The following is a 72,089-nucleotide window of genomic DNA, read 5'->3' as shown; positions in this document are numbered from 1 at the left end:
GAGCGGCACGTAACGACCGTTGCAAAGCCAAAAACCAGTTTGGCCGATAGCCCACCAGCGCCACCACCGGCCAACGAGGCAAAGATAAGCAACGCCAGAGGGAAACAATCGCTCCGGGTGAATCGAACGGAGAAAGCACTGCCGTCGGCGCCTCCCCACGTATGAACCTTAACTGTAACACTTTCTATAAACCCCATTTGCTTTTTACGTGATCGAACAATACCACATTTGCGAGCTGCGCGGTGTAGCCGCGCGTCTCAGGCGCCTTGTCACGGCCCCCCCGTCGGAGGTTCGAGTTCTCCCTCGGGCATGGTTGTGTGTTTTGTCCATATTGTAAGTTAGTATAAGTTAGATTAAGTAGTGCGTAAGCTTAGGGAGCGATGATCTCAGCAGTTTGGTCCCACAAGACCTTACCACAAATTTCCAATTTCACGTATGCGTCACATCTAAAAATATACATTGCTTGCCACTAAAAGTGCAATATCAGGGCGAAATTTTGCTTACTGTTTATGTACAGTACGGTAGGAAGATTAAGCTGGTATGTGATTTGGAGTATACAGGGAAAGAAACACAGTGTAATCTCTGGCAGCAACAACGAATCTAACTAATTAGTCTCTGAGGTGATCTGAGTTCTGATGACAGATTTGAGTACATAGATATGTGGTGTCTGTTTTGTACCACCGGTGGTACAGCGGCCATAAAGAAACCATATTGCGAGTAATCAGGACTTCAGCCGCCTACAGGCAAGGATATAAATCAGTGGTGACGGTTGAAAATATGTGCCGGATCAGTAACCGAACATGGATGCTCCGCTTCTCTAGAGAGGTTGTGTTAACTTCTATTTTATCTAATGTTGTAAATTACAGTTGTTTAGGGCGGACGTCCCATGACACCCGTTCAGGTTCATCGTTAATCCACTCACTAAGATCTTTTTTTAATTACAAAGGGCAGCTACTCTTCTGACCGACCACGGTGAGCTAACGTGGTGGCTATCTCATTTTGTTCGTTATTGCTCGTTGAATTTGTCCAGGCGTACGTCCCAGGAGCCCCGTTGAATTTCATCGTTGATCCATTCCATTCATTCAGTTTTTGTTACTACAGAGGGTAGCTACCCCCGACCGAACACGCTGAGCTACGGTACCGGCGTTCCTCGGCCATCTGGAAACCCCCTTCAAACCATTTTCTCAATCTGCCATATTCCCCCATCCATTAACCACTCTCGTAGCATTCGCTAAGATTCGCATGGGCTCGGAAAACATGCTGCATCCACAATGAAAGTACCAAGAGCGTCTTCTCTCTCTCTCTCTCTCTCTCTCTCTCTCACACACACACACAATATATACTGAAGCGCCAAAGAAACTGCTATAGGCATATGTACACAGGAAGAATACGGCACTGCGTTCGGCAACGCCTATATAAGACAACAGGTGTCTGGCACAGTAGTTAGATCGGTTACTGCTGCGAAAATGGCAGGTTATCAAGATTTAGGTAAATTTGAACGTGGTTCAAAAATGGCTCTGAGCACTATGGGACTTAACAAAATGGTTCAAATGGCTCTGAGCACTATGGGACTTAACTGCTGTGGTCATCAGTCCCCTAGAACTTAGAATTACTTAAACCTAAGGACATCACACGCATCCATGCCCGAGACAGGATTCGAATCTTCGACCGTAGCGGCAGCGCGGTTCCAGACTGAAGCGTCTAGAACCGCTCGCCCACACCGGCAGGCTTTGAACGTGGTGATAGATAGTTGGCGCGCGAGCGATGGGACTCACTATCTCCGAGGTAGTGATGAAGGGGGGATTTTCCCGTTAGACTATTTCACGGGTGGGCCGTGAATATCAGGAATCCGGTAAAATATCAAATCCCCGACATCGCTGCGGCGGGAAACAGATCCTGCAAGAACGGAATCAACGACGAGTGAAGAGAATTGTTCTACACCTACATATATGTACTCCGCTAGCCACCAAGCGGTGTATGGCGGAGGATACAGTTCACGCCAGTCATTTTTCCCTCCCTCTGTTCTACTCGCGGATCACGCGTGGGGAAAACGACTGTCTCAACGCCTCAGTATGAGCTCTAATTTCCCTTATCTTTGAATGGTGATCATTGCGTGATTTGAAAGTTGGTGGTAATAATATACGCTCTCCATCCTCGGCGAAAATCGGATTTTGGAATTTAGTGAGCAGCCCTTTCCGTTTAGAGCGTCGTCTATCTGCAAGTGTGTCCCACTTCAAACTTTGTATGACATTTGTAACGCTCTCGCGATGGCTGAATCTACCAGTTACGAGTCTTGCCGCTCTTCTTGGATCATCTACATCTCTTGAATCAGACCCAACTGGTAAGGGTCAGATACAGACGAACAATACTCTAATACTGAACGAACTAAAGTATTCTAAGCAATTTCCTTTGTTGAAGGACTGCATCGCTTCAGGATTCTACCAATAAACTTCAATCTAGAGTTCGCCTTGCCCACGCATTTGTTTTCTGCAAATCCTCATTGATTTGTTCACATCTTTCGTGTGATACCACTTTCCAGCATCATCGGAAAAACAGTCTTATGCTGCTGTCAATACCATCAAACAGATCGTTTATGTAAATCGAAAAAGCAGCGGACCTATTACACTGTCCCGTGGCACACCTGATGTTACGCTTGTTTCGTTGAAGTCTCCCCATTCAGGACGACATACTGCTCTCTGTCTGTTAGAAAACTTACAGTCCAATCGCAAACGTCATCGGAAAGACCGTAAGCGCGCACTTTTTGGAGCAAGCTACAGCGCGGAACTGAGTGGAAGGCCTTTCGAAAGTCGAAGCATCAACCTGGGAGCCGGTTTGTAGGGCCCGTTGTGTATCATGCACAAAGAGGACCAGCTGTGTCTCGCATTACCGCTGTTTCCCAAAACCGTGCTGGTTTCAGGAGAAAAGCTTCTCAGAGTCTAGAAAGGTCATTATGTCTGAACATAAAATGTTTTCCATGATTCTACAACAAATCGATGTCAGTGAAATTGGCCGATAATTATGTGCATCCGATTTTCTACCCTTTTTATAGATTGCTACGACCTGGGTCTTCTTCCACTCCCATGAAACTTTCCGCTGTTCCAATAATCAACGATAGTTGATGGATTTGAATGGTGTTATGCTTGTAGCATAGTCAACATAAAATTTTGCGGGCACACCGTCTGGGCCAGATGCCTTCTTGGCGTCTAAGGATCTTAAATGTTTTACAATCGCGGGTAGACTAAACACTATGTCAGCCATCCTTGGGTTTGTTCGATAACTAAAAGGGGGATGGTGCTGCAGTCTTCTTCCGTAAACGAATTTTTGAAAGCTAGGTTTAGAATTTCGGCCTTGTTTATCATTATCCGTTACATTACCCGTACTGTCAGCAAGAGAAGGTATTGAATTATTTTTAGAAGCTGCAGATAAAATATTGCTTTCAAATTCGTTAAAAGAATCTCTCATTGACCTTTTGACAGCTGCTTTTATTTCGCATAATTTATGTTTGTCAGTGGGGCAGTGACTACGTTTAAAACGAGTGTGCAAAATTGTCTGCTTTCTCAGCAACTTCCTAACATGTTTGTTGAAACAAGGCGGATCGTTTCCCTCCACTATATTTTTGCTAGGCACATGTTTCTCTAGCACGTGGTGGAAAATACCTTTAAGTTCCGACCAAAGATGCTCAATATCTTTGTGTCCTGCGATGAAAGCTGGGAGCTGGCTATGAAGATATTCATTAATGACATTTTTATTTGCTTTCCCAAACAAGAAAACTCTAATCTGTTTCTTTGGTTTTCTTTGCAACTTCCACTGACATAGATGCCACAACGACATTATGGTCGATAATAGCTTCTTCTACATTATCTTCCTCAAAAAGATCAGGTCTGTTTGTCGCCAAGATATCTAATGTGGTCCCATCTCGAGTTGATTTTCTAACCAATTTCTCAAGGTTTATGTTGAGAGCGCCCCTATAATAACTTCACACGAGTCTTTGCTTCTGCCCCCTGTGATAAACGTGTAATTTTCCCATTCAATGGAGGCGAGATTAAAGTTTCCACCTATAACTAATGGATAATCTGGATATTTATTTCCTATGTACTCAAGACTTTCCCTAAAACGCTCTGCTACGTTTGTTGCGGATACTGGTGGTCTATAAAAACATCCTAATACAATGGTCACTCCTTGTCTGATGAGAGCTTTATCCAGACTATTTCACAGTCCGACCCAGTATCGATCTCAACTTCCTTCCTAAACACTGTCCAATCGCAGTTAAAAATTTCACTGCTATTTATGTCTATTTGCAACCAGCTTTCGGTACCTTATACCATATAGGCATTACTACTGTTTATTTCGGAGAGTAATTCGGTGATTTTGCCACAGACTCTTCGACAATTTACTAACATGAGATTTAGCATGTTTAAATCCTTTGGAATGACCTGTTTAGGCGAACTAACAATTTTTACAGTTGGCACATCCGCATCAGTGTCATGAACTGGTAATTTTTCAGGCTAACGGTTTGTTTCCCGTGAGGCGTCGAGAGGCGTCCTACAACCTTCCACCGCATCGTGTAGGTCGAGGAATCTACAACCATTTTCGTCGCAGAGTTGACGTAGCCTCTGGTATAGATTCCCCACTTGACTCCAAACCAGAGGACACTGGATACGCTGCTGCAAATCGTCTGCTTGGCTTCCACTCCTCAAGAGATGAAGGAGCCGTCGAAAGGACCAAGGATTTCCTCGGAACCCCGACGACTGGCATCAACGTGACAGAAGTGCAACCCTTCCGCAAATTGCTGCACATTTCAACGCTGGGCCATCAACAAGTGTCAGCGTGCGAACCTTTCAACGAAACATCATCGATATGGGCACTCGGAGCTGAGGGTCCACTCGTGTGCCCTTGATGACTGCACGACGCAAAGCTTTACGCTTCAGCTGGGCCCGTCAGCGGCGACTTCGGACTGTTGATGACTGGAAACATGTTGCCTGGTCGGATGAGTCCCGTATGAAATTGTATCTGGCGGATAGGGGTGTACGGGTATGGAGACAACTTCATGAATCCATTGATCCTGCATGTCAGCAAGGGACTGTTCAAGCTGGTGGAGGCTCTGTGATGGTGCGGGCCTTTGCAGCTGGAGTGATATGGGACCCCTGAAACATCTAGACACAAATCTGACAGGTGACAAGTACTTAAGCATCCTGTCTGATCATCTGCATCCATTCATGTAGATTGTGCATTCCGAAGGGCTTGGGCCATTCCAGCAGGACACTGCGACACCCTATACCTGAAGAATTGCTACAGAGTGGCTCCAGGAACACTCTTCTGAGTTTAAGCGCTTCCGCTAGCCACCAAACTCCCGAGACAAGAACTTTATTGAGCATATCTGGAATGCTTTGCAACGTGCTGTTTAGAAGAAATCTCCACCCCGTTGTACCACTAAGGATTTATGGACATCCCTGCACGATTCATGGTGTCAGTTCCCTCCAGCACTGCTTCAGACATTAGTCGACTCTGTGCCATGTCGTGTTGCGGCAGGTATATCAGTTTCTTTGGCTTTTCAGTATATACTGAGTGATCAAAAAGTCAGTATAAATTAGAAAACTGAATAAATTACGGAATAATGTAGATAGAGATGTACAAATTGAAAGACATGCTTGGAATGAGATGGGGTTTTATTAGAACCAAAAAAATACAAAAGTTCAAAAAATGTGTCCGACAGATGCCGCTTCATCTGATCAGAATAGCAATAATTAGCATAACAAAGTAAGACAAAGCAAAGATGATGTTCTTTACAGGAAATGCTCAATATGTCCACCATCATTCCTCAACAATAGCTGTAGTCGAGGAATAATGTTGTTAACAGCACTGTAAAGCATGTCCAGAGTTATGGTTGTTGGGTTGTTTGGAGGAAGAGACCAAACATCGAGTTCATCGGTCTCATCGGATTGGGGAAGGAGGGGGAAGGAAGTCAGCCGTGCCCTTTAAGAGGAACCATCCCGGCATTTGCCTGGAGCGATTTAGGGAAATCATGGAAAACCTAAATCAGGATGGCCGGACGCGGGATTGAACCGTCGTCCTTCCGAATGCGAGTCCAGAGTTATGGTGAGGCATTGGCGTCGGATGTTGTCTTTCAGCAACCCTACAGATGTTGGTCGATCACGATACACTTGCGACTTCAGGTAACCCCAAAGCCAATAATCGCACATACTGAGGTCTGGGGACCTGGAAGGCTAAACATGATGAAAGTGGCGGCTGAGCATATAATCATCACCAAACGACGCGAACAAGAGATCTGTCGGACATTTTGTGAACATTGTTATTTTTGTGCTAATAAAAGCCCATGTTATTCCAAGCATGTGTGTTAATTTTTACCTTTCTATCTACATTATTCCGTGGTTAATTAAGTTTTGAAATTTATACTGACTTTTTGATCACCCGGTATGTTCTATTGGAAATGTCCTTCGTTTGGTTAGTTATCATTACTATTCCACTTAACGAGTCAGATATGACAGCGGCACTGTCGGTGATACGATATGAGGGTGCTGTCCATGAGCTATGAAGGGCTTTTTTGAAGAGCTCGTCGCCTGCTTCAAAAATGGTTCAAATGGCTCTGAGCACTATGGGACGTAACTTCTGAGGTCATCAGTTCCCTAGAACTTAGAAGTACTTAAACCTATCCATGCCCGAGGCAGGATTCGAACCTGCGACCGTAGCGGTCGCGCAGTTCCAGACTGTAGCGCCTAGAACCGCTCGGCCACCTCGGCCGGCTCGTCGCCTGTGATCTGTAGGTTGTTGTGGTAGGGTTTAATGTCTTACGTGTAACTTTGTTCAGTCGTCGCTGCAGCGACCAGAATCTGTCGTCAAAGTCCTCGCAAGTGTTCGAGTTACTAGAAGTGAGATGTTTGACGTTTTGCCCCGTGAGCTGATTTTTGAGCGCTCGTGCCCGGCTGCTGCCTCCGGCCGTCCATTGACTCGCGGCTGGGCGGTGACCCCCGAGCGGCGCGCAGCGTGCGCTACCGGCTGCGGCAGGTGGAGCCACGCCGCTCTACTGTGCGCTGCGCTGCGCTGTTTTGCAGGTCCGCAGTCCGCACGCTCCGCTGCTCGCTGCCCGCTCTCGGAGCGCAGCCCGTATAAATCAGCTGCCTCGCCGCTGCCGCCGCGCCAAGCGATGCGTTCAAAATTTATTCCCGCGCCGGAGGACGCTGACGCGGATGCGGGCTCGGAGCAGGCTTGGCCCGTGCTGAGGGCAGGTTTCAGGTTGTCTGCAGGAAAAAGGGGGGATTCCTGCGCCAGCAGCGATAGACGGCGGCATAACTCCTCCCCCCCCCCCCCTCACCACCAGACCGTCTGTCACAGCTGCGGCATGTTATCGTTTACTGTACACTACCCACCGCGACCCAAGTCGCCAAAGTCGTAGCGGTTAGCCAGACAGTACGCACTCCAATTGCTGCAGATGAAATAATTTTTCAGGGAAAGCGGGGGCTGAAAAGCAGGCGTCTAAGAGTTAACACTAAAATTTAAAATCCTTACGCAGTATCGTCCACAGATGCTGACAGTAATTGAATAGCTGAGTCTTCGATCGTAGACTTGAGAGCGCCACATTAAAGTTTAAATAAGTTTCACATCTGAGGTATGTACTAATGGCACTAGACATTATAGCATTGTTTACACATTAAACACAACTCCAATGCTGCCCGTCCTATTTTGCGATGTACATTCTCACAGGAATTAAAAGTTTTGTTCCTTCCTACTAACATATGATTCAGTCAGTCTACTGTGCCTAGTACCATGTGTTTTACTACCGTTAATACGGCCGTCGGGGGTGACCGAGAGGTTCTAGGCGCTACAGTCTGGAATCACGCGACCGCTACGGTCGCATGTTCGAATCCTGCCTCGGGCATGAATGTGTGTGATGTCCTTAGGTTAGTTAGGTTTAAGTAGTTCTAAGTTCGGGGGACTGACGACCTCAGAAGTTAAGTCCCATAGTGCTCCGAGCCATTTGAACCATTTGAACTACCGTTAATACGCTCGGCTGTTTCGGGGAGCTTCCCGCTGAACACCCACACGATTTCATTCAAAACTGAACAGACAGTAGGTCAGACATTTCTCCCACTGGAAGACGAAGTATTCAATTCCCGTTTCGTAGAACGCGGTCGACCTCTGGCGGATCCACAGCCGCACCCAGTCTCGCAGTTACTTTTCCGACTGAAACCGACATCCACTAATATTTTTCTTCAGGTTGCCAGAGGTGTGAACATCATACATGGTGAAACATCCGAACATACAGAGGATGTTACAATGTTTCCCAACTAAATCCTTGATGCGTAGCCTTCGTTCTACATCTTCCCCGCCAAAGGAATCAAAAGCTGTTCACACACGATCTGGTACGGGCACGGTGACCTCCTTCTTCGACTGCAGGGGCCCAGTCCTCGTTGAGTTCCTCGAGCGTGGAACCAAAATTAGTGCGCAGGTCTATTTGAAGACACTCTGTATTAATTGCGATGCACCGTGAAGTCACATAAGAACGAAGTCTTTCGTGACGCCACTGTTGTACCAAACATTCACAAATAACTTTCCGCGTCAATTCAGGGTAAAACCCCAAGCTTTTGAGAGTTACCACCGTTATCTTTGTCAGCCGCAAGAATACAAAATCTTCTTTCCCGACATGCCTAAAGGGCTCCATCACTGGCGTATCGTTGGAGCTCCAAATAACTAGCAAATCCCTCTTCGCGACGTTTCAGGAAAATCTGCTCAACAGACGAGGCACCCCTAGCAGAATCAGCTGTATTTTCAGCAGTGAGAAATACTTCAAATCTTAAGGCATAAATAGACAGTAGTTAGGAAAGGTGCACGCCTTCCCCATTCCGCCCATCGATTCCAGACCCCACATAGTCCGCCATTCACACTCAGGACCCATCAGATGGAGCATATCGGAAACTGGAATTTGCTGCAGTAAGGATGCCAAGCGATGCATTAGGCACCTGAGATGCCACAGCTTTCGATGTAGGAGCTTGAACACCACCATACCTAAAGTCAGCTGTCTTAAGCCTTTCGGCCTTGGACACCGCAGTTTCCGTTTGACGGTGCCCAACTCCTCCACAAGCTCAACCGTTAAAATATTTGTTATTTGTCAACAATACAAAGAATATAACATTAAGCCAAGCGTTTGCTACATGGAATCTAACTATTGCCGATGTACTCCTTCTACCCATCATTACATTCTTCAGTCAACTAGAGAGAAACTGATGAAAAATACGCAACCACTTAGAAAAAGATAATAAACAGTATTTAGTACCGATGAACTCATGGACGGAATCAATTTCTTCACAAAAGTACTTAAGAGAAATGTGTGCGAACAGGAGCAGCTGCCGTTGTTGGAGTTTGCTTTCATCTCGGATGTTGTAGCTGTACTGTTGACAGCCTGCAGTTCATGCGACTATCGTCAGTAAGTTTACTAGTCAAATAGCAAAACTCATCTAATAAATTTAGCGCCTGATTTCCTAATCTAATTCCCTCCATATCATATTGTTTAATTCCAAATCTTGAAGTTTATTTTCCTTTAACTTTAATTACACTTCACTAATGCGGAAATATACTACACGATCACGTGCGTTCGTCGGTAGCCTGAAGTACCCAGGCAGGAGAAGAATGCGTTGTGATCTGGGGAATGTTTTCATAGCATTTTCTGGGTAATATCGTCGTTGTGGAAGGCACAATGGATCAACACAAGAAATCCTTATGGACCATGTCTGCCCCTAAATGCGGTTTGTATTGCTTCGGTACGAAGGCTCTTTCTGTAATACACACCAGAGGCACACCAGGGCCGTAATGGAAAATTCGGCACTTCAGACTAGTATGAAGGACGAAGTTTGATTCTTCAGTTGGCTCTAATTTGTTGCCAGACATATTGGAGAATGTGTACTTCGTAACATTTAGTCTCAATGCGCTGTTCCTCTTTCGCAAGTTTGTCGGCAACCGTTGGGGAGCCCTTTGTGAAGTCGTTCCGGCCACTTTGAAATCTCCTTATGAGGCATTCACGAATAATGTGGTATAGAATTTGCTCCACTGAACCATAATGACTTTAGGCGTGTCTACTGTCCCCAAATTTGTAAAGACATGCTTTCTAGTTTTCATGTCTGAATCCGCGTTACAGACAGTTGCATGCCTGTTGGAAGTGCTGTTATTTTCGATATGACTCGTGAGACATCGTCCATAAATTAGCAATGAGTTAGATATGTAAAACGATTTTCTAAATGTCAAGGAGCAGACTGGTAAAATTGTTGGGATCTCGCAGACGCTTTGTAGATCTATGCCTGGAGTATGAAATGTGGGAAACAACTCTGTTCATTGAAGTGTTTGTAGAAACTAGTATATTACATTGCATTACTCCATTCTCGATTCACTGCCAATGGTCATTTGGGATATGGCTGAGTTATATTTCACATCACATGCCGAATAGAATCAATAGTCTAATGAGTAGCGAACACGCACTGAGAGTTCACCCAAGAACGACAAAAGTAATGAGGAGTCGCGGAAATGGTTTTCACGATAAATTTAATATCAAAACTGGTGACCACCAAGTAGACGAAGGGAAGAGAGTCTCATCCCTTGGAAGCAAAATAACTACCACAGACGAACCATATAGGATATACACAGCAAGTAAAAAGAGAATTCCTGGACAAGTGAAGTCGACTAGTATCAATAATAGGCTTTAATTTAAGGAAGACATTTCTGAGAATGTACCTTTGCAGCACAGCCTATTATGGTAGTAAGAAAACCACAGAAGAAGAGATCATTAGTAGTTAGTAACTAGGTGCGAAAAAATAAAAGAATATGGAGAGCCTCCTCAGAAACGCCGAAGAAGGGAATATAAGGGGAACGTTGACAGGAAGAAGGGACAGAATATTACATATGTTACGACATCTGAGAATAGCTTCCATGGTACTAGAAGAAGATATCAAGGATAAAAACCAGCACAGGAATTAAAATACAGTCAACAAATAATGGTGGACGTGGGTTGCAAGTGCTGCTCTGAGACCAAAAAGTAGGCGCAAGAGAGGGATTCGTGGCGGAATGCATCGAAACAATCAAAGACTGATGACTATAAGAAAAAAAAGAGTGAGAGAGAGAGATTAGTATACATAAAGCCAGGGAACTGGCCTTGACTTTACAGTGCCAGTGACCATTAGAATTCACATCTCCCCCGACCATAGGAAACTGCAGAAACTGAAGAACAATACAGGTTCTTCTCAGGACTCAGGTAGAAAATAGATGAGCATCATGATCCACAGGTAAAATACGAATTATTTTGTATCTTCCACGGCCAGTAGCGAATCAATTAGAGCGAACAGCAGCCTATCCAATGTACGTCGAGATTGTTGTATGCCGAAGTAACGTGGTGTGAGACTGGAGTTGGCTCTCGAAAGCATGGTGCTGCTCACGACCAAGCCATTTCGTTGAAATCTACTGATGTTTCCTACTTGTTTTCGAATGCCTTGGCTATTCTCACACTTCTTTGAACGCGAAGTCACACATTGGTTTTTTCTCACACTTCCTGCTAAATTGTAAGATTGTGAAAAGAGGTGACTTCTGTGCGTATCTGTAGCGAAACCAAACACTGGGAGCCCGTCAGATGTCATGGTCATCACAGAAACGTTTCTTGATTGCCTTGAGCGTAGTTTACAGTAAATGGCTTGCTGTTACTGTGTATCCCGTTCAAGCTTTGTATTCTTCCCTCGAACAGGAGTGCTAAAACGGTTGAACCGAAACGGAAGCGAAGACGCACTAAAATTAAGCTCGCCTATCTTCCCTGCCAGTGTTGGAGGTCAAGCTAGGGACTCAAGTCTAGCCTACTGCGAAACTGCCTACATACTCTCCCGATAGTCCGCGCTCTCCTTGAAACAGTGGTACGTCGGAGAATATATTGAGAAAGAAAAAGAGGGGATTAGTTTAGCCTGCAGGTATATGCAGAATCAAATATGGCATGACAGTTCGACTGAAGGTATGGTGGCGTCAGCTACTTTTACTCAACATAGAGAGAATTTAAAGTCAGAAATGGCGATTGTCATGACGAGATGAATGACAAAATTGGAAAAGCCTGCGTTGTAGGCCTGTCCTTAACAGGATGATGCGTGGCTGTGGGAAGATGAGTAATCAGTGCTATGCATAAGAATTAACTATGCAAAGTATGCTTATAAACCGGCATCGGACTTCGTTATCATGTAAAAGAATGCAGATAGGTTCGTTTTCTGAGACGTGCTGTGAGCACTTAAGGATGTGACAATTGCAGCCAATCCATTGCATCATCGTATTAAGACGACTGAATATTTGCTGAAAAACATAAGTATTAGATGAATACAAGGGGTAAATCAAATAAGACAAATGAATAAATTAAATCATCAGTCATTATAAGATACCACCTTTTATTTCTTCTGTTCACTCAGACGCCTACGGCGGGAGAGAATACAAAACACTAAAGAAGGACACTAGCATTTGTCTTGAAAACAAATTCGGGTCAAAAATTATTCATAGAACATGTCTGTGAGATCGAGAAGCTGTGATAACGAAAAATGACTGGCAATGGCAAAGACGTTCATGGTCCTCTTCCTGTGCGACGAATTAAGAAAGACCACCAAAATACGACTTCATAAGAGGATGATGTTATCAAAAATTCCATACGGCACTTAAAGATAAAATTAGAGTCCAGTAAATGCAAATACTCGATAACAAATGCTTACGACGAAGAAAAGGAAATCAATAATTCGAGAATGTCTTCACGACTCTCGCAGGGATATGTTGGACATAGTATTATAGTAAAGTACAAAAATTCTACACAAGAAGTTCGACCAGATCAGTGAGACTGTCAGACAATTGGAATTGCAGAAACAACAAATTCACGTCAGGAGTATATATGTGATGCCTTTGTCACACAACTCAAGCGTTCACCACCAGTCAACATTCTGTTCGCCAAAATATCCATACAGTACTGGCAGGAAATTCAAAAATGGAAGATGGTGATGGTGGAAAATTTAGTTTATGCAATATTTAAAAAATGCAAGCTGGCAGAACTAGCCCTGACGTGCTTTTTACATCCTCCGTCCCCTCCTCATACCCTCCATTCCCCACACGTCGCTGCCCCTCTCCAGCCAACCACGTTATATTATTTTAGTGAGCATTAAACTGAAACAGCCAATACGAGATTAGTATTTTAGCCCTATTGCAATGAGAGAGCCAACCACAATGTGGCTTTCAAATTACGTAAATTTCACCTGAATCGTGTACAAAAGCACCAAGTTCTAAGATATTTGCGAGCACTACATTATTTCCAAAAATATATGTAAACTTTACATGAACTGCGTAAAAATGACGTGACGTTCATAGCTATTTGTCAGAGCTACAACATTTCCATGTCAAAAAAATACGTAAGCTTCACTTGAACTGCCACCATGTTCAAAGATATTTCCTTCTGTACTGTTTAAATTGGTGCCACCACACACACACACACACACACACACACACACACACACACACACACGAACACACACATACCACATAACGGTCCACTTCTGTATTTCACCCCTCTGTCTGCTTATGTCAAACACTGTCCTGCCTCATCATTAAATTTCATCTGACTGAAGTGCATGCAATTTCAGAAATTATGTACAGTATTTCCACATCTGCCTCATCATCATCATAATCAGTAAATTTTATACACTACAGAAGAAGTTTGTGTCAAATACTGTACTGCCTCAATAAATTTCTTCTCTGTCCCTCTCTCTCTTGACACACACACACACACACACACACACACACACACACACACACACTAACTGCTTCAATAAATTTCTTCTCCGTCCCTCTCTCCCTCTCTCTCTCTCTCTCACTCTCTCTCTCTCTCTCTCTCTCTCTCTCTTCTCTACATACAATACACACAGACAGATAGACAGACACACACACACACACACACACACACACACACACACACACACACAAACACGCGCACGCGCGCGTGCACACACACGTACAGGGAGAGAGTACTCGTGCATATAAAGATTACGCGTACTTTAATGAGGCAACAACAGTATCACATATTACAATGCGAATGGGATGAGTAAACCCCCAAAACAAAAATTGATATAAATCTTATAATATTTATTTTCATTTCCATACAATAATACATCACAATTTCACACTAAAGTCAGAGTTTACTTTGATTTACAGCATAAATTGTTTGCCTTTTCGTGATGTCATACAGTGGAAACATACAAATTGAATCACAATCTTCAATGCTTTATCATCTTAATGCAAACGGTAGATTGTTGCAGTTCGATTAAATATCTGAAACCTCTCCATCAGATTACCAGTTTTGACAGCTCTGTCTTGCAACCATGGTCTATGTTCAATCTGTTCAAATGTGTGTGAAATCTTATGGGACTTAACTGCTAAGGTCATCAGTCCCTAAGCTTACACACTACTTAACCTAAATTATCCTAACGACAAACACAAACACCCAAGCCCGAGGGAGGACTCGGACCTCCGCCGGAACCATGGTCTAGGGGATCAGGAAAGTGATGGAGAAAAAAGGGAGTAGCGTCTCTGATTACTCATCAAAACGTCCTCAGACCCGGATTCGAACCCCGTCACTGCTTAATTGTGAATAAAGATCACCAGCAATGGCGGCCGAAGACTTTCAGCGTAAGAAGTCACTCTCGTTCTGCCAACGGCCTTGTAAAAGAGGGCAGAGGAGTGGACAGAGGTACAGGGCACCCTCTTGCTCTTGGAGTGGGAAACTGCCCCTAGAGCCGGAAGAATCAGCAATGATCAACGGCGGCATGATGATGCTGTACGCAATGGATATCACTGCATTAAAGATACACAAGGTAAATGAAAAGGCGTCGTGATGATCTCTCCATTGGCAAAGGATTCCGGGACAGTCCCCCATTCGGATCTCCAGGAGGGGACTGAAAAGGGGGAGGTGACCATGAGAAAAAGATCGAACAACCAACGAAAGGATAACGTTCTACGAGTCGGTGCGTCGAATGTCAGAGGCTTGAACGTGGTAGAGAAGCTGGAAAATCAGAAAAGGGAAACGCAAAGGCTGAATCTAGATATAGTATGGGTCAGTAAAGCGAAAAGGAAAGAAGGCAAGGATTTCTGGTCAGATGAAAGTAGGGTAATATCAAGAGCAGCAAAAAATGGTGTAACGGGAGTAGAATCCGTTATGAAAAAGAAGGTAGGGCAGAGAGTGTGTTACTGAGAACAGTTCAGTGATAGGGTTGTGCTCATCAGAATCAGCAGCAGACCAACACCGACAACGATAGTTGTCACGACGAAGTCGCAAGCCGAAAATATAAATTATTTATTTATTTATTCCATTAACAATACAGAGTTACCAACCTGAAATGTAAGGTGTGTCGTATGTTACTAAATCTAATAAAAGATACATTTAATTGTTATAGCTTTATTGGTATGGAGTAAAAAATGTCTCTAAGGTTACGGAGGATTTAATGCTTTGCAATTGTCAGAGTGGTTCTGTATAATTTGTTCTGCCTAGCTGAGTAAAACATAATTTATATAATGCAAACATTAAAATGAAAAATGTATAATAAAGAAGTGCGACAGAAATAAGTTTCAGTATGTACAGGAAGTGATAAGCTACTTTTAGATGTGTAATGTAGTCTAACTAGCTTGTTGGTTAATAATAGCCGAGAAGATCTCAGCAGAACCTCGAGCTATTCTCAACTGAAGTAGTGCGTGTTCATGTTGGTCAGTTGTGTTATTTGAAAATCTCCATTTATTGCAGCTGGTTGGCTGTCTATAACCGTTGCTGTAGTGCAGCCATGTTTAAAATAACTGTTGTGTTTGCGTGAATTGATATATTACTTCAAGAGTTGCGTGTAAAAACAGGGCATTATATTCAGTGGGTATTCGCTTGTCTAGTTGTTGGTAGTTTCGCATATTCTATGTGATACCTTAGATACACACACATCTAGTGTTATACAGATTATATACTGTTTGGGCATTTGGTGCAATATATGAAAAAAATAGAAATGAGCATATGGCAACGTTGGCTGGAAGGCCCCATCTAGGGAAGTTCGGCAGCCGAGCGCAAGTCTTATTTTAGTCGATGCCACCTTGGGCGACTTGCGCGCCAGTGATGAAGATGAAATTATGATCAGGACAACACAACACCCAGTCCCCGAGCGGAGAAAATCTCTAACCCGGCCGGGAACCGAGCCCGGTCCCGCCTGCATGGGACACCAGCACGCTTCCACCCAGCTAAAGAGGCGGATGTAAGACATGAATCTTAGCTTTACGTGACGCATGAACTGATGGTTGTAAATCCATTAGAGGAAACAAATGAAGCGATAGAGAAAGTATGAACGGCTACTGAACGGGTAATTCAATGTGTAAAGGGAGATGAAAATCTAACACCCATGGGGGTTTGGACTGCTGTTATAGAGGAAAAAATTTCCTCTAGTAAGAGTGAATGTTCCGAGTATCACAAAAGGAGGGGTTATACTTGGGAAAGGCCGGGATATACGGGATGATTTCATTTAGATTACGTCACGGCCAGGCAGAGACTCCATATCAGATACTGGATTGTAAGGCGTACCCAGGAGCAGACATAGACTCAGATCACAATTTTGTAGTGATGAAAAGCATGCTGAAGCTTAAGAAACTAGTTACGACGAATCAATGGGCAGAGAGTGGGATACTGAAGTACTGAGAAATGAATAGATACGCTGGAAGTTCTCTGCAACTATAGGTTCTGTGATAAGGACTACCTCAGTAGTCAGTTCAGTCGATGAGGAATGGATATCTCTACAAAGGGCAATCACAGATGTTGGAAAGAAAAACATAAGTAGAAAAAACTAACTGCGAATAAATCGTGCGTATCAGAAGAAATACTTCAACTGATCGACGAATGAAGGGAGAAAAAAGGATTCAGGGAAATTCAAGTAACTTAAGATTGAAATAAAAAATAAAAAGCAAGTGCTGTGAGGCTAATGCGAAATGGCTGCATGAAAGATGTGAAGAAATAGAAAAAGAATTGTTTGTCGGAAGGACTGATTCAGCATAAAGAAAAGTCAAAATAACCTTCGGTGAAATTATAAGAAAGGGTGGAAACATAAATAGTGAAACAGGAAGTCCACTGTTAAATGCAGTTGCGTGGAAAGACTACACTGAAGGACTCTATGAGGTAGAAGCCTCGTGTGACGACGTGATAAAAGAAAGAAACAGGAGTCGATTTAGAAGAGATAGACGCCTAATAAGCCAAATGCAATGGCGTAAAAATACGCCAAAGCCGGAACCGGCGGTCTGGACTCTGTCTACAGAATACTGTGCCTAGAGCGTCTGGAACGAGAAAGGAATCACTATCACCAGAGTAGAAGAATCGCCAAACAACCTACAATCAAGAAAGCTGTCAAAACTACACGCCTCATCGGACAGCAGCGACAAGGCGATGAAACATACACTGCCGTTACATACACTGTCCGCCAGCTCAGGTACCTGGGGCGTTAGAGGTCATGAGACAGGAAAAATACAGCTGGTTGAACTTAACAAATAGTAACAAACTGAACGCAATAAAGAGGAATTAGAAGCCAGGAAAGCTAATCACATCCGCCTTCCCCAAGCACTCCATGCGCTGCTCTTCGCCTCGGCAACAATACAAGCAGCAACACGAACCCAAGTCACTGGAGAATCGCAAGATCTCCCAGTGGTGTAGGTTTCTCTACCTGAATCCAAATGCACTCAAAGCTTGCAGGATGCGGTTTACGAAGAGGTCGTGCACCCTCGTGACCACAGGCCTTCGATCTGGCAGTCCATGTGCGCCGCCAGCGGTCCCGGCGTGTTCTTGCACTGCGTGGACCTGGCTTCTCCTGAGTCCCAAACCGAACTGCACACTGACACGACCCGGAAGAGCCACGACGTCCCCCAAAGACCCCAAAGACAGGGCCACAGTTACTACATATCGATAACCGCCACTGCTGCCATTAGCGGACAGGCAACGCTATCGAAATAGAAGTGGCGCCAGTCAACACGGGAAGAAGACAAACAGCCGCAACCATGTCAACTAAACTACATGTTCTGGCCTTCAACAGAGGGTAGAAACCTACAAACAGCACCAACGCCAGCCGCAGCACGGCTCACAAGTTACCTACGGATTCCAGATACATCAGCATTCGAGAAGAGGGTTGACACTCTACATCTACATGGCCACTCTGCAAATCACACTTAGGTACTTGGCAAAGTGTTCATAGAACCATATTCACAATAGTTCTCCATTACTCTACTCTGTAACAGCTCGCGGAAAAAGCGAACACCTGTATCTTTCCATCCGACCCTGATTTCCGTTATTTTATTATGGTCATTCCACCCTACGTAGGTCGGCGTCAACAAAATATTTTCCCACTCGGAGGAGAAACTTGTTGATTGAAATTTCATGAGAAGATCCCGCCACAGCGAGAAATACCTTTGTTTTAATGATGACCTCAAATCCTGTATCATGTCCGTGAGACTCTCTCCCATATTTCTCAATAATACAAAACGTGCTGCCCTTTTCTGAACTTTCTCGATAAAGTCTATTAACCCTATCTGGTAAGGATTCTACACCGCGCAGCAGTACTCCGAAAGCCGAAGGGCAAAAGTAGTGTAGGCAGTCTCCTTAGCATATGTGTTGCATCTTCTAATTGTTCTGCCAATAAAACGCAGTCCTTGGTTCGCCTTTCGCAGAACATTTTCTATGTGTTTTTTCAAATTTAAATTGTCCGTAATTGTAATTCCTAGGCATTTAGCTGAATTAACGGTCTATGAATTCGACTAATTTACCGTGTAACCGAGGTTTAACGGATTCCATTTAGCACTCAAGTATGATCACACACTTTTCATTCTTAGGGTCAAATGCCAACTTTCGCACCATACAGATATCTTTTCTGAATCGTTTTGCAAATTGGTTTTGATCTTCTGCCGACTTTACTAGACGGTAAACGAAAGCATCAACTGCAAACAACCCAAGACGGCTGCTGAGATTGCCTCCTAATTCATTTATACAGATAGGGAACAGAAAAGGGCGTATAACACTACTTTGGGGAACGGCAGGCGTCAGATGCTTAGATTCTCTCCTGCTGTTACGTGTCTCGCTATTCTCTTTTCTGCAATTCCGCTTTCGTCTTTCTTCGATTTACTTTCAATCTATGTTGTGTACTCATTTCATTGTTCATTGCATTCAACGAGTTCTGTAACTCTTCTTCACTTTCAGTGAGGATAGCAATATCATCAGTCAATCCTATCACTGACATCCTTTTGCTCTGAATTTAAATCTCATTATTGAACCTTTCATTCATTTTCGTCATTGCTTCTTCGACGTACAGATTGGACAATGGGGCGAAAGATTACATCCCTGCCGTAGCTCCTTTTTAATCCGAGCATTTCGTTCTCGTATCCAGAAGCATAGTTTCTTGTACGTGTTGTATATCATCCGTCTCTTTCTGTGGCTTACCGTTATTTTACTCGGAATTTCGAACATCTTGCACCACTTTACACTGTCGAACCCTTTTTACAGGTTGACAAATCCTATGAAAAGTTTCTTGGTTTTTCTTCAGTCTTGCTTCCATTATTAACCACAACGTCACAACTGCCTCTCTGGTGCCTTTGCCTTTCCTAAGGCCTAGCTGATTGTCATCTAACAGTGCCTCAGTTTCCTTTCCCATTCTTCGCTATATTATTTTTGTCAGCAATTTGTGTGCGTGAGCTGTTATGCTGTCTGTGAGATAGTTCTTGCTCTTGTCAGCTCTTGCTGTTTCCGGAATCGTGTGTATGACATTTTTCTGAAAGTCTGATGGTATATCGCCAGTCTCATAGATTGTTCACAGAAAGTTGAATAGTCATTTGGTTGTCTCTTCTCTAAATGATTTTAGAAATTCTGATTGAATGTTTTCTATCCCATGTGCATTATTTGATTTTAATTCTTCCAAAGTTCTTTTAAATCGTGTCACTAATGCTGCATATCATATGTCTTTCGCATCAACTCCTATTCCTTCTTCTATTGCATCAACAGACATTTCCTTCCCATCATAGAATACTTTCCCCTATTCGCTTTCTGCTCTATGTTTTGAAAAAAAACGGTGATTCACTCATTATATTTTTTCTCTTGTTTTTGACACAGTATCTTTTTTATGGCATAATCATAGCCTGTTTCTGCCTACAATGGCCATGTGGATCATGTGTATGGCCGGCACCTGGTGAATCAGCGCTGCCCATAGTAATGAACCACATCGTCTGCATTGGTACTCCCATTGCATTCCTTGTAGTGTCTCACTTGCCTTTAATTTCAGCGAAAATGGCTTTGATTTTTTTATATGCTGAGTCAGTTCTTCCGAAGATAATTTGTTTTTCTGTTCCCTCAAATTTTTCTTGCAGCCATTTCGAGTTGGTTTCCATGCAGTTCCTATTTATTTATTTCGTCCTACGTAATTTATATTGCTATATTCCTGGCTTCCCGTGAACATTTTTGTACTTCCTCTTTTGGTCAATCAATTTCAGTATTTTTTTCTGTTACCCAAGGTGCCTTTGCAGTTAGCTTCCTATCACCTACGTTTGTATTTCCAACATCTGTGGTTGCTCTTTTTCGAGATGTCCACAAATTTTCAAATGGTCCACCTACTGCGTTATTTATTATAGCAGTATTTTAAGTGAACTTCTGGAATCCACTTTCTTTCACACTGATTCTTTCGTAGGATTTTTTTTAACTTAGTCTTCTCTTCATTGTTACTAAATTGCGATCTGAAGCTATATCTGCTCCTAGGTAGGCCTTACAATCTGGTATCAAATTCCGCATCTCTCTCCGACCATGATGTAATCTAGCTGGAATCTTCCCTTGTCTCAGGGCGTTTCACACGCTAAGCTCCTCCTCCTGGGATTCTTCAACACAGTATACTCTATTACCCAGCAGAAGTTTAAGAATATGTGACATTCACAAGACTGCATACTGTCTGTATAAAGTTCTTCTACCTACACTGATTTTCTGATAATGATTGTAATCGAAACGCGTTAATAAACCAATCGCTTCACATCCACTGACTTAGAAATAAGAAAAAAAATTATTCGAAGTCCATACCAGCACTTTTTATCCGTTTTAATTGAGGAATTTGGTGCTTATTTCTTGCATTACTATTTGTCACATCTTGTATTAGATACAGTGATTTACATGCCTTCTACGTCCTCATGGCGACGATTATTGATGATTCTTCCGCTTTTTTCCCACCCCAAGGGCATCAGAGTGCCCTGAACCTCCGCCCGGTCCTCAGCCCTCTTTGACAATACTGTTGGAAGAACGAGAGTACCTTCTTATGCCGGTCATTTTCGGCTCCCATTGTTAAAGATTTGGCATGCTTTTTCGTTGCTTCTGTACCAATGTTCTGCACGGTTTCAGTAGCTTGGAAGTTCATCTCCAAAAATGTTCAAATGTGTGTGAAATCTTATAGGACTTAACTGCTAAGGTCATCAGTCCGTAAGCTTATCCTAAGGACAAACACACACACCAATGCCCGAGGGAGGACTCGGACCTCCACCGGGACCAGTCGCACAGTCCATGACTGCAGCGCCCTAGACCGCTAGGCTAATCCCGCGCGGCGGTTCATCTCCATCTCTTATTAATTTGTTTGGTATAAATCTCTGAAATGCCGTCGATGTTGTTCTTTTGAATTAAAAACGCATTTCTGCTGGAGCCGCAGACGCACTAAATTCCATTTTATCTGTAGGCTGTGCTATTCTGTTGTGGCTCATGCGGCGGGGATTTGAGTGTGTACCTGGACTGCAGACACGGACTTGCAAACAAACAGAAAATTTCTAGAATGAAATTTTCACTCTACAGCGGGCCGGACCGAGACTCGAACTCGGGACCTTTGCCTTTCGCGGGCAAGTGCTCTACTGGCGGAATTAAAGCTGTGGGGACGGGGCGTGAGTCGTGCTTGGGTAGCTCAGTCGGTAGAGCACTTGCCCGCGAAAGGCAAAGGTCCCGAGTTCGAGTCTCGGTCCGGCCCACAGTTTTAATCTGCCAGAAAGTTTCAAACAGAAAATTAATTATGTAACTTTATTTATTTAAGGCTGTAATTGAAACGTTATCACCACCCCTCAAGTGTACGTCTTCTATTAATACACCCTGCAGAAGGATGTCAAGTGTGCTTTGTGGAAGCCTTTGTCCAAACTGACTTGCAACATAAGTCAGTGCTCGCTCCGAGAAACACCTGGAGCTGCTCGCTTGGCAGTACCAATCGCAATCGGCGCACCACCGGATCATTAATCTCTCATTTAGGCCAACCCGCGCTCCCTGACCTTTTTTGCCGCTGCCTCGCGCCGGGAACCCGTCAGTCGCTGTACAATGCACGGACCCCGTTCTCAGGCCCGGCGCAGACCTCTCGTCATAAAAATCGTAATTGATTGTCCGTGCAAAGTGAGTAAATAGTGAGGCGGTAGTGCGTTCTGGCCCGGCGCGGCGCTGCAGTCGCCGGTAACGAGGCTGTCGGCCGGAGCAACAGGTGAAAACCTGCCGACTTCCTGGCCTCTTAAAATAAATGAGCCGAGGAACGAATAAAAGATGTGAGGAACCAGACGCAGCTCTCAAGTGAAGACCAGCACTTTATTTTTATGCCTTCAGACCACCCGTGTGCAAATCACAGAAACCTGTTGCCGTCTAGCTCCCACTTTCGGGAGAAGGAAAGCTACTTGGGTGGAAGATGAGCTTCAGAATTTACTAAGTGTTTTAGCTCTACTGACTAGTTAGGGCCCGTTTCAGCGCTACTTATAAATAATACTGCAACCGTAAAAATGTTACAAACAAGATAAAGGAAACGTCTGGCTTGTTTACTATACAATGTTTACAATAATGTATGGCTGAACTTCCGCTATTCCACTGACAATAATTCTTGTAACGTGGGAGAGCTACCATGAGGCGCGACGAAGGAGTAAAAACAGATTATTTATGAAAGATAACGAAATACTTGGATAAAAAATTTATTATGTCATTCGTCATCTATTTCTTTATCTGTGAAGCTGCATTTCTCTCCAAGGCGATTTTCTGTCTCTTAACTGCTGATAACAACCTTCTGATAAGAATAATGCAACAAAGAGTTTGGTTTTCAGTACCTGAAAAAATGGTTCAAATGGCTCTGAGCACAATGGGACTTAACATCTGAGGTCATCAGTCCCCTAGAACTTAGAACTACTTAAACCTACCTAACATAAGGGCATCACACACATCCATGCCCGAGGCAGGATTCGATCCTGTGACCGTAGCGGTCGCGCGGTTCCAGACTGAAGCGCCTAGAACCGCTCGGCCACACCGGCCGGCTTGAGCATTTGACTGTCTTAAAAATGTCGGGGAACTGGTTATTTAATGAGCTGTTGAAAGGGATAGGGTACGGGAGACATTCTAAAAATTACCAGCCTGTGTTCGGAATATTCCGGACAGAATAAGACCATAAATCTCATGCCAGATACGATCTGCGTAAATGCACTTTTTGGTGGGAACCATCGCCCATATATTTTTCTGTAAGTAGATCATTACAATTTTGGGTAATTTCCAAGAACGCTTGCTGGCACAAATCGATTTTGTTTCCAGCGATATGTATGGCTCTACATAAAATGCTACGGCAGGTGCACCAACAAATAACTAAATATCACTTATTATGTATATACAGTATAGTAGCAAGAACGCGTGATTACATTTGTACGACATGTTGGTGCATACAGGTGTGAAACTTAGTGCACAGATTTTCCTGCCCTAGTGGCAACCTGGCTGAGCGTAACTTCATACTCAGCTTGGTCCGTCATTTCATGCTGCTTCAAATTCTATGTCAGAGTTCACCAGTCGGGTGTGAGATCTTGAGAACGTGTGTGTAGGGAAACAGTCAAACGTGCTCTTTCGAGGTAGGTCAGTGCAGGAGTGGCTCGCTTGTTAAAATATAGCATCATGAGCACTTCGAAGATAGGGGACAGCCAATGGTTTTGGCATGCCAGATATGTAACTTTTCATGTCCAAATTACCAGTTAGTACCTAACAAAACTGATCGCTTTCAGTACTCCGTGACACCGCATATCATCACGCCCAGTTTCGGACCCGTATGAAGATGATGAATCCAGTCTGGCAACGTTCGTTTTCCTCAGAACCTCCACCCGAGAATCATCCAACAAGATGCTGTACGCAGAACAGCGACTCGTCCGAACATTACCACGTCCAGTGCTGTCACGGGATGCATCACCGTCGTCACGCTCCCCTCTTCTGTCACTTTATGGGAATCCACAACTGATCACAACGCTGATAGTCCGTGGTTCTCATGACTGGCGCACAACACTTCTTCTGTGGATACATGTGGTACTGAAAAAAAAAAAAAAAAAACCGTTTCCGAATTCAAGGCACGTGACGAAACTAAACAATCCTTCACATCTGCGCAAACCGTTTGTATGTCTACCCTTCGCAGTGTCTGTGTTTTACTGTGTTCTAACAGATGTTCTTCAGACAAGCATGCATGTCTCGAGGAATAGACATTACTGCGATCTACGGCTGTGTGAAATAGATGAAATGTATTCGCAATTGCAGATGTGATTATACTTCAGCTGCAGAATTTATTGGTGACATACGTAAATTTGTTCGAGACCGGGACTCGAACCGACATTCCCGCTTATCACGAGCCGTCACCTTAACTATTTCTGCTATATGAGCACGGTTCTCTGTATGTCACCGTGTGTCCACGTATATGTGTCCGTGCGTGCAATAGATTTCTTCTAGTTCATACAGCTGTATCTCAGTAGTCTCAGTAGTCTCATTGCACAGTATGCCGTACCATAGAGACACTGCAAACAGTATTACATTCACAGACAAGGCCGTGACAGTAGTTAACAATTATCTCGCTGTGCAATTATCATACTGTGCATGCGCGTCTGAATGACATTCCACAGTATGCAGTAAAGTATGGACACTGCAAACAGTATTACAGGCATAAACACGGTCGTGACTGTAGTAAATAAGTAACTCGCTGTGAGGGTATCACAGCTGTTGTGAGAGTGCAGGACGTAGACATACTCGTATAGAGGTTTCGGTCAATCATGGAAGCGTGCTGATGTAGCAGAAGTGGTTAAGATGACCGTTCGCAGTAAGCAGGAAATCCTTGATTGAGTCCAGGTCGAGGAACAATTTTCGTATGTCGCCAATAAATTGTGCAACTGGAGTCCAATGGTATTGAAACTGGATATGTGCATGTTCCCTCGGACGATAGACACGCGGGGCCGTTCGGATCCTCAATAGCCTTCCTGAAACCATTGATTTCATATTCGCATTAAAGTTGTAGCTTATTGACGAACATGAGCAGCAACATCACGGGAAGATAAACCTCAGCCCCAACAGTCCAAACTACTGCTTCTGCTGTCCATAAACTTTTTCTGGGTTTGAGGCCGGATTGTCAACTATAAAATCCCGACCATTCGGCGACTATGGCAAGACGCCTTCCTCAGGGTGTATTGCTAACTGTGATGCGGCAACGGCCGCGGAATCTTACGTTTACATACTGCTACTACTGTCGAATTCTCCTTCTTACATGAGACGTAGCACGATGTTCTATCAAATCACTGACAAATGAGATGTCTGTATATGTGGTGCCCGTTCTTTCGCATTGAAAAACCTGCTCCGTAATCTTTCCATGTATAGGAATGTAGACGGCATTCCTCTTATCTGTTTTACGCGGATATACTGAAATGCTAATCGCTTGTATATCCAAGCTTAATGTCATTTTGGAGTTTGTCGCGTGGCTTCTTCATAGTGCTGCAATTTTAATCGCGAGCGCTTGAACACCTCGCACGTTCAAGTTTATGTTCTCACGGTCTTTACTTCAAAAATTTTACCATGACTTCAGTTACTCCGCATGCAATAACGACGCACATGATGGAAAAACAAATCTTCTTTCGTTACATAGTCTACAGACAATATCTCTAGTCAATGTATAGACAGATATGTCAGAAGCATTCCTTGAGTGGAGGTTCAACAAAATTTATTATGTAGTGTATCAACTTTCGCCTGCATGCATAAACTGAGGCAATATTTACTTTCCATTTATTACACTCTTCCCCTAAAGAACCACTTAGTCCATCGTGGCCGAACACTTAAGACACAACACAAAATGGGAAGCACTGAGAACTACATAACACACAACAGTGTTGCCACTGTTATTTCAGTGAAAACAATCTTTGAACTGAATACTTTAACTGTCCATTCATGAAAACTACGTGGAGTATTTTAAAAGTTATGCTCACTAAACAACTATGTACTTTACAACTCCACAAAGTTTGTTATCTTTTGTTAAGGAAAATAATTGCTTTTCAGATCAGCGGGATTCAACGTAGCATTTGGGACAGGACTCTGTCTAGGTAAATGACTAAGGATAAAATACGGTGGATCAGCACAAAGTTCGTTATTGAAAAAGAAACCAGATAAGTGGCCCATGCAGTGACACAGAACACAACTAATAATTTGAGCTAAAGGTCGTGGCATCGTCGATTTCCAGCGCTATTCAAAAAAGGCGGCAAAAGTATCCATGGATCTTCCTGTCCAACAAACTCTGGAAACTTTGTTATTAGCGTCTGATTTTTGTAGTAGAGAGCTAACCAAAGTATGTCATGAACAATGATACACCAAAGAGCATTGTTATACAGAAATCACATTAAAGGGGAGGGGTTGGGGGGGGGGCGGTCGTAAGACGTCAAATGGGCCGACTTGGAGCAGGAGAGGCACCAGCGGACATTTTAATTTCCACTGCCTATACTTTCAAAAATAAATTTATAGAACTTTTTCAGCATGAACAGGAAGGGTTCAGAATTCACAGTCATGGCAGTGGAAGTTCAAAAACGTAACAGAATAACTTTCTTACGTGTGAAATTTTTTCGCTTACTATTAGTTTCATTTGTTGCTATGGGTACACTTTTGCTCATAAGTGAGAGAGATTTTTCGATGAATTTTTCACAGTGTACAAACCATGAAACTCTACAATTTATTTAATTTATGAAAAAATGAATGAGCTGTTACATTTTAAACTTCATGTTAAGAAAATACTCAAATTTTACAGTTAATTATCTCAATTTCTACCAAAAGTTTTTAATATACTCGGAAAATTGAGTTTCATACACCTGTAACAATGGTTTGTATGCTGTGCAAAATTCATTGAAGAATCTCTCATACTTATGAAGGAAAGTGTATATATAGCAAGAAACGCAGCCACTAGCAAGTGAAAAAAAAAATGATGAAATTTCACAAGTAAAGAAATGTGTTTTGTTACGTTTTTGAATTTCCACTGCTATGAGTATGACTCTTGAATCCTTTCTCTCTATATAAAAGACAATGGCCTGATCGATTGATTGACTCATCATCGTCTGGCCCACACCGCTAAGGACAGAAACTTGAAATTTGGAGAAGTTTCGGTTCTTATTCTGTAGACGTCGTTTAAGAAGATATTTTTTCGAAATTCTATCCCTAAGGGGATGAAGTAGAGGATGGAGAGTTTTTTTTTTTAATGAGGCTATTAATGCAATTTTGAAGCGCTGATATGGGAAAATTGGTATTTGGTTTCTTGGTCAGCATGTTTCAGTATTTTTGGGAATTTAACGCTATGGGGGCGAAATAGTGGATGGAAGCTCGTTTTTAAAAATATGTCATTATTAAAGCTACATCTATGAACACTGGTGTTTTCTCCAATACAAAAAAGGAGGGGGGACGTGTTTCAGAGTATTTTGAAATTGAATCTCTAGGGGGGGGGGGGGGACGTGTTTCAGAGTATTTTGAAATTGAATCACTAGGGGGGGTTAAATAGAAGAGATATTTTATGAAAATATTTTATTATGGAAGCATTTTTAAAGTTAAATCTATGAAAATTTTTATTTGGATTCTCTGTTAGAAATAAAACATACAGTGTCACTGTCTGCCCCAAGGGGTAAAACAGAGGGAGCCTCTTTCACTGACCACCATCGCCCAGACCAAACTTGAAGAAGGGATACAAACTTGAAGTTTGGTGACAGTGTGGATCTTATTCTGCAGGCATGGGAGATCAAAGAATTTTTTAAAGTATGTCGCTATTAAGGAAATTTTGAAACTAGAGCTGCGAAAACTGGTATTTGGTTTCTCAGAAAATAAAAACAATGTGTTTCAGCATTTTTGGAAATCCAACCACTAATGGCATGCAATAGTGGATGAAAATTTCTAAGAAAATATTTCGTTACATTAAAAAAGTTCAAAGCTAAATTTATGAAATTCGGTATTTCACTTCTCATTTAGATATTAAGAACCCAAAAGGCTTTATTAACAAAAACTTTGGACTGCAGATACCAGAATGGCATTTTGGTCAGAAGCACATTCGTAAAATATCAAGCTTATATGGACATAATTAGCGTGAAAAACTTGGAAGGTATTGAGGTTTGTGAAGAACAAAAAAATTAGATTAAATAAGAAAAAAAAATCTCTGTAGGCCATAAGAGTCTACGCGAGCGAAGCAGCGGGCGTTTATCTAAAAAGCTGCTCTTTGCTGTTGATAAATGTAGTACAATCAAACCTGAAGGTGAACATCAGACCTTGAAAATACAAATAAAATTTTCTTGAAAATTAATTACTGGTTCGCTACATATGGGCTGAAGCTAAATTTATGTGAAACAAGACACATGTAATTTTCTGCTGCAGAAGGCCCTACTGCTCCATTGGAAATAATACACTGTCGACATATCAGTAGTTGAGAAACAGTATTTTAAGTTATTGGGTGTTTACGAGTATGTTAAGTAATAAAAACATGAACAGGAATTCACTTGCTACATAGCCTCTTAAACCGAGCTCTGCAACATGTCGTTACAGCTAATATCAGACTTATGAAATGGAAAGTTTACTTACGTTTCCTATTTTAATTCACTAATTGCTTATGTCATCATACTATGGCGAAACTCATAATTGAAGACGGAAGTGTTTGTTGCACAGAGACATACTGTAACACCAGTCTCGATTAGAAACAGATTTATTCTACGTATCTGTGATTATGAAGTCTTTGTTCTTTTAAGTTAAGGTCATTGATTTGTGACAGGAAAGTTAAAGTTTGTAATATATATATATTGTAAAAGCTAAATGACGTTTAAAAATAATGAACTTTCATAATATATGTATGTTCATAAAGAAAAATTTGTATATTGGAAGCTGGTTTATGCTTAGGGAACTTGTATTGTGAAAAGTAAAAGCTATAGGGAAGTCCCTCCTCAACGGAAGTTGGCGCGATGCAAAAGATGGTTTTGTGGTTTTGACGGATCTGGGCGGTTCCTTGGTGGGAACGGTACGCAGTCAGTGGCTAGCTGTTGCACGGTAAACATCGAGGGTGCCAAAGGAGGCATTTGGAAGCCGTTTAGCACGAAAATTTGCCTCGCATGTGGATTTGGCTGTTGCTTGGTGCTCCTGGCAATAAGGAATGGCTCTAATACGATGCAAATCGTCGCCAAGAAGAAATTATAAAGAGCATTCAACATCAAGGGCCGTGAGTACAGTTAGCCGCCACGTCGCTTGCCACCACTATTTCGCCACTGCTCCATCAACTTCAGGCACACAGATATGTATTATAGCATGGACAAATAATTTGAGGGACTGTTTCCAATAATAATCCAAGTGCTATAAACCTGTGTTTTGAACCCTAACATTATCCCAATCATGAACCGATGCAGGTTCCCCTCCTACGTGTGCAGAAAACCGAGTGTTCTGTTTCTAGCAAAATAGTCAATCGTTTCTGTGTGTTAAATGAACAAAAACTCTGTTCCAGAGTGTGTATATTTTACTGTCTAAAATACCTGCTTCTCAGGGGATGCAAAAGGCAAGCAATGTTGTGCTAAATAGTACGGATGTGCTTGTTAGTTTTGACGTGGTATCTTTATACACCAAGGTACCTTTAATGGACTCTATATCTCCTATCGGCCAACATTTTGACAAGAAAATTACGGTCTTATTTGAACATGTGCTTTCATCATTTTATTTTCAGTTTAATGGTGAATTTTATGAGCAGATCGATGGCGTTGCTATGGGAACCCCCCTCCCCTCCCCTCGGGTAGCTAATTTATTCATGGAAGACTTCGAGGACAAGGCACTGGACTCAGCAAGTTTTAAGCCAACGGTCTCCTAGAGGTACGTGGACGACGCATTTGTGGAATGGCCGCACGGGATGAGTGAATTACATAGATTTCTAGAGCATTTGAATTCTAGCAATGCTAGTATCAAATTTAATACGGAAAAATAAAAAAACTGCTGCCTCCCATTTTCGGATATTGTCGCTCGCCTTAAAGTTGACGGCACGTTAGGACATGCCGTGTATCGGAAACCAACACACACAAATCTATGTCTACATGACAGTAGCTGCCATCACCCTTCACAGACCATGGGCGTCCTTAAAACAGTGCATAGGGCGCACTGTTTATCCGATGAAATTTGCTAGAAGAGCTCACATACCTGAAGAGCATTTTTAAATCAAATGGGTTTTCTCCGCAACAAATTCGTAGAGCATTCAATCTAAAACCTAGAATTCAGGTACGTGATAGTGAAGAAGATAGTAATTCCTTCAGATCTAGTGCGTTTTTGAACTATGTGGGTGCTCTTTCCGTGAAGATAGGCCGTATTCTTGAGAAACACTGTGTTAACCTGCTCTTCCGGCCAGGCACGAAGATTGGAGCTTTACTCGGCTCTGTGAAGAACGATTTACAGCTTCGTGAAGCGGTTGTGTACCAGATTCCTTGCGGAAATTGTGTAGAAGTCGTACATGGGTCAAACAACACGCACCGCTCATGAGAGATGTGTGGAGCATCGAAGATACACACGCTTATTACAGCCAGACAAGTCAGCTATGGCCGAACATTGTATTGCTACAAGGTATTCCATGAATTACAGTGATGTGAAGATTTTAATATCCACCTCTTCCTTTTGGGACTTTGTCTTCAAGGAAGCTATAGAGACTAGATTAGCTAATAATTTAATAAACAGAGTTACTGGTTTTAATTTGAACAAAGCATGGAATCAGGCTCTTGGGGTAATTAAACTGCAGAGAAGTCGTCATGGTTTCATCGCCGCCGATCATACATCGATAAGCGAATCGAATCTCTGTACGCCTTCGCCACAGGCGGCGCAAGTGTAAGCGTATTCTTTGCCGCCGATCAGCATCTGTGACCCGCATGCGCAGTACCGCCGCGGTGGAGCGTATAAGGCCGCGCTTGGCATCTTGTCGTCTCTGTAGGCTGAAGAGCGGGATACTAAGCTGCTGCCAGCCTCCCCCTTCGGGGGAAATCGAAATTCATTAAAGAAGAAAAAAATCTTGTCGTCAGTCTTGTGACTCACTGAGGATGGTCGGACGATACGTGGCCGAAATATCAGTGGAGGAAATTTTACTTGAGTGGCTGCATACCCGAAATTTAATGGACAATGGATTAAGTACAAATGCATGCTTTCGTGGCGATATCCGTTAGTAAAATATTCTCGGGTTTCAAGCCATGTCAAGTGGTTTACTGCCCACGAGCTTTCGGCCAGATCTCCTCTGCCATTGTCAAGCGGATGACTGCCCTGTGTGTTTTTTTTCTCTTTATTGTTATTTTAAAACCTGTACAACAGGCAGGCTGTCAGCAGCATTCTACGCTACTCTTCAGCCATAGAATAGACAATGAGAAAACAACAGAAAGAATACACATAAGTTACATAACGGTGGGTAATAATACAGTAGACACATAAATACAAACACGGAGCCGTTCACACTCGACGATAATCCACGCTACAAACTGTTGACACGACGCACAGACACTGAAGATGTCGATGGCACAGGTGAACGATGGAGTGTGACGGTGAACACTGAACACTAAACACGACGCCACACACGAGACACTAATGGCGATGATCTCCAGCGCGCGAATGTCCATGTAGCGTGTGCGAGTCCAGGGACCTGCCAAGAGGGGACAAGGGTGAGGGGAGAGGGAGAGGGGAGAACAAAGATGCCAATGGCTGAGGAGATGGGAGGAGGAGTAGAGGGACAGGGGAGGGGAAGCCTGGGGGAGGAGGGAGGGAAGGGGGAGAGAAGGGAGGGAGGGTGCCCAAAGGAACAAATACAGGAAGAGGGAGGGAGGATCAAAGTTGGTAGGAGGGGTAGATGGAGGGGAGGAGGGCATCATCAGGGAGGGGGAGCCGGTGGAAGCCACCTTTGGAGAGGGTAAGGAGGGTGGAGAGATGGAGAGCAGGTGGGACATGGGAATACAGGTGTGGCAGCGGGCGGGGGTGGGAGAGGATGGGGGAGACAAGTGGGTGAGGAGGATCGAGTTTATGGGAGGTGTAGAGGATCCGTATCCTTTCAAGGAAAAGGAGGAAGTCGGGGAACGGAATGAGGTCGTACAGGATCCGTGTGGGGGAGGGGAGACGGATGCGATAGGCGAGGCGGAGAGCATGGCGTTCAAGGATCTGAAGGGGTTCCGTGTGGTTGTCATTGCCGTGCTTATATAGCCGCGCCGTCACTCACGAGGTCGCTCGTGACGTCACTGGTGCTCGGTCCGGCACCATATATGGTAATGTATTTTGGCCGCTCGACTGTCGGGCCCGCTTCAACTCCCTCAACACCGGATCCCACGTTGTACTCAGCCGCAATCCACCGTCTCTATTGAAGGTGTGTTGTCAGAATTTCTAATCTCTATGGCCTCGTTTATCACGCTATAGTCCTTTTAATAATAGATGTCATCGAATGCAATTTTGTGTCCGTTTTCCAGAGCATGTTCCACTACAGCTGACTTTTCGGGATAGCGCAGACGGTAACACCTTTCATGTTCTATGCGGCGCTGTTCAGATCTCACAAGTGACCTTCAGGCCTCCGGCAAAGATCCAGCAACTAATGAAACCTGTGAAAGACGATTTAAGCCTAAGAACGCCAGGAATTTACAAGACACCGTGTGGATGTGGGCAGTTTTATGTCGGCTAGACGGTTCGCACTATTGAACAGCGCCGCATAGAACATGAAAGGTGTTACCGTCTGCGCTATCCCGAAGAGTCAGCTGTAGCAGAACATGCTCTGGAAAAAGGACACCGAATTGCATTCGATGATACATCTATTATTGAACGGACTAATGGCTTCTGGGATAGCGTGATAAACGAGGCCATAGAGATTAGAATTTCTGACAACACCTTCAATAGAGACGGTGGCTTGCAGCTGAGTGCAACATGGGATCTGGTGTTGAGGGAGTTTAAGCAAGCCAGGCAGTCGAGCGGCCAAAACATATCCATATATGGTGCGGGACCGAGCACCAGTGACGTCACGAGCGACGGCGTGGCTATATAAGCACGGCAATGACAACCACACGGCAGTCATCCACTTGACAATGGCAGAGGAGATCTCTGCCGAAAGCTCGTTGGCAGTAAACCACTTGCCGCGGTTTGAAACCCGAGAATGTTTTATTAATGTAAGATTACATTGTGTCCCAGGAAACGTATTGCTCTGACGTGGGACAAATCACAAAGGCAGCAACGGGAATGAAATGACCATGTTTAGTCTGTAGCTGACATTGGTTTTAAACAAAATTCCGTGCTGAAGCTGATTGTGCGCGTTGTTGTGATGAAACCAAGCGCAGAGATCGCTGTAGGCGAATGATAAGCTGGATAATGGTTGACCGTGTTAAAATGCAGCCCAGTGGGATGAAATACACTGCAGTGACAAAAATCTTGGGATACTTCCTAATATCGTGTGGGGTCTCCTTTTGCCAGGAAGGTGGCAGCAACTCTACATGCCATGGACTAAAAGAGTCGTTGAAAGACCACTGCAGAAATACTGAGCCATCTGCCTCTACAGCCATTCATAATTTTGAAATTGTTGCCGGTCCAGGACTTTGCGCACGAATTGACCTTTCGAATACATCTCTTAAATGTTCGTTGGGATTCATGTCCGGCGATCTGGGTGGCGAAATGATTAGCTCGAACTATCCGGAATGTCCTTAAACTAACTGCGAGCAATTGTGCCCCGGTGACATTCCGCGTTGTCCTTCACAAACGTTCTATCGTCGTCTGAGAACATGAAGTCCACAAAGGACTGCAAATGGTCCCCAAGTAACCGAACATCCAGAAGGTCCAGTACATTACGTATAAACACAGCCCGCACTATTACCACCAGCTTACACAGTGCGTTATTGACAACTTGGGTCCATGACTTCGGGGGGTCTGCGCCACACCCAAACACTACCAGCGGCTCCTACCATCTGAAATCGGGGCTCACCTGACCAAGCCACTGTTTTCCAATCGTCTTGTGTCCAACCGATATGGTCACGAGCCCGCGAGAGGCGTTGAAGGCGTTGTCGTTAGTATAGGCACTTGCGTTGATCGTCTGCTGCCACAGCTCATTAACGCAAGATCTCACCAGACTGTCGTAACTGATACGTTCGTCGCACTCCGATATCAGCGGTTAATTCGCACAGTGTCGCTTGCCTGTTAGCTTTACAGCTCTACGCAAATGCCACCGCTCTCGGTCGTTAAGTGAAGGTCGTCGACCACTGCACAGTCTGTAGTGAGAGATAATGCCTGAATTTTGGTATTCTCGACACACTCTTGACACTGTGGATCCGTAATACTGAATTCCGTAACGATATCTGAATGGGATGTCTCAGAAGCCTACCTCCAACTGCCATTTCGCGTTTAAAGGCGGCCATAATCACGTCGGAAACATTTTTACATAAGCCATCTGTGTGCAAATGATACCTCCGCCCATGCACTGCCCTTTTATACCTTGTGTATGCGATACTACCACCATCTATATATGTGCATATCTCTGTCCCATGACTTCGTCACCCGAATTATGCAATACTACACAATAAGAATAATAGGACTGGATATAAGAAATGCTTTCTACATCTACATCCATACTCCGCAAGCCACCTGACGGTGTGTGGCGGAGGGTACCTTGAGTACCTCTATCGGTACTCTCTTCTATTCCAGTCTCGTATTGTTCGTGGAAAGAAGGATTCTCGGTATGCCTCTGTGTGGGCTCTAATCTCTCTGATTTTATCCTCATGGTCTCTTCGCGAGATATACGTGAAGGTATTCTCGAAACTTCAATAGAAGCCCGTACCGAGCTACTGAGCGTCTCTATTGCAGAGTCTTCCACTGGAGTTTATCTGTCATCTCCGTAACGCTTTGGTGGTTACTAAATGATCCTGTAACGAAGCGCGCTGCTCTCCGTTGGATCTTCTCTATCTCTTCTGTCAACCCTATCTGGTACGGATCCCACACCGGTGAGCAGTATTCAAGCAGTGGACGAACAAGTGTACTGTAACCTACTTCCTTTGTTTTCGGACAACATTTGCTTAAGATTCTTCCAATGAATCTCAGTCTGGCATCTGCTTTACCGACGATTAATTTTATATGATCATTCCATTTTAAATCACTCCTAATGCCTACTCCCAGATAATTTATGGAATTAACTACTTCCAGTTGCTGACTTGCTATATTGTAACTAAATGATAAGGGATCTTTCTTTCTATGTATTCGCAGCACATTACACTTGTCTACATTGAGATTCAATTGCCATTCCCTGCACCATGCGTCAATTCGTTGCAGATCCTCTTACATTTTAGTACAATTTTCCATTGTTACAACCTCTCAGTATACTACAGCATCATCCGCAAAAAGTCTCAGTGAACTTCCGATGTTACCCACAAGGTCATTTATATATATTGTGAATAGTAACGGTCCTACGACATTCCCCTGCGGGTTCTAAGAGAAAGGAAAGTATATATGGTAGCAAGCTGATGGCGGATAATCGTCAACCTTTCGCTTCCCCGACGAATTACACTGCTGAAACGTGCAATACACTTGTACAGACCATTAGTGATGTTCAAGGTACATATTCAATAAAGACAAATTCGTGTTAAGTCAATAGCTACATTATTATTCATAATTAACTTAAAGCTACAAACATGGCGATCTTACACGAAGTAAAGGGTACTGTAAGGAGCTTCCATTGTTTCATATGAAACAATAACGAAATTATTTCGTCAACCTTAGCACATCGAGTTCAAGTATATAAATAACTTTCAGCATGCTGCTTAGTCAAAAGACAAAATTTAATTTGCTTATACGCTCTCCACTGAGTCCATGCCGTAAGTCCCTCGCACCTAATTGCGTTCCCGCCTGGAGCTGGTAAAACATTCTGCGCAGCTCCCCGCAGTGCCTCGGCGGGTGTCCTGACAAGCGAGTTACCGCTCAAAGTTGGAGGAATGCTGCCGAGAAACCTCCCAGACCAGTTGGCCAAACAGTAGTTACGCTCATTAGAACCAGCGTTAAGTCACGCGTGACGCTATTTCTGAGAAAGACGTCACTAACCTTCCGAAGACGACGGTGCTGAAGGTTCATTTGTGCCTATTAGACGCGGAAGAACGGTTGTCTTCCATGCCGTCACTTGATATCATAGTTCTATCCTCGATACTGTCGTCATATGCGCTTAGTCGGAATCAGCATGCGCCCTGTCTATCAAATTGGTTGCATAACTTGACTAGCATTTAATTTTACCGCGTCGTTTCTTTCTAGATTCCTCTGATATCAGTTTCGATCTTTTATTCATTTTTTTCTGTTTTATTGCTTAGCCTCCCGTCGACGACGAAGGCCAATGAGAGAGTGCATGAGTTACAAAGTGAAAAGAGAATAAGCAGCAACCGATGTCCCGCAGGAAGGTTTAATGGCTTGGACATAGAGTGATCATTAATGAATAAACGATGCCGTCGGACTGTAGTACGAAATCGTCAGAAGTGCTGCCTGAAATCAGCGCACACGATATGAATTCAAAAGATGCTAATAATAACAACAAAGAAGTCGGTGAAAAATACTTGCCATGAAAGGTAAGCGTGTTTGTCTCGGTCAGGCTACCAAACCAGACTATCAGCTATATTCGGTGCACTAGGTAAGCAGAATGAAAATATTGCCTGGTAAGAAATTGAGGAATGCATCGAAATAGGAGCAAGGTAGATGGCAAAAACAAACATTTCGGTTATTCAAATCGGACGTTAGACGGTAATTTGCATTTATCGTTCGTTCAGTGAAAACAATTTACGCTATTCTTGCGATCCCAATTTGCTGCAAATGCCACTGTAGTCAGAGAATACTCCATCTGCCTTGTGTTGTTTGAAAGGAAATGGTGTACTAAAGTTTTAGGTTGATAAGGATTCGTCATATTCACAAAAATCACTCCGTTAGGTAGCTTAGACATAAAAAGAAGTGTAGCTCTATTTCGGCACATGTTTACAATGTGTAAAATCGTATTCATTGGCACCAATGTTAGCGGGTTCAGTCAAGAATGAACTGTGTCTTGTTCACGCAGATCTGGATGGCGCACAGAAAGGATGGGGTGCTTAATATCATTTTCATTTTGCATCAGATATATTAGGATTTGAGAAGTGATCGAGAGAGTGCAATAGATAAGACCCCCAACTTGTGTTCGGTGAAGAAATTTCATTTGCCCATCGTGATTTAAGTTTTTAGCTTTTTCCTCAAATAAATTTAAGTGTATGTAGGAGTGGTTTCCTGAAAATCTTTTATCACTTCCTTTCTTATCAAATTCAATTGGTGCTTCGCCTCTAATAGTCTCCAAGCTGATGAGATTTTCATATTCTTCCCAGGTACCGTAGAAGCAAATTACACATATATATTTGTGTTCGTTAACGGAGTTACTTAGTATCGCTTTCACCTACAATGAATTTTCGCCCTGCAGTGACGAGCTCGCTGATTAGAAACAACCTGGCAGATTAAATCCGTTCGCCGCACAAGGATTCGTACGCCGAGAGTTTGACAGTTACTGGGACATATAAAATTATCAGGGTGTTTCGTCAATCTAGCATAGATAGCTCAGTCAGTAGAGAATTTTGTCGAGAAATTTGAAAGTTTCTTGATCTTATACCTATTTGGCACACAATTTTAATGTGCCAGGAAGCTTCTTCTTACGTTGATATTCACATCATAAAAAAATTGTGTAAGTGCGTGTACGACTTGCACAACTAGGGTTCCGTCCAAACTTAATTATGTATATAGATAGTTCATCCATCCCCGCAATCAAAAATCTTGACGATTTTTGAATTTTACAAATATAGATGCAAGCAGGATAAAATACGTCACTCACTCCTGAGAGAAAGGGGGCTTAACAAAAAGACAAACAAACAGTCTGGTAACAAAAAGTTCTTTTTCCTATGATATTATTTCAAATTACAAGTTCTCAAATTTCTCCTTTGATTGTACTGTGAAACCTTGCTTCTTGGGAAATATTATGAATCTAGGCCAAATGGATGTACCACATAGGTATTGATGAGTAAGTTTGCGAGTAAAAAAAAAATCTGAATATCTTCAGATTACGTTGACTTAGAACCTCTCAGATTTTACAGCGCAAAGGGGCTATGGACCTTAGTACACACATCACAAAAACTTTTGCATCACTCCGGTTTCCAGAACTCCTGAAGATACACGTTGACTGTGGATATTGTATCACAAACACAGTCCCTTTGGCTGTTCAGAGATGTCACTAAACCCGCACAGAGATGTAAACAGCCATGCATAAGCAGAGCCTATGAGACTGAGGGGGTCTGAAAGCCGATCAATTCGTTATTCCACCAGGAAGGAGGTACACGCCTCGTGCTGTCTGTAGTTCAACCAAGCCTAGACGGTCAAACCGCGATTCGATCGCGTCCGCACTGTTAATTTGTGCTAGGAAGGGGTCTCAACAAGGGAAGAGACCTGCGTCTCAGACTGAACCAAAGTGATGTTGTTCGGACGAGATACAGACAGACAGGATCTGTCGGTGAGATGCCTCGCTCAGGCCGTCCAAGGGCAGCTACTGCAGTGGATGACTGCTACCTACGGATTATGGATCGCAGGAACCCTGACAGCAACGCCACCATGTTGAATAACGCTTTTCCTGTAGCCTCAGGACGTCGTGTTACGACACACACTGTGCGCAATGGGCTGCATGATGCGCCATTCAATCCCGACGTCCACGGCTAGGTCCATCGTTGCTACCACGATACTATGCAGCGCGTTCTCTTCACCCATGAGTGTCGCATATGCCTTCAACTAGGCAATCATCGGAGACGTGTTTGGAGGCAAGCCGGTCAGGCTGAACGCCTTAGACACGCTGTACAGCGATTGCAGCAAGATGGATGTTCCTGCAGTTTTGGGGTGGCATTATGTGGGACCGACGTACGCTTCCCTCCGACCGATAGTGCAACCATATCGACAGCATACTGGTGAGGTATTCGTCTTCATGGACGTTAATTCGCACCCCTGTCGTGCACATCTTGTGAATGACTTCCCTCAGGATAACGACATCGCTCGTCTAGAGTGGCCAGTATGTTCTCCAGACATGAACCCTATCGAACATACTTGGGATAGATTGAAAAGGGCTGTTTATGGACACTGTCCCACTAACCACCCGGAGAGATATAAGCGGAATAGCCGTTTAGAAGTGGTACAATCTGGACCCACAGTGCCTCGACGAACTTGAGGATAGTATGCCACGACGAATACAGGCATGCATCAGTTAAAGTGGATGTGCTACTGGGTATTAGAAGTGTCGGTGTGTACAGCAATGTGGACCACTACCTCTGAGGCTCTCGCTGTATGGTGGTACAACATGCAATGTCTGGTTTTCATGAGTAATAAAAAGGGCGGAAATGATGTTTATGTTATCTCTATTTCAATTTTCTGTACAGGATCCGGAACTCTTGGAACAGAGGTGATGCAAAACTTTTCTTGATGTGTATATGTGATACAAATTACAAATTTATACGCCTACACGTTCCTGAGGAAAAGGCGTATCAAACGGACAAACACATGGTTCAAATGGCTCTGAGCACTATGCGACTTCACTTCTGAGGTCATCAGTCGCCTCGAACTTACAACTAATTAATCCTAACTAACCTAAGGACATCACACACACCCATGCCCGAGGCAGGATTCGAACCTCCGACCGTAGCGGTCGCTCGGCTCCAGACTGTAGCGCCTAGAACCGCACGGCCACTCCGGCCGGCATAAACACGTGGTCGGATAACAAATACCAAAAATTCGTTTCGTGCAACATAAATACAAATTAACAATTTTCGGAGTTTTTTTTTAGTTTTTGTTGAGTAAGTTCGTGAGTATTGAAATGTGTGGGACATACAGCCGTCACTTTTGACTGAATTTCCTACACTGCTAAGAAACGGTGTCTCTTAGTTTCTGATAAATTTCAACTAGATACGTTTATTCGATCCTGAGAAAGAAGGTGTAACCTCCGCGTGACACAATACTCGTTAAAGCCTGTATTATGGTAAGTGAGCGGGGTTCACCTTATGAGAAAGGATTTTTGTATAGATATCGACCGCGTGTACCTGAATGGTGGAAAATCAGACTTACATCCACTCTGTAATAACAGTGATCCGTCAAGCAAGCTCGAAATGCAACTACTCGTCAGGATGGACCAAAAGCAACCCTGAAAATGCTACCAATTTGATAATAATACGGTTGCCAAACTAATTCGCAATTAACTGAGTTTCATCCCTGGGCAAGTTGGTATATATTCATGCAAAACAACAAGTAGTAACACTGTATAATATAGTAGAATTTTAGAACCGGAAAATCTATTGAACTGATTGTTTTACGTTCTGTACTGATATGGAAAACCATGAATACATAACACTACACTATAATGTTTACTACAACACTTTATGCTGCCTATTAATCTGATTAAAATCGCGCATAGGTTACCCTAGAAATAGCACTTTCGTACCACACACAAAATGTCAATTTTGATAAAGATAAAACACGGATAAATTTTGACTTTTATTTTGACTTTAACTTTTTCTGGTCAAACCAATTTAGAACACTTCAGAATTCAAATGAATAAAAATGGGGGGGGGGGACCCTGAAACTGTTATGATCACTGTATTAAGAAAATGATTACTGAATCTACTATGCGTTCAAGATTTCCAGTATATAAGTTACTACTCTTTTCATCTTATTTACTGCTCATTTAAATACCTTTATATCTGTCTCGGAATAATTAAACTTCTTTACTATATCAATATTAAAGTTATCTTTCAACTTCGTTAGACTTTCGTTATTCATTTGCTGGTTCATTAGCGAAACATTTCTTTAAACACCATTCTAACATAGCTAGGTCTGCTAATAATTATTATTAACACAAATTTTAAATTTTCATTTCGGGACACTCGGATTGCACAATATTTGGAAAGGACCCTGTCTAGGTTAGTTGTGAGGATAATTAAATGATGGGAAAGATCTGGTAAAATTTAGGTTATTATTGCACAGTTCACTCTCTGATCCATACGAATACAGTACTAAAAGTTTCAACCTGCTAGTATCGATGCGGCGGTTGGCGGGCGGCGAGATGGCGAGGCACAGAGCACGCATACAACGACAGCTATGGCTCTTGACGTATCGGCACTTTAATTCTTCTTAGCGTCGCAATACTTTTCCATTTAGTGCCTATGGAATTTTGCCATGCTGTGTGGGCGTTGGAACGGCATACCCGAGGCTCAATGAAGCTATGTCTTCCAGGAGAGCCTCCTCGCTCCAGAAGATGTTGCTCAAACCAGTGCCAAACTCCAACTACTACTGCTGCTGAGCCCGTTGTGCCGTGCAGTGCCCGTGCGCATTTTCTCGCGCTCGCCTGCCATCCACCTTTTACCGCTCCCTTACAGGCAGGGTATTCACCCGAGGTTTTGCATTCTACATATCCTAACACATTGCCTACGTATGGACCAGACGCACAGTTATAATTTTAAACATCTTACAACAGTTTCAACATTTGTTACATTTCAATTCTATTACAATATTGCTTGACGTTTAAAATAAACATTAATATTCACACTGAAACTTATTTACAGTTTTCTTAACATAATGACATGAAACAAAAAAGGAATGAAATCAGAACCTCAATTACACAAGTTTATCGAAAAATCAGAAGGAAAAAAAACTTATATGTACAATAGTACAGCGTCGTTGTTGTTACAAAGGATTCTTAAGAGTCGGACAGACAGTCGGATAACAAATCAACGATAAAAAATTTCGTATTTTGTAATACAAATTAACAATTTTATGATTTTTTTCCTTTAGTTGTACTGTGGAACCTGGTTTCTTGCCAAATTTCGTGATTCTAGGTCAAAGGGAAGTACCCGACAGGTTTTGATGAGTGAGTTTGTTGGTATCAAAATATGTAACATAGATGGCCACTTCTTTTGATTATATTGATTTAGAAGCTTCAGTTTTTCATTGCCATGAGACCGTAGGCCTTAATATATCACATAAATTTCAACCTCATACCTCTACACTTTCCTGAAACGTGGGTTTTAAACAGTCGGAAAGACACACAGGTCGACAAGGTGACCGTGTTAAGGTTCCCCTTTTTTTACGGACTGAAGTCTGAAACCATGGAAACATCTGCATAAGAATGTGAATGAAAACTTCCCAGAACTGCCTTAGATAATTTTAAGTCAGATACATTAATAAACGAACGAATTACATGATATATTTGCTAATATTTTACAGGTACTCACGGCGTACTATGACCAAATTTCGATTTTAAAACTTTACGAGGGATCAAACGAACACAACTTACGCTGCTTTCCGTCGTGAATAGTCACGATGTTAGCTAACCAGCATGGCTTTCCTGTCTATCGGGATGCATATACAGAAGGCGCCCTGTCTTTCTGTTATTTGTCTGCACTTGGTACTGGGTATATCGAACGTCTTTCACATCCGATTCCTTCTGTTGAGGTAATGAAAAGAAACACATCACGAACATGCAGGTGAAACATGTAGGGTAGTAAACACAAAACGTTTCATGGTGAGAGAGTAGGACTCACAACTGCGCCAACTCGCTCGGTGTTGGGAAAGCTGAATGAAATTAGCTTTTTTTGCATAGTGCTTTCAATTAACTATATTCTTCTTCAAGAAAGTGAAAGGGCAGGTATGTTGTCACGTTAACGAGTGCGCACTTTGCAGTGCTAATTTATCTCTCAGTGAAGCAGACGAATCCAGAGTAGCTACATTGCAAAGATAATTTAGCACTCCTTTCCGCTATCAACACTATTCGCTGGTTACAGCAAAGTAATAAAATACATTATAACTCCTGTCTAAGACCTGCCCTTTCGTTGGTCTTGGGCGTGTGCTGATGTGATTGAGGGAAAGGTACTCCTGTGTATCTATCTTGTGTAATAATGTGTTTGTAAAGATTATTCATGTAGTTATATTGCTTATTTCCTTAATGCTGACCAATGAAACAGTTAAGTGACTTACAGAAAGATGATATGCCTAACATTGACTTGAAAAGAAACGTTTAAATTATAGTGCGCCGTGTATTAGTGTCCTACACGATGTTAGCTCTTACTTAGCAACAACTGAACGTGCACTTCCGATGCGAGTCTGGTTCAACGATTAACCTCATTTGCACTAAAACTGAGATTTATTAGCATTTCGTTACAACACATCGGAGGAACGTCCTACACCACTCCCTACAGACTGAGGTGACAGGAGTCAGGGGGTTCCTCCTAATATTGTCGGAGCTCCTTTTGCCTGGCGGCCTGGGGTAATGCAGCAACTCGACGCGGCATAGATTCAACAAGTCACTGGAAGTCATATGCAGAAATATTGTGCCGTGTTGCCTCTGTAGTCGTCCACAACTGCGAAGGTGTTGCCGGTGCCGAATATTTTGTCACCCATAAATATTCCTTCGTTGTTTAGGGAGATGCAGTCTATGAATATACATATGGTCTCCAAGTATCCGAACATAGCCATTTACAGTCAATGATCGGTTCAGTAGGGCCACAAGACCCAGTCCATTCTCGGTAAGCCAGCCCGCACCATTATGGAGCTACCACCAGTTCGCACAGTGTCTTATTGACAACTTCGTGGGGTCTGCGCCACACTTGAACCTTACCATCAGCTCTTACCAATTGAAATAGGTACTCATATGGCCAGGCCAGGGTTTTCTAGTCGTCACAGAGTCCAACCAATATGGTCACGATTCCAGGAGAGGCGGTTCAGGCGATGTCAGGCTGTTAACAAAGACACTGCTCGGGTCAGTCGTCTGCTGCCCATTAACTTCAAATTTCGCCGCACTAACTGATAGCCAACGGCCTTGCCGCGGAGGTAACAGCGGTTCCCGTCAGATCACAGAAGTTAGGCGCTGTCGGGCTGGGCTAGCACTTGGATGGGTGACCATCCGGTCTGCCGAGCGCTGTTGGCAAGCGGTGTGCACTCAGACCTTGTGAGGCAAACTGAGGAGCTACTTGACTGAGAAGTAGCGGCTCCGGTCTCGGACACTGACATACGGCCGGGAGAGCGGTGTGCTGACCACATGCCTCTCCAAATCCGCATCCAGTTCCGCCTATGAGCCGAGGATGACACGGTGGCAGGTCGGTACCATTGGACCTTCATGGCCTGTTCGGGAGGAGTTTAGTTTGGTTTTAGTTTTAATTTATATGTTCGTCGTGCGTCAGACATTGATTTCTGATGTTGTTTTACGCAGTGTTGCTTGTCTGTAAGCAATGAAAACTCTACGCAAACACCGCTGCTCTCGTTATTAAGTGAACACCGTCGGCCACTGAGTTGTACATGCAGAGAGGTAGTGCCTGAAATTTGCAATCTCAATGCAATCTTGACTTCGTGAATCTCGGAATACGAAATTCCCTAACAATTTCCGAAACTAAGTGACCCATGAGTCTAGCTCTCCGCGTTCAAAGCCTGTTAATTCCCTACTTGCTGCCATAATCAATTCGGACACCTTTTCACAAGAATCACCTGAGTACCAAAAACGACAGCTCCGTCAATGTCTTGCCCTTTTTAGCCTTGTGTACGCGACACAGCCGCCATCTATGTAATTACTGTGACCGTTGTCACTTGAGTGTATTATGTTCGAATAACACATGGTACGCTGTAAGCGGACCGTTTAATCTTACTCCAAAATGTGCAAAAAGAAAATTTAGCTGCTTAGTGGCAACTTAGGGTACTGCAGAAAAAAACAAGTAGGACGGCTCCAGTCACAGGAAGGTGAAAATGTAATTCATGTAATTTCCCAGTGGCAAAACATTTCATTATTTTTTGATCTCTTTCAAGATAAAAATCTGGTAATCTAAATAAGATTTCTGTTGAGACAATAGCAGCGCTGTGGTAGGGATGCCGCCAGTAATTGCATTCCTGGACATTATATCCTCAGAAGTTTCTGGTTCATCGGAACTGAGAAATTGAAGACATTTTGTTTGCTGTATTTACCTAACGTATATTGAGAGCTTTTCTCGGTAGTGACTTCCACTATGTACTAACCTTTTATCTTTTGACATAATCCCTAAATATCCAAGAACGAGTCAATACGAACCTCACAGTTCTCTTTCACTTCTCTCTTTCTCTATACTTCCTGCCTGAGCCATTATGCGTCAAGAAACACCGTAGAGTTGGGAACACTAGGCTGCGCTCTAGTGGAGCACTCTCCGTAATGGCGCAGCTGCGGCTCAGCTGTCTGCCCTCACGGCTCGTGTTTAATTACCACACAGGAGTCGCGCTAGTGGAACTCCACCTTGACGCACTCAGAGAGGAACGTTTCGCAACGCACTGCAGAGTCAATCAGCTTCTAGATACGCAAATAGGCCCTAATCTCCACTCGCCTCGCAGGTGTCTTAAGTGGACTTGAGGCAACGATTTTTTCTGTGTAACGAGCTGGTGCTGTTATTGAGACATTGGATTTGCATTAGAGAGGACGGACGTTGGAAAGTCACTCGTCTCATCAACATCTAGGTATCCTGTATTTCCCCAGATTGCAAATGTTGTTTCCTTGTCCTTTGCTATTGACAACGAGAACTGACTTTCTAGGGCGCTTCGCAAATCCGTAAGCAAGAAGCTAGAGGGGACAAAGATACACAGTGGCAATTAACGATCATTAGTCTAGAGTAACAAAACACGAATACTGCTTTCACAATATCATGGCCATGTTATACCGCATATCAAAGCCCTAGTTTTCTCCCTGACTTAAATAAAATATCTACGAAAAAAATTTTTCTGCTCACATTATTTATACTACCACTCGCGTTTGGTTACTATTGGGTTTTCGCTTAAAAACTTAGTACGTAACTTCTTCCAATTCACATCTTTACTCATCCCATAAACTTGTTGTTTCCTTACGGACCACCCTAGAGTTGCACAATAAATACCATAAGTCTTGCAGTTTCCTTGTTTCTACATTTTGAACAAATACGTATAATTTGTACACCTTATTACAGCAGTTCTACGACACTATTGTTTCCCTTCCGCGTACTGAGACCATTCTAAGCAAATTGACCCTGCACATCACCAAGAATAAACTACTTGCTCACTACCTCCAATTACAATTTAATATACGCTGTTTTCCCCAAGTTGCACTGATTCTTTCTTAATCGTCGCTTGATTGCTGTCCTTTGATTTCGTGACGTGCTCATGTATTTCAGTGTCCTATATGACACAGAAATGCATACATTTCGTCTGACTTCATGCTGCGAATGACTCACGCTGTCCATCACAGGCGAGAAAACACGCAGCCCCATCTTGAAGCCAGCTCAGTACAGTGAAGGCATTCCAGGTTCCTTAGACACTCTGTATTCACGACAGCACAAAATTAGCTGTAAGCGTGCATGGAAGACTGTTTTCAGATGTGTGAATTCCTAAGGGACCAAACTGCTGAGGCAATCGATCCCTAGACTTACACACTACTTAAATTAACTTAAACTAACATGCTAAGAACAACACACACACCCATGCTCGAGGGAGGACTCGAAACTCCGGTGGGAGTGGCCGCGCAATCCGTGGATGGCGCCTCAAACCGTGCGGCCACTCCAAACGGCTCTGTTTCTACACCATTCTCATATGGATGACACAGCCCGTTATGATTTTTCTCCTGTACCTACATATACATCTCAGAGCAGCACGTTCTGTGCGTGGACTTTTTTTCTGTCATCAGTCTTCTGACTGGTTTGATGTGGGCCGCCACGAATTCCTCTCCTGTGCCAAGCTTTTCTGCGTCGTTTGTTATTTGCTGGATGTATTTGAGTCCCTGTCTTCCTCTATAGTTTTTACCCACTACAGCTCCCTCTAGTACCATGAAAGTTATTCCCTGATATCTTAACAGATGTCCCTGTCAGAGTTTTCCACATATTCCTATCCTGTCATATTCTACGCACAACTTCCTCATTCCTTACCTTATTCGTCCATCAAATTTTCAATATTCGTTTGTAGCATCACATCTCAAACGCTTCGATTCTCTTCTGTACCGGTTTTCTCACAGTTCATGTTTCGCTACCATGCAATGTTGTGCTCCAGATGCACATTCTCAGAAATTTCTTCCACAAATTAATGCCTTTGTTTGACATTAGTAGACTTTTCTTGGCAAGGAGCGCTCTTTTTGCCAGTGCTAGTCTGCTTTTAATGTCCTCCTTGCTCCGTCCGTCATTGGTTATTTTGCTGCCTAGGTAGTACAATTCCTTAACTTCACCTGTTTCGTGAGCATCTGCCCTGATGTTAAGTTTCTCTCTGTTCACATTTCTATTATTTCTCAGTACCTTGGTGTTTCTCTGATATACTCTAATTCCATATTGTTAATTTATTAGACTGTTCATTCCACTCAACACATCCTACAGTGAGGATAGCGATGTCATCAGCGAACCTTATCAATGATATCCTTTCAGCCTGAATATTAATTCCACTCTTGAATCTATCTTTTATTTCCCTCATTGCTTCTTCGACGTATAGAGTGAACAGTAAGGCTGAAAAACTGCATCCATGGCTTACACCGTTTTTAATCCAAGTCCTTCGGTTTTGGTCGTCCAGTCGTTTTGGTTCCTTTTGGTTTTTGTACATATTGTATATTACCCGCCCTTCCCTATAGCTTACCCATATTTTTCTCAGAATTTGGAACATCTTGCACCACTGAACATTGTTGAACGTTTTACCTAGGTCGACAAATCCAATGAACGTTTCTTGATTTTTCTACAGTCTGGTTTCCGTTATCGACCTCAACGTCAGAATTGTCTCTCTGTTGCTTTTACCTTTCCTAAAGCCAAATTCATTACCATATAACAAACCCTCATTTTCCTTATCCATTCTATAAATCATTATTGTCAAAATTTTCGATGCATGAGATGTTAAGCTGATTGTGCAATGATTCTCGCACTTAACAGCTCTTGCAATCTTCGGAACTGTGTCGATGATGTTTCTCCAAACATCTAATTGTATATCGTCAGTCTCATACATTCGTCACACCAACGTGAATAATCGTATTAGTGCCACTTCCCCTCTCCGTTTTAGAAATTCCGATGTAATATTATCTATCACTTCTGCCTTATTATGTCGTAAGTCTTCCAAAGCTTTTTCAGATTGTAGTACTGGACCCGCTAACTATTCCATGTCGACTCCTGTTTCCTCTTCTGCCTCATAAAGGCATTCAGTATACTCTTTCCACCTATCCGCTCTCTCCTCTGCATTTAACAGCGGAATTCTGACTGAACTCTTAATGTTTCCACCCTTGACTTCACTTTTTTTGTACTTTCCTGTAGACTGCATTCGTTCTGCTGACAATCATTTCTCTCTTGATGTCTTCACGTTTGTCATGCAGCTATTTGGTCTTAGCTTTCCTGCACTTCCTATTTATTTCGTTCCTAAAAGACTTGTATTTTGTATTCCTGAATTTTCCTGAACGTTCTTGTTCTTCCTTCTTTCATCGATCAGCTAAAATATTTCATCTGTTATCCATAGTTTCTTCGCAGTTGTCTTCTTTGTACCTACGGTTCTTTCCAACTGCTGTGTTTACCCTCTTTTAGAGACGTCCATTCCTCTTCAGTTCTACTGCCTACAGAGCTATTCATCATAGCAGTGTCTATAGCCTCAGAGAACTTCAAACGTATCTCTCTGTTTCTTACAAAGGTAGGCCACAACATAGGGATCACGGATTTACTTCAAACTTTGTACTCCTTCAATAAGCCATTAAAACAATGTAATGTGAAAGTAGTAAGGTGCAATACTCTGAGAAAATCGCAAGAGAAGTTTTACTTGTCTATTATATGAAACATGTAGAGACACTGGCCGTAAGAATTTGTTGTGGTCAAGTGGTTAGCGCTCGCACGTGGCAAGAAAGTCGTGGACGAGGCGATGATTCGAATTCCGCCACTATTTATTTATTAACCTGTATTTTTTTCAAAATAAAGAAAAAATATATATATTAAGAAATAAGTATGTGCAGGATTCGAACCGTCGCCTCGCCCAGCACCTTCTTGCCACGCGCGAATGCTAACCACATGACGAATTGTTGTTAGTACTTCCGTATCCCCCTTCTTTATTTTTCCTACTAGTCTCTTAAACTTCAGCCTACTCTTCATCACTAGTATATTGTGATCTGAGTCTATATCTGCTCTTGGTTACGCCTTACAATCCACTATCTGATTTCAAAATCTCTGCCTGATCATGATGTAATCTAACTAAAGTCTTCCGGTATATCACGACCCTTTCAGAGTATACCTCCTCCTCTTGTGATCCTTGAACAGAGTAGTCACTATTACTAGATGAAATTTATTGGTCTTTCTCCTTTCTCGTTTCTTCTACCAGGCCCATATTGTCCCACAACCCTTTCTTCTACACCCTCCCCTACAACCGCATTCCAATCCCCCATGACTACTAGATTTTCATCTCCCTTTACGTACTGAATTATACGTTCAATACCCTCATATACTTCCTTTATCTGTTCATCTTCTCTTTGCGACATAGGAATGTATATCTGAACTATTGTTGTCCGTGTCAGTTCGCTGTCGATTCCGACGAGAATAATCCTATCACTGAAACGTTTACAGTAACTCTCGTTGTCCTAACTCCCTATTCATAATGAATCCTACTACCATTATACCATTTTCGGCGGCTGCTGATATTATCCTGTACTCACCTGAACAGAAATCCTTGTCTTCCTTCCATTTCATTTCACTGACACCGACTACATCTGGACTGAGCCTTAGCACTTCCCTTCACAGATTTTCTAGCTTCCCAACCACGTTCAAGCTTCTGACATTCCACGCCCCGACTCGTATAACGTTATCCTTTCGTTGGTTATTTGATTAGGGTTCGAACCTTGGACCGAGGATGTTTTGATTACGGATCAAGGCGCTACCCCACGGTGTGGATACATGATTTAAATTTTATATTATAAGTCTACTGACCGGTTTGATGTGATCCTTCATGAAATCCTCTCCTCTGTCTACCTCTTCATCTCAGAGCAGCCCTTACCCGGCTTCCTCAATCATTTTGTGTGTATGTTTTAATATTTCATACAAGTAGACTACTTACACGAATTAACGCCCTCTTTGCCAGTGAAAATTTTCCACATCCTCTCAGCCCGATACATTCCAAAATCGTTCATTTCCATTACTGCTTCTTCAAGGTACACGTTGAACAGTAGGCGTGAACGCATGCCTCTCCTATGCTCTACTCTCTTGGTGTTCCAGGTTTCCTGTTACATCTTCGTTCTTGTACATATTGTGTATTATCCTTTCCTACACATATTTTATACCTATTTTTCAGAGATTTTCGTACAGCTTTCACCATTTCACGTTGTAGATTCCTTTTTGAAAAATGGTTCAAATGGCTCTGAGCACTATGGGACTCAACTGCTGAGGTCAATGGCCCCCTAGAACTTAGAACTAGTTAAACCTAACTAACCTAAGGACATCACAAACATCCATGCCCGAGACAGGATTCGAACCTGCGACCGTAGCGGTCTTGCGGTTCCAGACTGCAGCGCCTTTAACCGCACGGCCACTTCGGCCGGCATTCCTTTTTGAAGATCGATAAACCATGCGTAAGTGTCTTAACGTTTCTTTTTCCTTTTTTTTCCGTGAAGGCTGACTCCACAACAAAGCATGACATCAAAACTCATTCTGTTGAACCTTTACACTTCCTAATGTCATACTGATGGTAATCTAACTATTTTTCCCCTATATTACTCTTATCAGCAAGTTGGATGCGTAAACAGTTAAGCTGATTATGCGATAGTCCTCTCATTCACCGGAAATTCATAATTTTGTTTTATGTGGATGATATTCTTCGGAAAGTTCTATAGTATGTCTACAGCCGAGTCAGCGTTAGTTCAAATGTTCAAATGTGTGTGAAATCTTGTAGGACTTAACTTCTAAGGTCATTAGTCCCTAAGCTTACACACTACTTAACCTAAATTATCCTAAGGACAAACACACACACCCATCCCCGAGGGAGGACTCGGACCTGCGCCGGGACCAGCCGCACAGTCCCTGACTGCAGCGCCCTAGACAACTCTGCTAATCCCGCGCGGAAGCCTTAGTTGAACCGGTGACGGTGCAGAGGACTGGGTGCAGCATCTTCGCGAGACAACCTCACCAAATCATGTAAAGTGACTTGGTAACGTCTCTATGGCAACGCTTCAGTGTTGTCTTGCTCCGACTCAACTGTACTCTCATAGATTATATACATTGATTCCAATATTCATTTGGGTGCCACATCCCACAATGTTTGTAGAAATTCAATTGGTTCAAATGGCTCTGAGCACTATGGGACTTAACTGCTGAGGTCATTAGTCCCCTAGAACTTAGAACTACTTAAACCTAACTAACCTAAGGACATCACATACAGCCATGCCCGAGGCAGGATTCGAACCTGCGACCGTAGCAGTCGCACGGTTCCGGACTGCGCGCCTAGAACCGCGAGACCACCGCGGCCGGCAAATTCAATTGGTTCAATTGGCTCTGAGCACTATGGGACTTAACATCTGAGGTCATCAGTCCCCTAGATCTTAGAACTACGTAAGCCTAACTAACCTAAGGACATCACACACATCCATGCCCGAGGCAGGATTCGAACCTGCGACCGTAGCGGTCGCGCGGTTCCAGACTGAAGCGCCTAGCACCGCTCGGCCACCAGCGACCGGCTTTGTAGAAATTCCGAAATAGTGTTTTCTGCCTTATTTTATAGCATCTTCCAAAGCTCTTTCAAAGTCTTGACTCTAACACTTGAACATCTACGACTTCCAAACTTACTCCTGTTTCTTTTTCTATCACGTCAGCAGACAAATGCTTCCGTTCACTGAGGCCTCCAGTATACTCTCTCCACTTGTCTCATCTCTCGTATGCGTTTAATAACGTACTTTCTTCGCGCTCTTCATTCTGACACCCTCGCTTTTAGTTTCAAGGCTGCACAAAATGAAAACGACCGTATCCGTCGCCGTGAGAGATTCATCACTTCGTCGCCCCAGCCCAGCAGTATGAAGGAGTTCAAAAACATCGGTTGTTTCTCTTGTAGGACGTTTAGGCTCGAATCTGTTTACGGAGAAACGTTCAAACGTCTCACAGAAGTGCGACCTCTAAAGGAGTCGCATATACAGGGAGACTCCATCTGGTGCACTTTGGTAGTGAGATATTCTGGTGGTAGATGAGGAGCACAGCTTTGGGAATTCGCTTCTGAGCCTTCGTTGAGCACTCAACGGCTGGCTGTAGGAGCGGTTTGTAGACTCTCAGCTCGACGTGTGATGCCAGCCTATTTCACACATGCTGAAGTGCGTATAACTATAATCTTACCGGTAGTGTTATGGGACGTCCTACACCATTTCAAACGTGTCTGATCTACTTACGCTGTGGCGCGGTGCACTACCAACATCGGCGACGGCTACTAGAATCGAACGCAGTGCTTTGAACGTCGTTCGTATTATTCATGGTTGGAACACCTGTATGCAGCGACGCGGCTGAACTAGCGGGCGCGGCTAACTTAACCAACGGCACCCGCTTGTAAGGCAACTGCGCGGAAGCTGTGCGTAACAGAAGAAGTACTGGAAGATATGGAAAAATGTTCCGGAAAAGGAGGAACAGAGCAACGTAAGTCATCTAGAAGCGACATCATTAGGAAGTACAAGGAAGCTAAAGCGAATTGGCACTACGAACGTACTGAAGGAACTATGAGAGAAATGATCGTCGAAAGCATCGACTTAGCTTACAGTGAAGTTTAAATAATATTTGTAGCATTTAAAAGCAAAGGTCATCAATTATGCAAAGTGAATTCCATTCCTGAACGCATAAGAAAGACTGTATAGGTGAAACAGTGCATTGAAGTCGTGAACGAGAATGAGACACTGCCCGATTGCGTGAAAGAAGACGAACTGGGCAGTCATTAGAATGAAATTTTCACTCTACAGCGGACTGTGCGCTGATATGAAACTTCCTGGCAGATTAAAACTGTGTGCTGGGCCGAGACTCGAACTCGGGACCTTTGCCTTTCGCGGGCAAGTAGTAGAGCACTTATCCGTGAAAGGCAAAGGTCCCGAGTTCGACTCTCGGGCCGGCACACAGTTTTAATCTGCCTGGGTAGTCGTTAGTCTACTTGTAACACACATAGGGCTTAATCTGTGAAACAAATTACTGAGAATATACAACTGAGGCACAGGATTCTATGGAATATAAGAAAAACAGGAAAACGAGCATAGATGTGGTCAGACAGAAAAATGCTGAAAAGAAGATCATAAAAAATGACGAGGTTCTACGTAGAATCGGCGAAGAAATCAGTATCTGGACAACACTATTAGAATGAAAGGACATGTTTCAACAGGAACTACTTTCATGGTACTAAACTGAGCTGTAAAGGAGAAGACTTGTAGGGGAGCTACATGCAGGTATTTACACTACAGGCCATTAAAATTGCTACACCAAGGAGAAATGCAGATGATAAATGGCTATTCATTGGACAAATATATTGTAGTAGAACTGACATGTGATTACATTTTCACGCAATTTGTTGCATAGATAATGAGAAATAAGTACCCAGAACAATCACCTCTTGCCATAATAACGGCCTTGATACTCTTGGTTATTGAGTCAAACAGAGCTTGGATGGCGTGTACAGCTACAGCTGCCCATGCAGCTTCAACACGATACCACAGTTCATCAAGAGTAGTGATGAACCAGTTGCTCGGCCACCATTGACCAGACGTTTTGAATTGGTGAGAGATCTGGAGAATGTGCTGGCCAGGGCAGCAGTCGAACATTTTCTGTATCCAGAAAGGCCCGTACAGGACCTGCAAAATGTAGTTGTGGATTTTCCTGCTGAAATGTAGGGTTTCGCAGGGATCGATGAAGGGTAGAGCCACGGGTCGTAAAACATCTTAAATGTAACGTCCACTGTTCAAAGTGCCGTCAATGCGAAAAAGAGGTGACCGAGACGTGTAACCAATGACACCCCATACCATCACGCCGGGTGATACGCCAGTATGGAGATAACGAATACACGCTTCCAATGTGCGTTCACCGCTATGTCACCAAACACGGATGCGACCATCATGATGCTGTAAACGGAACCTGGATTCATACGAAAAAACGACGTTTTGCCATTCGTGCACCCAGGTTCGCCGTTGAGTACACCATCGCAGGCGCTCCTGCCTGTGATGAAGCGTCAAGGGTAACCGCAGCCATGGTCTCCGAGCTGATAGTCCATGCTGCTGCAAACGTCGTCGAACTGTTCGTTCAGATGGTTGTTGTTGTCTTGCAAACGTCCCCATGTGTTGACTCAGGGATCGAGACGTGGCTGCGCGATCCGTTACAACCATGCGGATAAGATGCCTGTCATATCGACTGCTGGTGATACGAGGCCTTTGGGGTCCAGCACGGCGTTCCGTATCACCCTCCTGAACCCACCGGTTCCATATTCTGCTAACAGTCATTGGATCTCGACCAACGCGAGCAGCAATGTCGCGATACGATAAACCGCAATCGCTATAGGCTACAATCCGACCTTTATCAAAGTCGGAAACATGATGGTACGCATTTCTCCTCCTTACACGAGACATCAGAACAACGTTTCACCAGGCAACGCCGGTCAACTGCTGTTCGTGCATGAAATATCGGTTGGAAACTTTCCTCATGTGAGCACGTTGTAGGTGTCACAACCGGCGCCAACCTTGTGTGAATGCTCTGAAAAGCTAATCATTTGCATATCACAGCATCTTCTTCCTGTCGGTTAAATTTCGCGTCTGTAGCACGTCATCGTCGTGGTGTAACAATTTTAATGACCAGTGGTGTACTTAACTGAGAACATTGGGCGTGCCGGGTCAAAACATAAGCTATGTATGCGAGGTCGCAAGTTCAATCTTTAGTAGAGCAGGTAATGACTGACCACGTGCATCAGGAGGGCGACCGAAAATGAGTGCCCTGGAGGTGCATTGATGGACGTTCTATGACACTTATGCATTATACTTCACAAAATACACATTGTCGACATTCAAGAACAAACAAACCATTATCTTGCACTATGAACACATAATGAAAAATGGCGCTCCACAATGGTCACAAAGGTTGGTGCCATCAAACGAAGGCCTTGGGAGCTATGAATCCTGCAGGGCTTTCATGTAGGTATCCTCTCTTACAGAACGGATGTCTACATCTATACCTACATTCTTACACTGCAGTTCACATTAAGTGCCTGGCAGAGGATTCACCTAACCACCTTTAAGCTACTTCTCTACCATTCTACCCTGGAACAACGCGTGTGAAAAACCAACAATTAAATCTTTACATGCAAGCTGTGATTTCTCTTGTTACGATGATCATTTCTTCCTGTATAGGAGAGAGCCGACAAAATACTTTCACATTCTGAGAACAATGTTGGTGATTGAAATTTCATGAGAAGTTCCTGCCGTAGTGAAAAACGCCTTTATTTCAATGACTGTCACCACAATTCGTGTATCATATCAGTGGCACTTTCTCTTCTATTTCACCATAAGACAAGACGAGTTACCCTTCTTTGAACTTTTTACTTTCTCAGTCAATCCCACCTAAAGCGGATCCTATGCCGCACAGCAATATTCCAGAAAAGGGCGCAAGCGTAATGTAAGCGCTCTCTTTAGTAAACCTGTTACTTTTTCTAGTAGTTCTGCCAATAAATCGCACTCTTTGGTTTTGTTTCCCACAACATTATTTATGTGATTGTGCCAATTTAAGTTATTTGTAATTGTAATCCATAAGCATTTAGATGAGTATTCAGCCTTTATATTTCTGTGATTTATCGTGTAACTGATATTTAGGGGATTATTTTTAGTGCTCATGTTGATGGTTCACGCTTTTCATGCATATTAAGCCATACTGGTGTAACGGGGTGGTGAGAACTGAGGGAATGCGAAACAGTCTGTCGTGGAGCTTGTCGTCAAACTGGCTGTCCTTTAAGATGTAGCTGCAGATAGTTTGATAATATGTTTTATAGGCACGGAAAACACAAACATCCAGAGGCAGCATTTGTCCAGTAGTTCCAGCTAGTGTGAACTGCAATGTCACACACTTTTCAGGATGGATAAGTTGCTCTAAAGGAGTATGATTTTTTTATGCAAAGAGTGAATCAAGGAAAAGAAAGTTATTTTGACCAGCTGTTGGCCAAAATCAGTGCTCGCAACATAATTGTAGTCCTCTTCCGCACATTTTCCCACTCTCACCTACCAAGGAAATATTTACTACTGCCCTTGCAAAACCACGTACACGAGAAAGAATCGTAGGGAGCATAGCACCTCCAGCTTTTCGCAGCAAAATAAATAACTTTACAGCCAATTTACCGTCCAGATTAACACAAGGGATAATTGTATCCGGATGTGTTAAGGCACTAATGTTAGTTGATCTTGATACAACCCTGTCGCTACCTCTAATTTCCAGGGTTCCGTTCACATGCATTTCTTCTTCAAATCCTGATTGGTCGGAGTTGAAAACAAATTCCTTACTGATAGATGGGATAAATTTGTTTATCTCATCTAAAAATTGTCGAGCCGGCCGCCGTGGCTTTGCGGTTCTATGCGCTGCAGTCCGGAACCGCAGGTTCGAATCCTGCCTCGGGCATGGATGTGTGTGATGTCCTTAGGTTAGGTTTAAGTAGTTCTAAGTTCCAAAGGACTGATGACCTAAGATGTTGAGTCCCATATCAGAGCCATTTTTTACAAATTTTCGGGTCGACTCCGCAGCTTGCTGTGCACTGTGAAGTTGATGCTTTGTTTGAAATTTCGTTATTTTACGTCTACCAATTCCGTAGCACTGTTTGAAGTTATGCAACCCTCCATTGCTTCTCTTGAAATCACTCAAATCTATGTCGCGTGAAATTTGACGTGCATAACGTAGTAGGTCACTATTATGCACATGATGTAAGCTGTATCGATTCGCTGCGCTCGCAGGTTCGAATCCAGCCTTGGGCATGGATGTGTGTGATGTCCTTAGGTTATTTGGGTTTAAGTAGTTGTAAGTTCTAGGGGACTGATGACCTCCGATGTTAAGTCCTATAGTGCTCAGGGCCATTTTTTTGTATCGAGAATCCTTGAAACGCGCAAACACAAGTTACAGTAACTCCTGTGCGCCTTGTCCTCCCTGGAATAACCGTAGTTCTTCTTATGTGCTACACTGTCATACAGCCGCAGACTTATTCGAAAACTGTCATAATTCTTTTTACTATGCCACGAATGGTCGTCCATGTACTTAATTATGTTTAACACCTGCACTTCGGACGACGTTTGTCCTTTAATATGTTTCACTGGAGATGGGATTCGTGGTTCTCTCTCCAACGATGATGAAATACATGGCTCGACACCTGTTTCAGTATCACATTCACTTGTTAAACACGTATCGTCATCATTTGACTCCTCATGTACATTGACCGCATAGTTAAGCGTATACGATACCACACATTCCACTGGCTCATCTTGCAGAAACGGTGTGAGTTACTCGTCGAATAAGCGGTTCAACTACGCTCCGTTGCCATTGCCAGGCCGCACATGTAGCCATCAGCAGCCAATATCATAGTGGCATGAGGGAAAACATGTGGAGGGGTTGAATGCTGTAAACATCATTGGAGAAGTGAAAAATGAAATCATGGCCCACCGCACCAACCCAGCCTCAAAAGATCGCGCAACGGAAAAAAAAAATTAATGGAATTGCCTCTTACGTTCCTTATGTGTAAGTCCACATCGACATATCTTTCTGCCAAGGTACATAACACACTTCTCATGTCTCGCTATTACTTGTCTCACACTTCCCCTTTACCGTATTGACTTATTAATTTAGCAGCAACTTTCGTTTTACTTCGTGCCATCCGTATAAACATCTTTTCATCCTGTTTGATATCTACATATTACGTGTAAATGGAGCCCACTAGGTTAGATTTGTACTTGTTCCATAGATCATGAATACGACACTTCGTAATGATGTGGGACGTGTCAGGTTAATAAAAGGTGTCAATACAAGATATTATATTACACAAAATATTACATGACACTTATTTTTTTGGGTGGGGGTGGGGAAATTACCCACTTACTACATCCAAAAATTCATCTAATGATTAGAAGCAGTTACCATTCAGAAATTCTTTTAATTTCCTTTCAAATGCTATACGGCTATCTGTCAGACTTTTGATGCTATTAGGTAAGTGACCAAAGACTTTTGTGGCGGCATAATTTACCCCTTTCTGAGCCAAAGTTAGATTTAACCTTGAGTAGTGAAGATCATCCTTTCTCCTAGTGTTATAGCCATGTACGCTGCTATTACTTTTGAATTCGTTCGGATTGTTAATAACAAATTTCATATGTGAATATATATAAATAAATAAATAAATAAATAAATATATATATATATATATATATATATATATATATATATATATATATATTCACTTATGAATATATATATATATTTTGTGAGGCTACAGTGAGGATCACTAGCTCTTTAAATAAGTGTCTGCAGGATGATCTTGGATGAACTTCAGCAATTATTCTGATTACAGCTTTTGTGCAGTGAACACTCTTTTACTCAGTGATGAGTTACTCCAGAATATGATGCCATAAGAAACCAGAGAGTGAAAATAGGCGTGGTAAGCTAATTTACTGAGATGTATATCGCCAAAATTTGCAATGACCCTAATAGCACAACTAGCTGAACTCAAACGTTTCAGCAGATCTTCAGTGTGTTTTTTCCAGTTCAACCCCTCATCAATGCATACACCTAGAAATTTTGAAAATTCTACCTTAGCTACCGGTTTCTGATCGAAGTCTGTGTTTATTAATGGCGTCATTCCATTTACTGTGTGGAACTGTATATACTGTGTTTTGTCAAAGTTTAATGACAGCCCATTTGCAGAGAACCACTTAATGATCTCCTGAAAATCATCGTTTACAATTTCATCAGCTAATAATCAGCTGTTGGATGTGATAGCAATACTTGTATCATCGGCAAAAAGTACCAGCTCTGCATCTTCGTGAATATAGAAAAACAAGTCATTAATATATATTGATGCATATCTTAAATTTTCGCTTTGCAGTGTTTTTATGACCATGAACTAAATGACTCACTTTAATTTAACCTAACTTATGAGATTCTGCTGTAATAAATATCTGTTAAAAACATCTAATGACTTACACCATGTACCTATTTGGAATTGCCGTTTCATTCCAAGATATGCATATGTGTGGTAGCTCTTGTCATGTAAGACTTTTCACTACATCTTATTTCTGCTGTTTTCACTTAATTTTTGGAGCTCCTTTTGAAAACTGATGGTAGGAAATATAACAGTGACACGAAGACTATTGCCTTTTTCAAAAAAATGGTTCAAATGGCTCTGAGCACTATGGGACTTAACGTCTATGGTCATCAGTCCCCTAGAACTTAGAACTAATTAAACCTAACGAACCTAAGGACAGCACACAACACCCAGTCATCACGAGGCAGAGAAAATCCCTGACCCCGCCGAGAATTGAACCTGGGAGCCCGGGCGCGGGAAGCGAGAACGCTACCGCACGACCACGAGCTGCGGACCATTTGTGAAGTTGTCCAAGTAAAACATATGGTAGGAACATGCACATTCCTATTTCATTTCGTACGTATGTTCAACAATTAAGGTAGATGTTTTTTGTTTATAGGAATAACTCCTCAAACCGCCTGCGGCCGAAATAGGCAGCTGCTCACGGATGTCCTAACCTGCTGCTGCACGGTCTCCGTCAATATTGGTTTGCCTGGAAAATGGCACAGGACGTTTCAATTCCTTTCAGCGTCATCTGCATGGCGTTTGAGCTTTCTGACGCATCAAAAAGCCGGACAGAGCAGCGCAGATCTTTCTGTATTGAGCGAAACGACCGACCATAACTCTACAACAAAATCGCGAAAGAAAGCTGCCACGCAGTATATCGATGGCCTTTGGAACTAGGTGTGTAATGTATTATGAAAATGACGGGTAACACCTGTTGTGGGTGATGACGCAACACCTTCCCGCGGGGCTCACTGAGTTCAAAGCGCACCGCACCGCAGCTCCCCACCAGCCGCCCGCAAACACCACGGATGTGTGTTCCACACGCCACTTGCCCACCAGCACAGGCCGTCGTTACTCAAACCCCGGCGCGTCACTCATCAACTTTTATAGGCGCACTAACTGCGGACCGTTATCCTCAGCGTCATTTCATCCTTTGCTGAAACTAAACGCCAACTTTATTGCATTTCATCTGCGACTCGCCTCTGCTGTTATCCGCTCTTATCGACCCTGTTAATCTAAGACATGATACCAAAAAGATCAGTCAACTTTATTACATTTCATATGCGAGTGTCCTCTTCCCTTATTCTGCCTTATCGACTTTGTTAACCTGTGACGTGAAACCAAAAACATGAATCATTGAGGATACAGTGCGTTGAGACAAGAAATATTAAATGTAGATAATTTGCCTTTTTCACAGTTTACTTGTGTCCGTTGACGGACACCACCATCATCCGGGGAAAACTTCTACGTTAACACAAAAGGACCAGTTTAGTACTCATTATTCAAGGATGTCAATCATTCACTGTGTTTTATTATTATTTTGGCGTGGTCATTCATTACTTCCAGCACTCTCCCCTTTTATACACTGTTGTTGAGATACTTTCTTGTCAATTTTGTGTTATACAGGGTGGACAGAAACAGTCTGGAAAGCTTCTAAGGATGTTGCTGTGGAGGTTGCGACGAGAATTAATTGTTAAGGAAGCAATTCGTTACGTTGTGCGTTTCTCGAACTATTTAGCCATGAATTCAGCCAATCAGGTCATTGCGCGCCCAAATTCAAGCACCTGCGCAGGGTAAAATTCGGTAATGCACAGACATCTGTGTGTCCGTGAGTTAATGTTTTAGAAATGCTGATTATCTGTTAAAATGTGCCTTTTTTGCAAGTGATAGGTTTAAGGTTGGTGAGTAAAAGCTACGTGCATTCGGTTTGAGGAAACCACACGAACAACATGTTTGTCGACACTGTGTGTGGCAGGTTCTTTGAATTTGCGTGCACGACCATATGATTGGCTAATTTCAATGCTAAATAACACGGACACATTCCAACGTATCGAAGTTTTTCCTTAACAGTTACTTGTCAGCACACCCTCTCCTGAAATACCCTTACAAGTTTTGCAGACTGTTTCTCACCATCCTGTACGGCGCTGCGCGACAAACAGTAGGCTTTTTAAAAAATATGTATGTTTGTAGGTGTGTGTGTGTGTGTGTGTGTGTGTGTGTGTGTGTGTGTGTGTGTGTGTGTGTGTGTCAGGTGCCCCGTTTACTGAGCGATCGCCTACAATTCTTTTTAGAGTCTCTTACCTTAACTGGTAAAAATGGAAACCTCATAGAATTACTTTGTTGCCATCGTCTATCTAGCCGACTGTTACAAACCCTTTTTCTTATTAACGGGAGGGCGTATCAAGTCGAAATTTATGTCACACACTATGGCCTACGGTCACTTGGCGATGTAAAAAAAATAGCTTCTAACTCTATGCAATCAAAAGATATGGCTGTTTATGTAAATTATTTTTGCACTCATTCATCAAAATCTATAGGGTACTTCCCGTTCATCTACAATCATGAAATTTAGCTGAAAGCAAGGTTTCACAATATAACTAAAGAAAAAAATTCTGAAAACTGTTAATTAGTAACAACACCACACGAAAAAAGAAGTTTGTCATTTGTCATCTGTCCCTCCCTCTGTTTATAGACTCTTCATTCCTCAGGAACGGGTAAACACATCAAGTTAAAACTTACGGCACATTTAAGGACTATGATCCCTTGGTGTTGGAAAAGACGTTCGCTCCTACATCAATGCAATGAAAATATACGGTCATTTATGTCACATATTTTCATACCCGCCGGCCGGTGTGGCCGAGCGGTTCTAGGCGCTTCAGTCCGGAACCGCTCGACCGCTACGGTCGCAGGTTTGAATCCTGCTTCAGGCATGGATGTGTATGATTTCCTTAGGTTTGTTAGATTTAAGTAGTTCTAAGTTCTAGGGGACTAATGACATCAGATGTTAAGTCACATAGTGCTCAGAGCCATTTAAACCATTTTTCATACCCGAAAACTTACTCATCGAAACCTAAAGCATACTTCCCATTGGGCTAGAAACATAAAATTTGGCAAGAAGTAAGGCTTCCCTGTAAAACTAAAGTCTAAAAGTCCGAAATGTGTGAATTTGTAATTATATCAAAGGGAAAAAATGTTTTCTGTCGTTTGCTATTGACTGTTTGTCCTTCTGTTAAGATCTCTTTTTCTCAGGAGTGGGTAAACGTATCGAGTTAAAACTAATGTCACATATTAAGAACCACTGTCCCTTGGCAGTGTAGAAAACGCAAGCTTCTAGATCCATACATTTAATAAATACTGCAGTTTATTTCACATACTTCGATGAAAACTCACTCTTTGAAGCTTATGTGGTACTCTCCGTTGACCTAGAATCCCGGAATTCGTCAATAATCTTGCTTTAACAGAAGAAGAAAAGGAAAAACTTCGAAAATGTCAATTTTTAAATGTATCGGACGAAAATATCTTTTTTGTCATATATTATCCGACTTGAAACTTAAAATATTATCGAAAGCCCTGACATTTTCGGGACCGATATCTTGCAAGTATCAACATCAATAGCAGGTAATTATCGCGAGATTCTCGATTCTCTGGAGGGATGAACTGTCTGTATACATAACTATGTCTGTACGGAACCCCGAGAACGCGAATCCTACTCGCTCCTGGCCAAGTTTTCCTTTGTTTTGTATAGTTTTCTTTCACTCTGAAATACATCAAAGATCTACGAATGTTTATTGTGTTGAAATATGTAAGAACAGAGTCCTAGGTGCATTGTCAGCTTGCCTTCTTTCAAAAATTTCCCGGTGAATGCATTCGTAATGATTCAACGAAACATGTTAGTAAAATAAGTTCCAAAGGCTGAATCCCTATTAGACAAACATAGGCACAGAATTCCAAGTGTTTCAATTGAAATAAATTAGGCGAATTGGTGCGACGTTGAAAAGAGATCCAAGAAAATCGTTGCGCTCCGTATAAATTCGATCTGTTCGATCGGTCAGTAGTATCTGCTCAGAAAACCGTGCTCAAACTAAAACAAACCCTAAAAGTTTACCATAGGCAGTTCAGCATTTCAGTAACTGTTCCTCGACATCAATAGTGCAGCTGACTATTGCTGTATGTGCAGATGTCGATCTTGAAATGTTTTATTCTCATTATTATTATCTGGGCAGGGAAATAATAGACGACAGTCCAAAGGGGCAGATATAAAGTGAATACTGAAAATAGCAAGAAAAACATTTGCAGGAAGTAATATAAGTTTCAAGAAATCGTCTCTGAAGATGTTTGTCTGGAGTGAAACGGAGAGGATTAGCAAATCAGAAAAGAAGAAAATAGAAACTTCTGAATTATGGTCCTATATCGGAGTGCCGAAAAATAGATAGCTAGAAAGATTAACAAATGAGGCGGTGCAGAAGTGAACTGGAGGCAAAACTTGACAAAAAGAAGGTTCATACCACACATCGCGAGCATCGAGGAATTGCTAATTTGGTAATGGAAGGAAATGCGGAATGTGAAAAGGGTAAAGGAAGACCAAGACTTGAATACAGAAAGCAGTTTAAAGTGGATGTAGGCTGCCACAGTTATCTAGAGATGAAGCAGGCTGCACAGGACAGACTATCGTGGAGAGCTGTATGAAAAACTGGAGGCCACTACAACAACATAAAGAATTACTGGGCTTATCGGTGTAAGTGAATACAAAGAATGATCGTCGTTGGAATTCAACATACATTGTTGTTGTTGTTGTGGTCTTCAGTCCTGCCACTTGTTTGATGCAGCTCTCCATGCTACTTTATCCTGTGCAAGCTTCGTCATCTCCCAGTACCTACTGCAACCTACGTCCTTCTGAATCTGCTTGGTGTATTCATCTCTTGGTTTCCCTCTACGATTTTTACCCTCCACGCTGCCCTCCAATACTAAATTTGTGATCCCTTGATGCCTCGGAACATGTCCTACCAACCGATCCCTTCTTCTAGTCAAGTTGTGCCACAAACTTCTCTTCTCCCCAATCCTATTCAACACCTCCTCATTAGTTATGTAATCTACCCATCTAATCTTCAGCATTCTTCTGTAGCACCACATTTAGAAAGCTTCTATTCTCTTCTTGTCTAAACTATTTATCGTCCATGTTTCACTTCCATACATGGCTACACTCCATACAAATACTTTCAGAAACGACTTCCTGACACTCCAAACTATACTCGATGTTAACAAATTTCTCTTCTTCAGAAACGCTTTCCTTCCCATTGCCAGTCTACATTTTATATCCTCTCTACTTCGACCATCATCAGTTATTTTCCTCCCCAAATAGCAAAACTCCTTTACTACTTTAAGTGTCTCATTTCCTAATCTAATTCCCTCAGCATCACCCGACTTAATTCGACTACATTATCCTCGTTTTGCTTTTGTTGATGTTCATCTTATATCCATTCCGTTCAATTCCTCATCCAAGTCCATTGCTGTCTCTGACAGAATTACAATGTCATCGGCGAACCTCAAAGTTTTATGTCTTCTCCATGGATTTTAATACCTACTCCGAATTTTTCTTTTGTTTCCTTTACTGCTTGCTCAATATACAGATAGAATAACATCGGGGAGAGGCTACAACCCTGTCTCACTCCTTTCCCAACAACTGCTTCCCTTTCATGCCCCTCAACTCTTCTGCCATTTGGTTTCTATACAAATTGTAAATAGCCTTTCGCACCCTGTATTTTTACCCCTGTCACCTTCAGAATTTGAAAGAGAGTATTCCAGTCAACATTGTCAAAAGCTTTCTCTAAGTCTACAAATGCTAGAAACGTAGGTTTGCCTTTCCTTAATCTATTTCCTTAATCTATTTCCTTAATCTATTTTCTAAGATAAGTCGTAGGGTCAGTATTGCCTCACGTGTTCCAATATTTCTACGGAATCCAAACTTATCTTCCCCTAGGTCGGCTTCTACTAGTTTTTCCACTCGTCTGTAAAGAATTCGCGTTAGTAGTTTGCAGCCGTGACTTATTAAACTGACAGTTCGGTAATTTTCACATCTGTCAACACCTGCTTTCTTTGGGATTGGAATTATTATATTCTTCTTGAAGTCTGAGGGTATTTCGCCTGTCTGATGCACCTTGCTCACCAGATGGTGAAGTTTTGTCAGGGCTGGTTCTCCCAAGGCTGTCAGCAGTTCTAATGGAATGTTGTCTACTCCCGGGGCCTTGTTTCGAGTTAGGTCTTTCAGTGCTCTGTCAAACTCTTCACGCAGTATTACATCTCCCATTTCATCTTCATCTACGTCCTCTTCCCTTTCTATAATATTGTCCTCAAGTACATCGCCCTTGTATAGACCCTCTATATACTCCTTCCACCTTTCTGCTTTCCCTTCTTTGCTTAGAACTGGGTTTCCATCTGAGCTCTTAATATTCATACAAGTGGTTCTCTTTCCTCCAGAGGTCTCTTTAATTTTCCTGTAGGTGGTATCTATCTTACCCCTAGTGAGATAAGCCTCTACATCCTTACATTTATCCTCTAACCTTCCCTGCTTAGTCATTTTGCACTTCCTGTCGACCTCATTTTTGAGACGTTTGTATTCCTTTTTACCTGCTTCATTTACTGCAGTTTAATATTTTCTCCTTTCATCAATTAAATTCAATATTTCTTCTGTTACCCAAGGATTTTTACTAGCCTTCGTCTTTTTGCCTACTTGATCCTCTGCTGCCTTCACTACTTCATCCCTCAAAGCTACCCATTCTTCTTCTACTGTATTTCTTTCCCCCATTCCTGCCATTTGTTCGCTTACGCTCTCCCTGAAACTCTGTACAACCTCTGGTTTAGTTACTTTATCCAGGTCCCATCTCCTTAAATTCCCACCTTTTTGCAGTTTCTTCAGTTTTAATCACAAGTTCGTAACCAATAGATTGTTGTCAGAGTCCACATCTGCCGCTGGAAATGTCTTGCATTTTAAAACCTGGTTCCTAAATCTCTATCTTACCATTATATAATCTATCTGAAATCTGTCAGTATCTCCAGGCTTCTTCCATCCATACAACCTTCTTTTATGATTCTTGAACCAAGTGTTAGCTATGATTAAGTTGTGCTCTGCGCAAAATTCTACCAGGCGGCTTCCTCTTTCATTTCTTAGTCCCAATCCATATTCACCTACTACGTTTACTTCTCTCCCTTTTCCTACTACTGAATTCCAGTCACCCAAGACTATTAAATTTTCGTTTCCCTTCACTATCTGAATAATTTCTTTTACTTCGTCATACATTTCTTCAATTTCTTCGTCATCTGCAGAGCTAGTTGGCATATAAACCTTTACTATTGTAGTAGGCGTAGGCTTCGTGTCTATCTAGGCCACAATAATACGTTCACTATGCTGTTGGTAGTAGCTTACACTTATTCCTATTTTTTTATTCATTATTAAACCTACTCCCGCATTACCCCTATTTGACTTTGTATGTATAACACTGTATTCGCCTGACTAAAAGTCTTGTTCCTCCTGCCACCGAACTTCACTAATTCCCACTATATCTAGCTTTAACCTATCCATTTCCCTTTTTAAATTTTCTAACCTACCTGCCCGATTAAGGGATCTGACATTCCACGCTCCGATCCGTAGAACGCCAGTTCTCTTTCTCCAGATAACGACGTCCTCTTGAGTTCTCCCCGACCGGAGATCCTAATGGGGGACTATTTTACCTCCGGAATATTTTACCCAAGAGGACGCCGTCATCATTAACCACACAGTAAAGCTGCATGCCCTCGGGAAAAATAACGGCTGTAGTTTCCCCTTGCTTTCAACCGTTCGCAGTACCAGCACAGCGAGGCTGTTTTGGTTAGTGTTACAAGGGCAGATCAGTCAATCATCCAGACTGTTGCCCCTGCGACTACTGAAAAGGCTGCTGCCCCTCTTCAGGAACCACGCGTTTGTCCGGCCTCTCAACAGATACCCCTTCGTTGTGGTTGCACCTACGGTACGGCAATCTATATCGCTGAGGCACGCAAGCCTCCCCACCAACGGCAAGGTCCATGGTTCATGGAGGGAAGCAAAATACATTAATCACTATTATCGAGAGAATTTGTAATGTACGATAATACTTGCTTCCCCACACCTTGGAGAACGATCACATCCCAAATTTTTCTCTATTTATTGCTGCTACGGACCACAACATTTTACAAACGCTAATTAATTTCGTTCCATGATGACCACCTTGAGGCCTGAGTGTAAACAATGTACTCGAAAGGGAGACAACGTCTTTATCGCCTTCTCTGATGTAGCGAATGCTGACGATACATGTGGGTGGGTATCAGTTTAAGTGGCTCTGAGCACTATGGGACCTAACATCTGAGGTCATCAGTCTCCTAGAACTTAGAACTACTTAAACCTAACTAACCGAAGGATATCACGCATATCCATGCCCGAGGCAGGATTCGTACCTACGACCGTAGCAGTCACGCGGTTCCGGACTGCAGCGCCTAGAACCGCTCGGCGCACCGCGGCCGGCTCGTGGATGGGTATTGTCTTACTGAAACGTGGCATGAGTATTAGGAAGAAGGACAACAGCACAGGTTCTAATAAGGCATTTCTAAAGTTGCTGTTGCTGACGAAATTGGATTCGTTGAGTTGGAGCTCAGTCTGTGTGTTATACGTGACGATAACCCACACGGACAGATGTGGAATTTTCCCCCTAAGCTTTGCAATAAATTTCGTTGCTTTATTGCGATCATCATGGTAGTGTCTAATAACTGTGTATCCATCATCGTGGTTCGAAAACATTACTTTTTGTCAATCAATACCAATGCGACAGCGTTTATGTGTCCATAAGTGGGTTGTAGGCAGACGACGCTCACGTAGTTGCAAGCATCGCGTCCCCCGCCGCGGGATGGCATGGAATCATTAATCAGTGCCTGCCGATAAAGTTGTATAAACGCTACAGCGGTATGAACGATGTGGTGTGCAACTCATGTCGCAATTATCACATACAGTGCTATCTACTAATTTTCCACAATAATAATAATATTTATTATTATTACCATTATTATTACAAACCCTCTAGTATCAACTTGCGCTTCATGAGTCTAAGGGCTGTAACTTTTCTGTGCTTAACTTTCCGCACTGTACATGGAATAAACTGAGCCGCTGTTCTTTATACTCTGGTATTCTTGTTGCTGTCCTCAACAGTAAAAGTAGTGTAATTACGGAAACACTATCTGATAAATGAGTCACCAAAACAGTAATTGTTAACTGCACTTTTAATTAACAAAGTAATTAGAAAATCAAAACTGTAAAGTAAAGAAACTTCCCTATGGAACTGCGTGTTGTGCAAGAGTGAGCAGTGACGCCACAATAAGTGACTTGCAATTCCAACGTACAAAGTTAACAGGATGAAAAAGCTATATTAAACTACTAGCCGAATTTTGAAAGAATAGCGAACAATAATGTTCCTACAAAAGTACCCAGTAAATTTTCGTGCTCAGTCCGATTGAACTAAATTCCAAACACAGAATAATTTACAAGCAAATATAATAGTGCACTGTGAAAATAAAAATTTCTGCACGAGAAGTTAATGTGAACTGAACAGTGGCTAAACTACCCGATAACGAATTTTGAAAGGCAAACCTAACCTAACTGTGAATGATCTATCTTGACTTAATGTCAAACTGGCAGCGGAAACTTGATACTGCTCGAAGTGATGAACATAAAATATGCAAGACAGCAGCGAGCAAGCTAAACAGGGAAGAAAACGCCTTGCGCAACTGTTGTAAACATATCGTGCTTTGATTCTGCTTTGTGCAGCTGTGTTCCACTCAGTGCAAGGCGGTGACACATAATCGGTAAATAAAACTCTGTTCTGAGCAGACAGTGCTGGAATTTGAACTTATTAAAATGATACAAGGTCAATTTTCATCGAAAGCTCTATTATAAAAATAAATTAGGAGACAGTGCTGGAATTTGAACTTATTAAAATGATACAAGGTCAATTTTCATCGAAAGCTCTATTATAAAAATAAATTCCTTGCCTGACTACAATAATCTTGTTCACAAAATTTATTCTTTATAAGAAATTCTACCCTGCCAAAATTATTAACTGAAATGGTAAATAAGTGATAAAATCTATAACTTCTGAATGCAAGCCATGTGGACAGAAAACCTTACTAACTCTCGTCTGAGCAAAGAAACCCACTAACCTAAATCAGTAAAAAAGTTTCACTAAAACTTTATGTATTTCAAACACATCACAGATATAGGCAGCCAAGCAATGCGGCAACACTTTAACTCAAAAATCTTCACTTGTCCAATTATCTTTAGAAAACCATAGTTCACAGTTCATCCCTCTCTGCGTCTGTATCTCGGTACTCTCCATCTACACAGTAGCATATCCAACACTCGTTTCCCTCACTAGCTGCTGTCAGAATGTCTACTGCAACAATAATGCTACTGACAACCAAAGATCACAGTGCTTGTGCTCAGCACCTCTGTGTCGTAACATATCGACTATTGGAAACTACTGTGTGTAAAACGTCCAGTATACACATGAAAATAGAGCTTACAACATTTTTCTTGAATACCAAAAGTAAGCCATAAAACTTACATGATATGACAGACCCATTCCCTGGCGACTCTTTACTCTGCCCCATTATGCTGATATTGCACATTTTAAAATCGAGGAAGCATAACGGCATCTGCTTCCAGATTCCCATTTCTTTGATAGGTCTTCAGTCTCTGAGAATTGCAATCCCGGGAGGCGGACTAGACAGCGAAGTCATCGATCCCATCGGATTAGGAAGGATGGGGAAGGAAGTCGACCGTTCAAATGGTTCAAATGGCTCTGAGCACTATAGGACTTAACATCTGAAGTCATCAGTCCCCTAGAACTTAGAACTACTTAAACCTAAGGGCATCACAGACATCCATGCCCGAGGCAGGATTCGAACCTGCTACCTGGCAGTCGGGCGGTTCCGGACTGAAGCGCCTAGAACCACTCGGTCACCGCGGCCGGCGAAGTCGACAGTGACCTTTCTAAGGAACCATTCCGGCAGTTGTCTAAAGCGATTTAATGGAATCAAGGAAAATGTAAATCAGGACTTTCGGACGCCGGTTTGAACCGCCGTCCTCTCGCATGAGATTCCAGTGTCTAAGTAATTCCAAGCACTTATTTCAATTATTTGTTGCTAATATATTTTTATGTACAAACAGAAAACCTGAATTCTTCCTTGCTCGCTGTTGCAATTTTCACTAACTTTTGCATTGTCTTTAGTGTGTTTCGAAATAAAAAGCTAACATCATACTGATTCTTCATATTCCAACTTACATTAGCCCACGGCACGATAGTAAAATTCATTGTGGGCAGAGTCGTCTCACATGCGAGGTGTATAATGTGAAGCCGCACGCACAGCAGTGTCGATAGTTATTTCGCATGCGAACCGTCCGGCTGCAGACACCTCTTGCATGCGGGGCACTGCATCGCAAACACGTTCACACGCAAGGCAACCGCACTCTGGCAGCACGCTCGTCCATACACGCTATTAACTGCAGCTACGCTGCAGGCCTGCTGCGCGTCCCTTTCCACTTGACAATTGCTCCCCTCAAGGAGTCATACACGAAACGGAAATTCTCTCTGATCTAAGAGTATACCTCCGGTAACAGAAAAACATGAGACGACAGAGTGGTTAAATCATTGTATTCGTATTCAGAAACTCAAATTCTGATTATGCTGACTTATACATCGCGAGCATTTCCTCAATCAATTCGACGTATACCATCACCTCCTCTGCAGGGCCCGGTGATGCACACTCGTGCGATGGCGCTCGACGCATTAACCATTTCGAATCCTCGTGTTAAAAGTAATATTCACTCTCAGTACTTGGGCAACAAGAGGAAGCGATATAGTAGTGTAAAGTTCGTCATCAAGCGACTTCGCATCAACGTGCTGGATTAAATTCCTGGCCGGTCGTTGTAGCCGAGGAGTTCTAGGCGCTTCAGTACGGAACCGCTCTACTGCTACGATCGCAGGTTCGTATCCTGCCTCGGGCATGGATGTGTGTGATGTCCTTAGATTAGTTAGGTTTAAGTAGTTCTAAGTCTAGGAGACTGATGACCTCAGATGTTAAGTCCCATAGTGCTCAGAGCCATTTGAACAATTTTTGATTAAATTCCTGATCCCTTCGAAGTATCTCTTGAAGTGATAGCATACCGGCAGTTTCATTTGAGGAAACGGGCATCGATCGATGCGGTAAGGATCACAGGGTGTCAACCGTGGGTGCGACAGTGATTCGTCTTCCAGATAGACATTTTAGTTCGGCTGGCCCAGTGGTGCCATTCGACCGAAGTAAGATAAGGACAACGCCAATCCCTTCTCTTTTTCGCCACCGGTGCATAATAGCTAAAACGCTGCTCTGCAGTCGGGAGGACATCGGTTCAAATTCCTGTTTGGTCTTCCAGATTTATGTTGTCTGTGGTTTGCCTAAATTGTTGTAGACAAGTTATGGGATGGTTCCTTTGAAATGAGGTTTGGTAAATTACTTAAACTGTCACTTATTAAAACCTGTGTTGCGCCTTCGACAAGATCTCTCTCTCATTATCAACAAGAAAAGCACGACACAAAAACTACACACCCACTGACAGTCACCTGTCCCCAGTCACTTAAAACACAGGCCTCACACAACATGAAGGAAAGCTGAAAAT

The sequence above is a fragment of the Schistocerca serialis genome, chromosome 5, assembly GCF_023864345.2.
Source record: "Schistocerca serialis cubense isolate TAMUIC-IGC-003099 chromosome 5, iqSchSeri2.2, whole genome shotgun sequence".
NCBI classification, from domain to species: Eukaryota; Metazoa; Arthropoda; class Insecta; order Orthoptera; family Acrididae; genus Schistocerca; species Schistocerca serialis.
This window is presented reverse-complemented; position numbering follows the sequence as displayed.